Source organism: Lutra lutra, chromosome 9 (assembly GCF_902655055.1).
Source record: "Lutra lutra chromosome 9, mLutLut1.2, whole genome shotgun sequence".
Classification (NCBI taxonomy): Eukaryota; Metazoa; Chordata; class Mammalia; order Carnivora; family Mustelidae; genus Lutra; species Lutra lutra.
This window is the reverse complement of record NC_062286.1, coordinates 60,610,221-60,682,309: the sequence shown is the minus strand read 5'-3', so window position 1 is coordinate 60,682,309 and position 72,089 is coordinate 60,610,221. Positions and strand designations below refer to the sequence as shown.

At 39.7% G+C, this 72,089-nt stretch overlaps 1 protein-coding gene across 4 annotated transcripts; it reads right to left on the bottom strand.

Annotated features, from left to right (window-relative positions):
• Positions 1-27,213: 27,213 nt before the first annotated feature.
• On the bottom strand, positions 27,214-33,224 carry TMEM17 (transmembrane protein 17). 4 transcript variants are annotated; one of them, XM_047746516.1, is made up of 4 exons: positions 32,885-33,224; positions 29,589-29,692; positions 29,306-29,419; positions 27,214-28,156 (listed from the first exon to the last, which is right to left on the bottom strand). In XM_047746516.1, exons 1-4 carry the CDS (start codon positions 33,210-33,212, stop codon positions 27,878-27,880), a joined length of 825 nt encoding a protein of 274 aa, XP_047602472.1. In that variant the 5' UTR covers positions 33,213-33,224; the 3' UTR covers positions 27,214-27,877. The 4 variants fall into 4 exon arrangements, with proteins under 4 accessions (XP_047602472.1, XP_047602474.1, XP_047602475.1 ...); XM_047746518.1 differs by having other exon boundaries at positions 32,871-33,204; XM_047746519.1 differs by having other exon boundaries at positions 32,898-33,195.
• Between the last annotated feature and the right edge of the window lie 38,865 nt (positions 33,225-72,089).

Below are 72,089 nucleotides of genomic sequence, written 5' to 3'. Positions count from 1 at the left end.
GAAATATGGAAACATTCAATGGCATTGCCAAATTAGGATTTCTTCTCATTTTCAGAGCTCTTTCTAAGGAATTTTATTTCAAGAAAACAAAAATTAAAGGTGATGGTTTTTCAGTCTGCCTGTTGCCTTTTGCCAGATGATGGGAGGCAAATAGCTTTTGGAGAATCTCCAGCTGTTCTGCTGAGTGTAGTTGAGGTCAGAGAGACAGAAGGAAGTGGCACATTCCTGGCTCCTGAGAACAAGAAAATGCACAAGGAGGCCCAGGTGGATTTTCTGTTGGCTGAGACTTCATGGTCTCTGGGAAGAGGCGGTGTCTGGTGCCCTAGAAGCAGGCTGTCTCCTGGCTGTCAGCCACCCAGGCAGCCTGGGTCCTGCTGACAGGCTGCAAGTCTGTCTCAAGGTGTCCTTTCTCTTTCCCATCCCCTGCCCTTGAGAAAGCACATCCCTAGCCCAGCCCTAGGACCTCCACCTTTGTATCCTGATGTTCTCAGTGCCTTGAAGAGACTCTTCCAGAATGTGTCCACTCCTTTCCCTGGTCCCTAAAACAAGGTCATCTGTGGGTGGCTCTTTCTCCCTGGTCTCTGAGCTCTAGGAAGATGCCTCTAGAGTGGGTTTTTTCCCTTCAGCACAATTAAGCCTTATTAGTCAGATTCTGCCACCACACTGACCACCTCTGGGTGGGGGAACACCTTGTCTCTCTACTCTGAGCACTTCCCTCCCTGCTTCTCTACCCCCAGGATTTCATTCTGAGGTGCTGAGACCTCTCTTCCAGCTCCCCAGATTCTAGAGGCAGCTCTGGTGAGGTGGACATTTAAATTGCTGCAAAGACATCAACCAAATCTTCAATGAGGTTCTGACCTAAATCCCGAAATCTAAGACTTCCCATGCAGAGTCCTCATTTCCTGGTTCCTAAATTCCGCCACCTGTTCTGGCTGCCCTTAGAGGGCAAACTCCTGTGGACAGTCTTTGGCCCATAGCCTGTGGATCTCAAGTGAGGCTGTGTCTATGAAGGAACATTTCCTGGGCACAGTAGCCTTTGGCTGGTGATAACCAGGCTGACCTGTCTTGGCCAGAGGCCCAGCCCACAGGATCCTCAGTGACTTCACTGTGGCTGGCCAGCCATCAGGGGGGCGGGTCCACTGGAGTTTCCTGCACAGTTCCACTAATCCCTCCCGCACATTGTGCTCTCCTGGCAAGACTACACACAGCCCATCATAAGGAGCTGTCCCAGAAGTTTCCTCGGGAGGAAAATTCAGTTTTCTTCATTACCTCCCATTCCTCACAAATGGCTCATGGGAAAAAAGATACCAGGGTAATGTGATTTTACTCTAAGGAAGAAGACTGCAATCAAGACCCTCTAGTCAAGTAAACCTCTCCCATCTTGAGGGTTTCTCACTGTGGCCTGTCTTGAGAACAGCACCTTTGGAGCAAGCAAAAGCTGTTTGTAAACAGTGAGAGGCAGGTCCACTTCCAGACGCTGAAGGCTGCTGCTTCTCACAAGGAGGCCGCACCATGGGAATGTGAGCGAGAGGCCAGAACAATGGAGAACAAACATAGCCTCTCAAGATGCAGGGTCTGGGCTATGGGGTCCCATGCAGAGCAGCCCCGTGACCTTGGACTGGCCCAAGGGGAATTACCAAGTCATCAGCCTTTATTGGACTCTCAATGTGTGCAATGGAGTTGGCTGAAGGGTAGAGAAGCTGAGGTGTCTAGTCCACCTCCTTGGAAGTTTGGAGGCCAGTTGGGGGAAATAAGACCAACATAGAGATAGGTGGAGTCCTTAAGAACTACCAACTGACTCTGTGACCTTGGACAATGCTCTGAACCTCCCAGGGATTCATTTAAATCCATCTCTAAGTTGGGGATGATATTAGTGAAAGCCAAGGCTGGACCAACCAGATGATGTTCACAGGAGTACAAAAAAGGGCATGTGCTTGGGGCTGGTGTCATTAGAGAAGGCTTCCTAGGTTGAGCTCCTTGCAGGAAGGTCCTGTGTGTTTCATCTTCATACCCCCATCCCTAGCCTACTCCTTAGAATTCAAATGGTGTTCAATAAAGACACCCTAAATAAATGGGTAGTAGAGAAGGAGGAGCGAGGGCCGACTGTTGAAAGATCCTAGGATTGTGATGTGTCTAGGAGAAGGGAAGGCCTTTCAGGCAAGGGACAGGCTGAACCTGGATGCCCAGGCAGGAATATTATGTGCATGGTGGGCCAGGGCTGGTCTGTTTCACTGTTGGTTGACAGTTTCTGCACAGCAAAGCATTTAAAGTCTGGCCTCTCCTCCAAGGGTTGCTGACTGTAGTTAGTCTATGGTGTTTTATCCCATCTGCCAGAAGGACTCCTGGCCCCATCAACATGACTGTATCTATATCAGAGCAGGGCAAGGACTCAGACACAGAAAGGAGGACCCTGGCTAGCATGTGGGACCAGCCCACAGTCCCAGGAGCAGTAGTGCTAAAGCAAAATTTGGTGGGGTTTTAGCCTTCACAGCAGGTAGCTCCGAGTGTGGGTGAGAATACAGATATTTTGTTCAGACAAGTGGGGGGGAATTTAGAGTTCCTTATGGAAAATAGGTTAGCTCACTTATTACTCAGACAGTGTTTTCAAGGATAACAGACTTAATGCTAATAGAAAAGCATTTTCCAACAAAGGCTCTAAAATGCCAGAGGGACCTGAGAGATGTCACAAAGAGCTCCTTTTCCAGTAAAAGAAGGGTGGCCATGGAGGATGAGCCTTGGGGCTTTCCCTGCAGCCTAGAATTATAGCCTTTCCATGGCTCATGTCTGTTTTATTACTGCAGACTCTAGGCTCAGCTTTATTATAGTGCACTGCTGAGGAAATAAAACTGAGGGAGAGAGGATGTCTACTTACTGACTTTGGCTGGTAGCTTCCCGTCTGCCTCCCAATATAGCTATCTGGGCTTATTCTAAATCTCAGGGAGTAGACAGAGGCTAGGGCTGGAAGTTCTCCTAATTGTCCCCCACAATCCCAACTGACCAAAATCCAAGGCAGGTATTAACTCGCCTGTTCCAGATGAAGATGTGCAAGATTAACAAGGCAGAGTAGCGGGTAGGGGGCTCCCTTTAGGGTTGTTTTTGGTCTTATGGACATCAGGCAATATGGGTAGAAAATTGCTTTTGGGTTCTCCCAGATTCTAATGTGTCACTCAACCAGTGCCTAGAACTATGTTAGGCTTAGTTGGGCGATAAAGAAAGTGCATGATACAGAACTGCTTGCCTCAACAAGCCCACAGAGGTTTGAGAGATCAAAACTAGCACATACAAAGAAATTAGAATAGACTATATCAGCGGCAATTAAAGGAAAATTTTTAGAACTTGGGTCTGGCTAGCCTCTTTGGGAGGCATAGGACAGCACAAAAGAAACCCAGGAGTGGCTGGGGTTAGAGGTCCTTAGAGAGACTGGAACTGCCTCTAACAATAAGAACTAACCCAAAGATGGAAGAACTTTGGGAGATAGGACTCACCTTAATCGGGGGCCCCTCTCCCCTCCATTAAAACAATATTAAATAATAGCATTTGATATGTCTCAGGCATGGTTCTAATTGTTTGAACAAAAGTGGGTCACTCTATTTTTATCTCCATTTTATGGATGAGAAAACTAAGATCCTGGGAGGATCTAACCATACAGACAGAACTCACGGTAACTGACTCCAGAGTGAGGCCGCTGATGGTGTGCTCAGCTACTCTCTGTGGGGCTGAGCTGAGGATCTGGCCAGGATTGAGGAGCCCAAGATACAGTGGAGGCTGCAGCTGAGATGGTAGACAACCTATAGTCCTGGAGGTTCCAGAGGGAAGCCCACAACACAGAAGCAGGGAAGGCGACCATGTGAGAAAACTCACACTCAAGACCTCACGGCAGCAGAGCCAACACTATGCTCCCCCAATCACCCCAACTATTTTCCTATTGCTTAGACACCATGGTGAGCAGGTGGGCAGACCACAGCCACCCAGGTTTCCACATAGTCCCAGGAATACAAGACTGAAGTATGGGGGCAGAGCATATATATCAGCAAGGGAGATGTTGGCAGAACAAATTACCTGGTTACTTCCAGAAGGGAACACAGAGGGATGCCGGGCAGTGTGATATGGACTGTCTGCTTTAGAAATGTGCAGAAGAGAGAAGAGGAGATAGGACTTCCCCGAGTTGCATAGGCATGAGCCAACCATTGCAGGAGTAGAAGTAAGAGGGGCTGGGTAGGAGCCTCCTAAACAGGTGATGAGCAGGATCCTGGCAGGTCTCCAGGGCTGTACAGGAAGCCAAAGTAGCTGCACCAAGGCTTAGAGGGGGCCAGTGTGGTGGGATGGGGAGGTCCTCACTATTAGTTTCTGGAAGGTCTGCCTGTCAGGCTTTGACAGTCCTCAGAATGCCTGAGAAGAAAGCTACAGTGTTCTCCACAAAGCTACCAATCCTCATTTTACCCTCTTCATGTAATACTGGAGGAGAGAGAGAGGGGGAGACTATATCTTGGGTTTCCTTCTATAAGAGACAAAAAGCTCCAAAATAGTTAATTTTTGTAATCCGGTCCCTTTGATGGGAATTGTGTGCATAGGGATATTTAAATGAGTTCTATATCGATGCTGAGAATAGCTCCATTTCTCTGCAGTGTTTGCAGCCACAGCATTCTGTGTCCACAGGCTTGCAAATACTCTCCCAAAGCCAGCCTACAACCTGCTCTCCCACCCACTCGGAAGCTGCTTCTCTCTCGAGAACAAATAACACTGTGTCTTTCTCCTGGCCATGGAAGCATGGTAACATTCCCACATAAACTCTCAGAAGCCAAGGGCCTTTGTTGTATTAAATAGGGGGCAGCAAATTTGAGAACTAGATAATGAGCACCTACTAAATGGCAGGTCCTAATGAATGAAAACAGGAATACTACTCCATGACCGCCTTCAAGAGGCACAGGGACCCCATGATCAAAGGAAGTCCAGGATCCCCTGGGGTCTAGTGGGGTCACTGACTTTGGGAGTTTTTGCTCCCAAAGATCCACATCCAAGGAACACTTCCCTAAACCCGTGCCCCTAGTCCCCATCAAATCAGGATGGTTGGTCACCCTAGCAGAGGGCTGTGCCTATTGGAATGTTGGAAGTTTGCTCCTCATTTCACTTCTTGCCTCCAGCCCCACCCCGATAAACAGCTTTCTGAAATGAGGTAGTATTTAATTTACAATAATGGAACAACACAACAGTAATCTATCCTTTATGGTAGTTATTGAAGGAGTTAGGATATGCCATCCCAAAATATGCCATTTTGGAATAAGGATTATTTTGAGCTAAAAGCAACTGGGAAGCAATAGTTGCAGGAAGAATTCTTGGCCCTCACCTCACCTCACCTAAAAGCAGGGCATAAATTTCCCTTTGTGAAGGTGGCATAGATTTCCCTTTTGAAGATGTACTCCTCTCCCATACCAGGAAAGAAAAACAACTCTTATCCCTGGAATCAGCACTAAGATGAGTCTGCATTAACAAGCCTTACTAAAACTACTCGTCTTACATTCATTTCCCCCCATCTTTCCTAGTCACTTCCGCATAATTGATTGTCCCTTAAAGCCCAAACCCTCTTTTCTTTATTAAGAAGGGCATATAAGCTCTGAGTCTAACTGCTTCTTTGAGTTTAACTTCTTTTATGTGAGTTACCATGCATGTAAAATACGAATAAACTTGTATTGCCTTTCTCCTGTTAATCTTTTGACAGTTAAATTTGCAGTCCCTCAGTTACTGAACCTAAGAGAGTAGAGGAACAGTTTTTCTTTCCCAACATTCTCAACATGGCCTGGCTCATTAGAATCATTAGAGTAGCTTTTATAACAGATTAAGGCCCAGCTCCCTCCCCGGGACAATTGAATCAGACTGTCCCCCAAGTGCTTTCAATGTACAACCAGGGCAGAGAAATAGCCCAGGGTTTAAGATGCCAGGGAGAGGCAGCAGGAAGAGGGCCATGAATCCTGGTGTATTTCTGGGAGTGGTTTCTACTTCAGGGCCAGATCAGAGTCACTCGTGGATGATGCATGAGACCTTACAGATCCTATTCCAGGTGCTTACTCTGCAGGGACGCTTTGGTGGAAAGCAGAACAGCAGGTGAGGCAGGCCTGTACAGTGAGTCTCCGCGCATCTTTCTGGAGGGATGTCTTCTTCTTGGGACTGGATCCCAAGATGCCCCTCCCCCACCTCACAAATGCACACACTTGCAGCCCCTGCCTTGCTTCAAGAAGTCTCTCTGAGTCAGTTTTCCAAGCTGCTACTCCTTGGCGTTTCTGGTTTTCCCATTTGTCACCTCTGTGAGAGAAATTAACAGTTTTGCCAGACCCCATATAAACAGGAAGGCAAGCTGTTAACAAGAGCCTCCTGCCCCGCTGCCAAGCCCAGAGCTCATGGTTTCCTTCCTCAGAGCCTGTCAGTTGTGAGGAGGGGATAGGAGAAGAATGAGCTCTCTTTGGGCACTGTGTGGGCTCTCTTGCGGCCACTTGGATGCCAGTGTCGGTGCTCGCAGAAAGCTGGGTCTGCAGCTGGCTAGTTTGGTCTGTTTTTTGAGGGATGGCCAGGGACAGCCACTGATTAAACTGGGAACAAAGCAAGCCTACAGTCATGGCCGTGCACACCAATGCTGTGAACAGCAGAGAACAATTAATTGCCGTGTTGTGGAATGTGTGGATGGGGGCAGGGAGGCTGTTGGAAAATGTAAGAACGTACAGGAAAATGTCAAGCAAGTGCTCGTGTTCGATCGAAGCTGAGAGAGAGAGCCAGCCAGCTCTGCATGTGTTCTCAGGACCTACCACAGTGTGGAGGGCCCTGGTTACTGCCTGCACACCCCACAGCTTTCCCCAACTAGGGTGTCTGACATACTGCAAATGGGGGACACTGTGCCAAGCAAGATTAGGGAGCCTGTTGTCCTTTGGGATGGCAATTTTATCCATTTAGCTGAGTATGTGGTATAAGAATACACACTTCCATGTGTGTCATGACAGGAGAAAGGCTGTCTCCCTGCAGGTTTGCTGTGGGCTTCTATCCAGGCACAATGTAGACCAGTGTTTATACCTTTGTTTATGCCCTAGAAGCCTGCAGTCTAACTTTTATCCCAGAAGTAAAGGGGGAGAGGACTGGGAGGCGAGTAGGAGTCTCTAATTCCTCCACCACCACCAGCAAAGAAGATTGCTGCTTGCTTTTCTGGGGAGCTGAATTGGAACAGCTTTTGTAGAGAGATGGAAAGGGGGTGTGTGTGTATGACTGATTTAAGCCGGAGAAGCTAAAAACATTCATACCATAAAAGAGATGGAAAAGAATAAGGGCAATAATGGCAAGCAAAGGGGTCTGGAGAAGCTGTGAGATGGTTTGGGGCCCAGACAAGGAGAATTTAGAAAATGTTAGATTCTCTTTGATGCATCTTTATACATGCTAAAGATTGAAATTCCTTTTCGTGATGCCACTATTGTTTGCTAGACTGTGCGTTGGACATCCTGCCAAGACTGGGCCTCATGGGGCCCTGGAATTTATTGGGATTATACAGAGAAGTTATTTTTGCTATCCTGAGTACCCCCTCTAGAAAGCTGAGCCTGAGATAAGAGATTGTGTGCAGGTAGTTTATTTGGGAGGCGATCCTAGGGAGTAGAATTGAGGGACTGAGAAAAAGGAAGGAAGAAAAGCCTGTATGGGTGGGTTATCAAGGTCATCACTCTGCAGGTGGAGCTTAATCCCACCCAGGATATTTGAGGAGCTTGTAAACCTAATCTCTCAGGATTGTCCACCTGAAGATCAGCCAGAAGAGGCATTCATCCATCAGCTCCCTTCACCCACTGTTTGAAGATTCATTGGGGGCATTCACTCCCCTAATGTCAGGGCTGTGCACATGGGAGACATAAGTGGGCTCCCACTAGTGTCTACAGCATCCTAGAAATCCCCAGATAGAGGAAGAAAAGGACACGGGCAGCCCTGGAGACAAGCGGCTATGAAGGTGAGCCTGGCAGAGCTGTGGTGAGAATCAGATGAAGTCGAGGGAGGGGGGCCGGAAGCCAGAGGCATCTGACCTATCACAGAGAACATGGGCCAAGCCCCTGATGTGACCCTTGAAACAACAGAGATATAGGAAGACAGGAAGGGTATGTGGAGGAAAAATATGTGGGCCTAGTTGCAGCTGTGGCAGAGGGAAGCTCAGGGCCTTTCTACATTGCTTTACGTGCTCTCTCCTACCTTGAGGAGCCCCCTGACCTCTAGCCATGCACACCACTGAGCAATCCACGGCACTCATGCTGTGGTGGCTCATGGAGCTACCATTCATTGTCCCCTCTCTTCAGAGTTCCCCTGCCCCACTGCCTGGCTCCTATTCTCTACCACCCTCACTCAAAACCTCACACTAATCCTCCTGCTCTTTGCTGGAAGCATCCCTACTTACTGTTATGAGGCAAAAAAGATGATCAAACTATCTTACGTGCTTGTGACTCGAGTCCACAATATAAATTAGTCTAGTGGTAAATTTTAGGTAGGGATAGCCAAGGAGGAGAGATTTGTGGACAGAGTTGGGAGGGCGGGGGTGAGGAGTCAAGAAGCCACTGAGCTTCCCTAACCTGAATGGTGCCTTGATGTAGTCCCAAAGTGAACTCACTTTTTCCTAAACTCACCTCCGTTCATGTGACGGGATGGGAATACTTCCTTTCTTAGCCAGCATTGTCTGTTAGGAGTTCCCTCCAGAGCAGAGAAGGGAGCGGCATGTACTGCTTTGTTGTTTCCTGTAGAAAGGGAGGGAGTGAGGAAGTCCAGAGAACCCAGTCCTGGGCAGCTGCCCCTGGGCTTTAAGCACAGAAAGGTACATGGTGAGAAATTCTCATGGTGCATATACATGGATGTGATGGACACCCTCACTCACTGGCCTTAAGCTTATATGTAAGTAGACAGAAAAGGATTACTGCTTGATTAAGTAATTGAACTCCTCTCCTTGGCCCAAGCATCTCATTGCCTCTTGGATGGGTTTTGTGCTTCATCCTGTGCAAGTATGAGCTAATAACTAAGATCAATAATAAAGGCTTCTCGTCCTTTATTTCACCTAGTGTGCCTCAGGGGTGGAAGTTAGAATGTGGTTGGTGCTATGGTGTTGTCCATCCCCACCCCAACTTTCTTTTTTTTTTTCTTTAATTATTATTTTGAAGTTTATCTTAATCATCAGCTCCAGTTTTAGCCTAATTTGTGTTTCTCGAGAAGCCATTTCCAAAGCTTTATTTCCTTTAAGCCCAAAAGGGACACTGGGGGAATTCAGAAAAAACGAAGTTCTGGTTTCATCAGTCAGGGTCCAAGGAAAGAGGCAGAACCCCTTAGAGGGGAGTGTATGTGACAGGGATGTGGCCTTATGCAATTATGGGAGCTGGTTAAGGAAACTCTGTAAAGCTGTTGTCTTTGAGTCTAATGCTCAAGTTTGAAGTCCCCAGGGAAGATAGTTGGGAAGGGCAGGTGGATATAAAGTAGAGGAGAACAAACAAGCTAGAACCCACAAGCAAGAGGTGGGACCCAAGAAGGGCTGAAACCCAAGCTAGTTCACACTGCCTCTGACTGGTGGTATGAGCATGCTACAGGAGAAGATGGCGCCCTCCACAGCAGAACTAAACACACCTGGCCCAGGAGAGGAGGAAAGTTCCAGAGGAAAGTGGAACTATTACGAGCTAGACTACTGTCTCACACCGACAAGGTGAGCTAGTAGATAAGTGACATGTGTAAACTACAAAATGGCTGTTGCTTCAGTTTCACCCTCCACATCTCACAGAAGAATCTCTCGCAGCTCAATCTAAGCAGAAACATATGGGAAACGGAATTCTGGGAAATGTAGTTCAGCCCAGTCAGGTTGACAGACTTTAAAGCCACCCAGTGTCCTAAACAAAGTAATAGTAAATTATTGTTTGGCAAAAATATAAGCTACTATCTTGAGCAATGTCCCAGATGCTTTACAGGAATTACTTCATTTAATCTCCTAATAGTCCTATGAAAAAAGCACTTATCCCCATTTTGCCGATGGGGAAACCAAGACTGAGAGTGAGCACATTCTTATAGAACATAAGAGAGTACTCAAGATGCCTCTTTCCTATGAGGAACTCATTCCTTACAGTTGGGTACTGATTATTCAGTCTATTTTTAGGCCATGGAACGGCTATGGCTATGTGACATGACCTGCCCAATCAGAGCACTATCCTCTTGGTTACAGTGTCCATAAATGGGCATTGACCCAGGCTGGGCTAATCATAAACTTTCCTGGGACTTGTCGACCAGGAAAGGTATGCTCTTTGTCCTTAAGGGGTTATTCAAGTTAAATATAGGTCTTGGCTTCTAGTATTCATCTTTTCATATAGAACATACTTATCTGAGGATGGAAAGATATCATTTGGACCTCTAGATTTCACTGTGTCTGAAGTTGGCTGTACTCTTGAACCACCCAGGTTACATGAGCCTCTAAGTTCCCTATATACGTTACCTAGTTTGGGTTGGAGTTTTGCCAGTTGCCACCAAAAGAGACTAATAAACAAAACTGGTAACAGGAGTATTTTAAGTGAGAGATCCTAAAATGTAGGCTCCTTTTTATTTTATTTTTTTAAGATTTTATTTATTTATTAGAGAGAAAGCATGAGGGGGGGGAAGGTCAGAAGGAGAAGCAGACTTCCTACTGAGCAAGGAGCTTGACGTGGGACTCAATCCTGGGACTCTGGGATTGTGACCTGTGCTGAAGGCTGATGCCCAATAGACTGAGCTACCCAGGTGCCCAAAATGTAGGTTCCTTATATGTGGGGAGCAGACCCTTGGGTTTCTCAGGTACATAAACCAATACATTTTCAATTTTTTAAAAGGAAATGTTACCTGCAACCAAGAGAGAATGTCCAATACAAAGGTTAAATGACTGGCCCAAGGTTGCCCAGCTGGTAAGAGGAAGTGTTGGAATTCAAATCTGAGGCTGCTGGGTTCCAAAGCCTGGGCACTTACCCACTGGGTCATACCATAGCCTTGCCAATTTAGTCATTGCATCTGAGGTCACCACAGGCTCTGCCTCTGTAGCTTCTCAAAGAAGATGGAGGGGCTGCTCAAAGGAAAGGCCGGGGTGAGCTTTTCTAATTTCCTTTGGAAACAAAGGAGACTGTAGGGAGAAGAAAAAGTGGCCAGACTTTGAGGTCAAGATTGAAGGCTGTGATTCAGGATTACAGCCCCCAGTGGTATGAGAGGCCCAAACAAAATCTTCTGAGGATTCATGCAGCAACTCTTATCTGTGGTGGTTATTTGATTACTCTATGTGCTGGACTGGAACTGATGGGAGCAAACTGATGACAAAGACAAAGTTCACTCTAGTCAATCCCCTAATACAAAATCTGGAATGCCAGGTCACTATTTTTATATCTTTCCCAGGATACAAATTTGAGTGTTCCTTCCTATTCTCTTCCATTATCCAGTCACCTCACAATTAGAGGTTTATGATTAATCTAAAAGCTTCCTGCTTTGACTCTTCAAACAAGTGGAAAACATCTGGTCTTTGCTCAACAGTTATAATAGCTTTTTTTTTTTTTTTTAAAGATTTTATTTATTTACTTGAGAGAGAGAATGAGAGAGAGTGAGCATGAGGAGGGAAAGTCAGAGGGAGAAGCAGACCCCCCTGCCGAGCAGGGAACCCAATGCAGGACTTGATTCCCAGTGTCCTGGGATCAAGCCCCACATCAACTCCCTGCTCACTGGAAAGTCTTCTTCTCCCTCTCTCACTCCCCCTGCTTGTGTTCCCTCTCTCGCCGTGTCTCTCCCTGTCAAATAAATAAATAAAATCTTAAAAAACAAACAAAAAACTTAATTTAGTCTTTGTTGTCTCTCTCAATGATTCCATTGACCCCGTTGTCCAGATTATTTCCAGGGCTCCTCTCTTTCTGGAGTAGCAAGCTTTCCAGTAGAACTTTCTGCAATGACGGAAACATGCTCTATCTGCTGTCCAGTACAGTAGCCACTGACCACATGTGGCCATTGAGCACTTAAAATGTGGCTAGTGTGACTCAGGGACTGAATTTGACATTTCATTTATGTTTCATTACTTTATTTTTTTTTAAGATTTTATTTATTTGACAGATATCACAAGCAGGCAGAGAGGCAGGCAGAGAGAAAGGAGGAAGCAGGCTCCCTGCTGAGCAGAGAGCCTGATGCGGGGCTCGATCCCAGGATTCTGAGATCATGACCTGAGCCGAAGGCAGTGGCTTCACCCACTGAGCCATCCAGGTGCCCCGGTTTCATTACTTTAAATAGTCATATGGAGCTAACTCCCCCAATTGTATATAGCACATATGTGTCTAATCTTGTTTCTGGCCTCCCAAGTATTATCCTTGTCCTTTAAATACCTACCAACTTTTGCTCATTTTGTGGTTTACCACGACATTTTAGTCTCAGTGACCTCTGTGTAGTTTCCAGCTTCTGAGTACTTTGATATTTTTTTCATATCTCCAAGTTCATATTTATCACCACTGAAATCTTTTTTTCTACCGCTTTTTCTCATATTGTTTAGAATAGTCTGACCAAAAAGGATGTCCATACTGCAAAGTCATCTGGTGGAGAATTATGTAAGAATTCCTCCAATGAGCACAATGAGGTCGAAGAGTAGTCCTGACTTTTCTAACTGACTTACCATTTCTATTACAGGGGATGCCTATTGCTGCAAAAGTAGGGAAAAGATAATATTGACTTCTTGTTTCCCTGAAAACCAGTTTGACTGATCTTCCTGATATTTATATGTATTATTTTACTCCAGTGTTTGGAAATACTCTGTCACACTGATCTTTCTCATTCTCCAGAGGAGGGGGTTGTAGGGGGTGGGTGGGGGGAGATTACAGAACTTCAACACAAATGCTCATGTGCTGGAAGTGGCTTGAAGGACCTAATAGTGAATACATTGCCACCACCACTTGTTCCTCTCCGTGGCCCTCTCATTGTTTCATTGACCTGTGTTTTTGACCTTGTGTTATGTAAGAGGGGTACAGGCTTTTACATAAGATATGTGTTCTAAGGTCCCAGAGATCAGGGAGTATATTTTTCATTTGATTACTCCATTGTATCCTTTCCACAGTTCTAATGCTCACAGTTAGTAAAATGCTAAACTCTGCCGAAAGCTGACTTTAGGAGATGCCAACAAAAGATGACTGGCTATTTGTTCTCATTTTCTGGCACTGCTAAATTATATTTGTCTCCGTGTTCAGCATCTGTCCCGATCAGATGATGATTCTCCCCAGCGGCCCCAGGAATCCCAGTCCCTCCACCCCTCGTACAGAGCCTGTCTCTCTCTGTGCCACCCCACGCAGACTTGCGCAGAAGTAACCTTACACAGTTAATGTTTAATTTTAAAAGCTGGACTTTTTTTTTTGCATTTTCATTTTGGTGAGCAGACCAGATGCTTTGCCAAATTTACCCTCAGCTAATTGTGTAGTTCAGTGTCCTGAATGTGCCCTTGTTTGCTTAAGACCTGCTGATTTGCAAAAGAAATTGTTCCAGGAACATGGGTCAGAATGGATGTTCACGTGGCAGCCGAGTTGACCAGGAAGGAGCTCTGAGGCCTGGCTAGGGTGCTAGGTGTGTGCAAATCTGCAGGCACAGAGGACTCTCCAGGGCAGGATTTTCATTTTAATGATACGGCTGCTGTAGGTGGGGGAGAGCTGGGGCCTGGAGACATGGGCAAAAATCAGTTTGGCTCTGATCCACCTTCAGAAGCCCCTCAAGCTTTTCATCTTGAACAGGCTTTGGGGCAAGATTGAAATAAAATATTAATGCACAGCTGGAGGGAAATAATTTTAAAATCTGGCATTTGCTCTGCCTCTGTCCCTGGAGGCCCCCTGATAAGATGTCTATGAAACCAGAATGATCTTCCAGCAAGAACAGAATAAGGATAAAGTTGCTCTGTGATTCTGCCCCGTGCCTGAATCTGGAAACTGACCCCTAGAGGTATTCCCGGGGATTTGGCTCCAGGGCAGATCACAAACCATGCTCCAACTCCTGCTTCAGGGATGTGAGTTAAGAGCAGCCCTGAGAGTGTTGAAAAGGGGAGCAGGGACCCAAAAGAGACAAAAATGGGTGCAGCCTGGGGGATGGGATGTGGGGACAAGGAGAAGATCATCTGCCTACGTTGGTGTCAGCCAGGGTCTCTAACTTAACAGTTGAGATGGTTTGTCATCTCTTCTCATTTTTACTTTATTTATTTATTTTTTAATATTTGTTTTATTTATTTATTTATCCTCTTGTCACTTTTAGCACATCCCACCCCGTCCCCCTCCCTGGGCATCCTGAGGCAGCTACGGTCTGCCCCTGACACTCCCCGGCTGGCTGTATGCTCCCACTAGCCCTGTTGTCTTGCTGGCTCTCTTATGAGATTTGTTTTGGTGACCTACAAGGCAGACACTGTGCCAGCAACTCACTATATTTCATTCAGCTCTCTTAATCCATCTAGAACTTGTTTCAGTTCTTAGAAGTTCACTCATTTTGGTAACTGCATTAGTTTTCTGTGAATACATAATACCACAAACTTAGTGGATTAAACAACACAAATGGATCTCACCGGACTGAGATTGAGGTATGGACAGGGTTGTGTTCTTTTCTGGAGGCTCTGGGAAAGAATCTGAGAATTCTTTTCCCATCTTCTAGAGGCTGTGCATATACCTTGGTTTATACACCCTTCTATCCTCAAAGCCGGGAGGGGCCAGTTGAGTCTTTCTCACAACACTCCTCTGACAGTCTTCTGCTCCCCTCTTCCACATTTAAGGACCCTTGTGATTACTTTGGATCTACCTGTATAATCCAGGATAATCTCCCTCTTTTAAAATCAGATGACTAGCAACTTTTTTTTTTTTTTTTTTTTTTTTTTTTTGCCAACTAGCAACCTTAATTCCATTTGCAAGCTGAATTTTCTTTTGCCAGGCAACCTAACCTACTCACAGGTTCCAGGGATTAGGACATGGATATCTTTCGGGATATGGGGATATCTTGTCCCTCATATTACTAATGAACCCTAACCTTTCTCCAAGCCATTTACGCCCCTGAAAATGCCTGTAAAATAGGTGAGTGGGTGCGATTGTGTTTTAATGGGTAAGGAAGATGAAATAGGAGTCAAAACACCAAGGTAAGCCAATCCAACTTGCACAGATCTCACCCTGAGTTTACTTTGAAATAGAGACTGGGACATCGTTAAGATGCAGGTGATGGCATTCAGTTCATTTCCAGGCTGTAACTCCAGATGACAGTACTTAGGAAAGAGAAGGAGTGTGGGTATGTGGGGGAGGTGGGGGGAGTGTGACCTTGTAGGACCAGCTGTCAGACCTAGATTCAAGTTTTGTGCTCACAGGAACTTGACCTGACTATGTCATTTCCTCATCCCAATTCTGTGATGCCCCGTTAAGTGACCAAGATGATAGTTTTAATACAGATAGCTACTCTAGAAAAGTGTGACCCAAATGCAAAGCTACTCATATTTATTAAGATGGTTGTCAGAGAAAGAGGCTGAACCGAGAATAATGGCCCAGGTACTGACCTTGTTGAATTTTCCATGAAGGACGAATGGGCTATTCAAGCAATCACATATGGACAAATTTTTCTTTTTTTTAATAACAAATGAACCTTATGAAGAAGAATTAAAAAGCTTATGATATTTAGAGTGATCCTAAAACCTACTTGGCAAGGAGGAGGTCTGCCTGCCATCCCAAGACTGCCATTCAAATACATAGGACCCGATTATGCAGCTCTCCTAATGGCTAAATTCTTTTTGCCGTTTAGACTAGGGAGTTCAGGAATTGAATCCTGAGTCTGGGGAAATCAAAAGAAACAGAAAGTCCCTAACCTGTAAGAGGTAGGATTTAAAAGGTTTACACGGAGTTCCTGTTTGCTGACACTTCCTCTGTTTTGTTCCTTTTTTTTTTTTTTTTTTTTTTTTTTTTGGAGTAAAGTTAAAGACTTTCCCCAGCCTTAACACAATTTCTCTGCTTAGGACCAAACTTAAGAACAACGCATGCACACACGTGCACGCGCGCGCACACACACACACACACACACACAGCTGGGCCACCTTATTGGGATATTTGGCTGTCTGTTAGTCAACAATACAGAGGCTTCTACTGATAAGGCAGGAATTAAACTGTGTGCTTTCACAGACACCTTTACCAGGTGATTGGAGGTTGGCAACATATATCACCCTTCCTCCGGAGGCTTGGAATCGGTAAATGTATCCTGGAGCCAGCCAGCATCTCAGAGAGCGATTAGAGTAGGACACTCCCAGGGTGGGTTTGCCCCAGGGACAGTGTGACTTGGCTTCCACATCTTCTTGCTCCAAAGCACAGTGCTCTCAAACAGTTAAATTGAAAAGGGAGGAAATGTTTTTGTTGGAGAGCCCCAACACAGGTTCCAGCATATTTTCCATTTGCCTGACTTTGCTCTTGGCCCTAATGGGGTAGAAGGTGGGGTTTTCTCTCCTGAAATCATGAAAATCTCTTCACCAGTGTGTGTGTGTTCAGATCTGCTCTTCATATTGGTCACGTTATTAACTGCAGCTGCATGTGCTGTGAGCAAATTGTTTTTGTCTTCAGTGAGGTTCAAGTTGGCTTGTGATGGCCTGTGCCTTGCAGTTGCAGTGGGCATTTTTGTGAGGGGCTTGATTAATCTTCTACTTTTGTTGTGTCTTTGTCACTCCTCAATTCGTGTGCTGATTTGGGCTTGTCTGCAACGGGAAGAAATTTTTGGCTCATTCCATTTCATGCAGTAAAGGCAGCAGCTTGCTGAGAACTGGTTTTATCACCTGAAAGACTAGAAGTTGGGCAAGATGTAAGTGCTATTAGGATCGTGTTTGATATGGAGCCACACGATAACACCCCAAGTGCACATATGCCATACCCTTAACTCTATTTTTTTTTTTAAGTTTAAAAATCAAAGCAAAACAGAAACTCTCCCTCAAAATGTTTTCAGAAAGCTTGTACATTTGAGCTCGATGGTGTTTACATCTATGGAATCTAAGACTGGTGAGTTCTTTTTTGTTTCTGTAGGACCAAAAATTGTCAGAAAATATTTAACTCTGATATTTAAAAAACAGACTCATAAATGCTGCGGTAGGAACACTGAGTAAGATCTGGCAACTCCTCATATTTTTAAGATTATAATTTAAAAACACTCTGAGTAATAAATTTGTAAGACTCAAGTTAATTTTAATAATCAACCCATTACTCAGAGAAACAGAAAAGTACGTGGGTCCCTTGACTGGCACAGAACCACCAATGATTCAGATTGCCTCTTTCAAAATCCATTTCCGACTGCCCCATATGACCATTTTTCTTCTTTGTCAGCATCTGTGTGAGCTCTAAGTTTGTATTTCATTAATTTGCATTGGTAGGAATTTTGCTTTATAAAATGTAGCTTTCAGGTTTATTCTAAGGGAAGAGAGAAAAGGAAGCCAATGTTCATTATTAGCTGCTTTAAAAGCCCTGCTGCTTTCTAAGCCCTGCTGCTTTCTGGCTCCAACAGTGGGTTCTTGCTCTGGACCCCCTTGACCCTTTGAAATGGATAGAATCTGCTCCAGTGGGGCCCAGAGTTTCACCCACCAAGCACCTCTTGATTACTTTCTTGCACTCCAAGTGTTGAAAGCTAGTACTAGACTGTTAAGTATCCTGAACAGTGTCTAACTGTTCAGAGCCCTCTGTGCCTGCCCAACAACAGGACCACAGCGGATCCGTAGAACCATGTGAGAAAGCTTTGGAATCAAATGTCCCGCGATTTGAATCCCAGTTGTGCTAATTACAGGCTATGTGATCTTGGTTCACTTATGAGACTTCTCTGATACTACATTTTTCTTATTTGGAAAATGGTATTATTACTATATAATGTAACAATACAATAATGCAGTTCTTTTTTTAAAATTTTATTTATTTATTTTGAGGGAGAGATTGAGAATGAGAGCAAGCATGAAAGGGGAGAAGGTCAGAGGGAGAAGCAGACTCCCTGCAGAGCTAGGAGCCTGATGTGGGACTCCATTCCAGGACTCTGGGATCATGACCTGAACCAAAGGCAGTGGCTTAACCCACTGAGCCACCCAGGCACCCCACAATAATGCAGTTCTTATAATCCCTTGGAGGGGTAAATAAGAGAGCACATGAGGGGTGCCTAGGTGTCTCAGTGGGTTAAGCCTCTGCCTTCAGCTCAGGTCAGGATCTCAGGGTCCTGGGATCGAGCCCCAAATCGGGCTCTCTGCTCAGCAGGGAGCCTGCTTTCCCCCTTCTCTCTCTGCCTGCCTCTCTGCCTACTTGTGATCTCTATCAAATAAAAAAATAAAACCTTAAAAAAAGATAGCACATGAAAAGTGCTTTCACAAGGATCTACTTCAGAAAATGACAGTTCTTTTAATTCATCTACCAAAAAGTGTTCCTCATTAAAAGAAAATTAATCAAATACTCATCTCTGTAACTGCAGTCAACTTTGTCCTGAAATGATCAAGACTGTACCCTGAGTGCAATTCTAAGTAACATTTTAAAACCCAGATTTTTAGTTGGCCTGCTCAATCAACCTTTCTATAGGTAAACATGTTACTTGATTTAAAAAAATGACAGTAATTTGTGGACCCCACCTTTTTTTTAAACTACTTTCCTTGACCCCTTGAGGTCTAGGGGTGCAAGGCTAAGAAATAGTGTCATTGTTCCTGCTTTGGCTTCTAGATTGGACAGGCCTAAGTCAACTGAAATACATCTTCTGAGCATGTGTTTGGAGAGAGGGAGAATTGCTTAGTGAAAAAGCATGGTCTTTAGAGCCCAACAGGCTTAGGTTTAAATCCTGTATTCTGTTTGCTTGTTGTGTGAGTTGGGACAAGTTCCTTAACCTTTCCCAAGTCCCAGTTTCAGCTTCTATCAAATGGGAATAATTCCTGCTTTACGGAGTTGTGAGGAGAATCAAATGAGATTATGATAAAGCCCTAGCGCGCAGCATCAGATACATAGCAGGCCTTCAATTCAATGACGGCTGTTGCTTGTATTAGTTTTGGGAGTCCAGCCAAATTTGCAAGTTTATTCTTAGTGTGAGAGTGGTTGTTGGTTTTAAAATTAGAATTATTTTTCATGCCCCCAAAATAGGTATGAGTAAATGTGGCATTTCTAACTTCTAGGGAGTTTACCGATTAAAGAAATTACTGTATATTAAGACCAGGAGGCAGAAGCTCTGAGTTCTACCATGCTTGGCTTATTCATTTATCTGTGTGTTCAGTACGTGTTATTCAAAGCCTACAATGTGCCAAGCATGGTCTCCCACCCTGGGGATACAGTGAAAAAGACCTGATTCTTGTCCTCAAGATGGTTTTTGAGACAGGTACTCATCAAAACCTCTGCCCTACCCTTGTCTGCCGATTATCTCTCATGATTCCACTTACCCGTCTGTCTAGTAGAGATGCCATGGTTCATTCCTTGTACCACCCTCAGCAACCCCTGGAAATCTCTGTGTTGTTGTTTTCCCACTGCATTTACTTTATATATGTCTAACTCTGGATCAGTGTAACCATCTACCTTCTGTCCAAGATTACCCAGATAGCTATAGAAAATGATGCAATTACATAGGTTGGAATCGCTGCACATAGCCCAGCCCAGCTCTCAGAGCCACTTATTAAATCCTTGTGGTCCTCGCCACTCCTTTTTACTGGTCTTTACATCCCATGATCTGGTCTTGTTTACTTCTTCAGCCTCATCTGTATCTCCCTTCTGTCTCCATACACTGAGCATTACACACACTGCTTGCAATTCTCTACACACACCATGACATCTTTGCTCATGCCAACACCCAGTCCTGTGGAAGGGGGAAGGGGGGAAGCCGTGATCAGCATGGATTCAAGTAGCTTGTTTCTAGGCAGACACATCTCTAGAGTAGAGGTGAGTACCTCAAATTAGCATAGCTAGATGATATGAACATCCATTTCTTCCATTTTGTGATTAATAAGCAACTTTGATTATAATTTGGCTTTTTAAATAGATTTCTTATAGGAAGGAAATATACTGGCATTGGTAGTTTGCCTTATAAAGTGATAGACCCTGGTTTATACATCAGTCTTCTATGAGTTTAGTTGTGTGGTCACTCCTTCTGAGTCTCTTAGTTAAAATTGAATTTCTGGACAGAAAAGCCCAGGATAAAACTGCTAAGCCCACATTGAGAACACCAAAGAAATTAGCTGTCCTCCTGAGACAATGGATTTAATCTCACCTCCCTACATCAACAATGACTCCTAAAGACTTTTACAATTTTGAGATCATCACTGCCTCATGAGAAAGAAAAAGAAAAACAACAACCAAAAGCTGGAATGTGACCTATTTTAGTGGAATGTCCCTAATAGATATATATTTGCTTGTTTAAAACATCCTTGTTGCCTTGTTTTCTGTGTTCTAAATACTTTTTTAAATTAAAAAAAAATTTTTTTAGCTTGAAATAAAACAAACATAACAATATCTAATTTCCTTTCTTTTGAGGCTTTCCAAGCAATCTCTACAACTATAACTTGATCTCCTAAATGAACCTGGCTCTATAGGAAGGGCAAGCTCTATGCCTATGCTCAGTGTTTAGGGTACTCAGACCTGATATAGCTCCAATTATACAATATCACTAAGTCTCTTATCAGTTTACAGGAAGGTAATCAAAGCCTAATGAAGCCTGAGGGTAAAGCTTATGGTCCTATAAAGCAACAAAGTGAGTTGAAAGAATTAGCAGAAGCTCATTTGCTCAGGAAATTTAGAATATTAAATTGTAATAAGAATATATACCATTTATGAATGCTTATCGTGATGTTTATCTCATGTAATTCTTACAAAAGCCCTTTGAGCACCCATTTTAAAGATGAATAAATTAAAGATCAGGTAAGTTAACTAACCTGACCAAGCTGATAAATGGAAAAACATTTGAGCATAAGTCATTCTGCCTCTGAAGCCACTTTTAACCTTTCAAGCCACCTTTTAACCATTGTGCAACACTGACTCCATCAACTAAGTCCATTTATTCACTTACCATATATGTATTGGACACTTATACTGTGTTGAACATTAGAAACACAAGGATGAATAAAAACATTTGCCATGAGGACCTTACAATTAAGTAGCAGAAGTATAATATAAAAATACATATAATAAATTATTTTAGATGCAGTCATAAAATATGAGCAACAGAGATAAAAAAAAAAAAAAAAGCGTACAAGTGTTACCTAGAAGTAGGTAGGAGACAATGCGAAATTTCCAAAGAGGATATGACAGTGGAGCCAGGCCATGAAAAGGTATAGACTTTCACCATGTGGGTAAGATTACTTCCAGCTAAGATTGATGTGTGCAGGGACGAGGTTCATAGGCAAAATCCAGAGTGGTGCACTGGAGGGACTGCAGATGTTGAATTGGAGGTGTGGCAAGAGGAGGCCGGACAGGGGGAGGAGGCCCCTTGTGCCACACTAAGGAGTTTGGGTGTTATGTGGCAGGAAATGGAGAGTCTTCTGGAATTCTGAGGAGAATAGCAACATGATTAGATTTGATTTTAGGTTTCTCAATAAGCACAACTGGAGGGAAGGTACTACGGGAGGTTCTTTTGAAATGATACTGTATCACCTATCAAATTAGCTCTCCCTTTCAATTTTCGATCATTTTCAAATACAGCAACAATGCCTTCTAATTCTGTTTTAATATAGATGCACTATTCACTGTCCATAGTAAAAAGTTCAAACTTTTATGATATATAAAAGACTGATAACCTCTTGATGCCAATATTTCCAGCTCATCTCAAGACCTTTGCTGCACACCTTATGTTTTATTCACACCAAAGTATTTTTGGTTCTGTTCAGGCCTTAGATTTTCAAATGTCTGTACCTTTGCCCATGCTGTTCCATCTATCTTAAAGACCATCCTGCCTCCTAGACAGGATTCCTCACTTATCTTCATATTTTATATTGCTCTAATGCAATATTATCCTAAGCCAGTATGATCACCTTAAATTTGTCTCCTGTGGGCCTTGGTTAGAAGGGTAGGACTCACTCCTATTTCTCTTTTTGTCCTGAAATATCAAACATAGTAGATGGTATATTGTTGGAGCTAAATAAATTACATTTACTTTGCAGAATGAAATCACAGCATACTAAAAATAAAAAGGATGAACATCCTTCGTTGCCTTGCTTTGTAAATTCCTGAAGAGTCAACAGTTAATTGGTCAGCTGCCTTCCTTAGCAAGGGTTTATTGACCATAGGGAGCTCTAGTTTTCAGAACAGCAAAAAATTGACTCTTACCAGCTCTTCTTTTTTTTTTTTTTGAAAACTATTGAAGCCAAGTCCTAAACTTCCACCCTCTCCAGTGATCATTTTAGTCCTTCTAGGCACTAGTGAATCAAGCATTTATAAAAACAATTAGTAAATGTACATATCAAACATTTTTTTGGAGTTTGAATTTTGATTTTGAATTTGACTATCAAACATTTTTTCTCTTTTAAGCTATAATATTGAGCAGTATCTCCAACATGATTTCAATTAGAATAACTCAGGGTCAGGAACTAGAAACCTTTAAAAATTAATCAATGATACCATTTCCCTATCAGACGAATATAGTGCTATTACAGTTCTGAAAAATTAAGAGAACATTCTTGGTGTTTTTAAAAATCTGCATTTTTAATGTAACCTAGTGCTAAACACTTGGGTCTGCAGAGCAGGGAGGGACTAATAGCCGTGATACATGCACTGTGATTTCATATACCTCATGAGGTTAAAAAGCTGCTTCTAGCCTCTTGCTTAGATTGAACATGTTGATAAGATCAATTTCCGAGTGTCTTTGGTTTTTCATAGAATATACGTTCTGTTTATCCTCAGGTTTTTATCTTGTTTTTGAGAGTTCTATACTCTCTTGACTGGTCTCATTTTTAGAAAGATGTAAATCTATGATAGCACCAGGACAAATTTAAACATGGTGTTAAATACAAAACATTGTATTTAAATACATCTTTCCAGGGCCTGAGTGTTTTTAAATGCTTCAACACTGGGGGGAAAAGATTTTTAGAATGATTCTTACAATTAACTATTTTTTAAATTGAGTTAAAGCCTCCAAATTAGCAATCTTTTAAAACTGGAATAAAGATGTATATCCATAATAAATTAGTGTTGGTTGCACTTTTAAAAAATGCAGCATTGAAGTTTTCTGAGGAGCATTTTCTAGGACCAAAATCTAATATTTTACATTGTAACAAATTTACAAATAGGGTACACTGTTCCCCTTGCCTCCTTGTTTTCTGCCTCCATGCCTATTTTGCTATGCAAAAGCTTTATGTCAATTTACTTTTTGAGCCGTTTAAGACTAAACCAAATTATTCCTTCAGCACATTTTAAACAATCCCTTAAAGACCTCTTTTTCTTGGCTATGTTTCCAATCTTGGCTTATCACTATAATATTTCATGCTCCATGCTTCTGAAAAAATTCAATATTCAAGAACAAAGTAATCCAGAGCTTTACTTCATTTCAGTCTTTTTATGTCCTAGGGCTGTCCCAACTCAATGACCCAGTTTTTATTGTGTCACATCTCACTGTCTGTTGCTGACTGTGACCAGCTTGCCTAATCCTTTTCCTGTCCCTTATCAGTTTTCCCTTAATTCAAAAATCCTTTTTTTTTAATTCTTTGCACTTCTTCTTTCACAGCTTTTAGTTGTTTTTTTTTTTTTTTTTTTCCCTCCTTAGGAGATTTAGTGTACCTGTGGTAGTTACTTAGAAATACAAAGATGAATGTGTAACAAAGGTCCATAAGTCTGTCCTTATCAAATTTTCGCTGTGCTATCTTTAGAAATCTGAGGGGTAAATGGCAGAAAGTGGATATTATAATTTGGCATCATGCACCAAGAGTCCTTAAAAATATTCATACCCTGTGATCCAGCAATTTCACTCCTGAGAATCTAGCTTATTAAAGAATCATGTAAGATGTGGAAAAAGCAACATACATGAGATGCTCATTACAATATTATGTATTAAAGCAAAAGAAGAAAACAATGCAAATATATAATAGAAGTTTAAAAATTAGCATCTATCTCTTTGATGGAATATTGTGCAATGAGTTAAGGTGATGGCTATGTGACCAGGTAGAAAGATGGGTAAATATTTACGTTTTTAGAAAAGCAAGAGTGCAAAATTGTAAGTGCCAGTGATCACGGTGTGTTTTTAAAATGTACAAAGGGAAAACAGCAAGGAAGCATGACATTTGCTGAAGTTCTTATTTTAGGGTGGTGGAATTAGAGATGATTTCTCTTTACTCTCAAAATCTTGATTAAATTTCTTTTAAAAGTTGAGTTTTGAAAAGCTATGATATTTATCTATTTATTTATATAAGATTCTATTTATTTGACCCAGAGAGACATAGTAAAAGAAGGAATATAAATGGGGAGTGGGAAAGGAAGAAGCAGGCTCCCTGCTCATGGGGCTTGATCCCAGGACCTTGGGATCATGACCTGAGTTGGAGGCAGACGCCTAATGACTGAGCCACTCAGGCACCCTGAAAAGCTATAATTTTAACTGATGCAAATTAAGAACCTGTTTAGCTTATGTCAAAGAAGATGCATAAGGCTATTTTCAGATAGAGGTCTATTTAAGTCCAGTGATAAACTAACAACAGGCAGAGGGGCAATAACACAGTGAGGGCGTCCTTGTGGTTAGTATTGTGTGTAATCCACAAAAAAATTACGTTAGGAAAAACTTTTCAACACCTATTTTAAAATGCAAATGATTTTTTAAAAAACTTTGTTTTCTCCAAAGTTACTTCATCAAATCAACATCTGGTCCCACCTTTCAAACCATTTCCACAGTCTTCAGAGAGATCTTTCTGGAACCTCAATCTGTTTGTGATACTCCACTGTTTAAAACACTCAGGAGGGGCACCTGGGTGGCTCAGTGGGTTAAGCCGCTGCCTTCGGCTCAGGTCATGATCCCAGGGTCCTGAGATCGAGTCCCGAGTCGGGCTCGCTGCTCAGCAGGAAGCCTGCTTCCCTTCCTCTCTCTCTGCCTGCCTCTCTGCCTACTTGTGATCTCTCTCTGTCAAATAAATAAATAAAATCTTAAAAAAAAAAAACACTCAGGAATTCAGAGTATTAAAAATCTTTATGAGGGGCTCCCCAGCTTCTCTACCTTATTCTGTGTTCTTTCTTCTCATGTACCCTCTCCCCCAGCTTCAGCAGACTCCATGGAATACCTGAAACTGTACCCCAAGTCACTGTTATTTCTATCTCTTCATACTGAAATGAACAGTTATTACCCACACATTCTTCAAATCTTGAGTGTTCCTTTGTTTGGGAAGGGTTCCCAGATTCTCCATCTTCTCTATGTCCCTTCTCTGTAATCCCGCAGTGCCCATTATATTGTGCTATCACTCATTTGCTCATTTGCCTCTCCTACCTGACAGTACATTTGTTCTTGTTCACAGGCAAGCACGAACATGTATGTGTCTAACTACACCCCCAGCAGTCCTCACCACGTTCTCTTCCTGTGCTCTGACCATGGGAGGAATGGCATCTGCTAAGTAATGTTGATGAAGGGCCAACTTAAGGGTGTCTTGCAAATATTGTACCTCCTACATCACACACCTGAGCACCAGGAGTGGTCTTAGTTGTTTGTTTCCAACTATGCCCTTTCACATACTAGAACTTCAAACATATGACGATGAAAATCCAGTTCTTAAAAATCATTCTGATCTACAGAAATTTGCATCCACCTTGTCTGTGATGAGAAAAAGCCTCTGGAATAAAAAAATATGTGAAAGACAACATATTGAAGGTCAACATCCTAACTAGGAATTTTCAGAAGAGTGTTATGGACCCCTAGAGAGAAAGATGTAGTAGGAATTAAGAAGAGACGAACTTATTCAAATAAAATAAAAACAAGGACTGCATGAACTCCCAAAGTGCTGACATGTAAATATCTTCTCTCCCTCAATTTTCATATGCTTCCATAGGGAACCAGGTATCCTCCAACGGGAAATACTGGTTCAGCCTGACGCAAAATCATGTTTTCATTGTTTAGAGGGAAAGAACAAAAGACTTGGTCATGTTCTCAATTGATTTTCTTACTTTCTTTTCCCCACCCTTATTATATATTTGCATTTTAAGCAATATATTTGCTACAGCAAAAAACACAAAAATTTGTAGAGAATTTTAATAAATCAAATTCATTTTAACCAAAATCTCTATAGCTTTAACTTTTTTTGATTATGATGCTAATATTTTAGTATTAATCTTTTAAAACTAAAGTTTAAATATATCAGAGGCTCTGATATTTAAGATAAAACTCTGTAAAGAAATGTTAGTCTTTCTTGATCATCCCTTGATTTATCTGCTAGATAGACTTAATGTTCTTATTTTGTATTTTCTTATAGAATCACCTATCTATTCCCAACTGAAAACAAATGCAAATAAATGTAAGTTTTAAAAAAATATCCAAACATTATTGTATTTTGAATTTCAAATTATTGGAGTATACTTAGTAACAACTCTAGTAGAAGGGAGAAGTTAAACGGCCAGTGCATCCAGGGAGAAGTCTTTGACTGAACTTCATATATAATAATAGGAAGCAGAAATAATAAAATTAGCATAATTAGTTTAGTCAGGTGTAACTAATAGAAGTAAAAACATTCTCAAATTTTTCAAAAAATTTTTCAAAAAGTAGGTAATAAAAGAATGAATAAGGCAAAACAGGGGGATACTAGGACGAGCCTGAATTATAGAAAAGGAAAATTGAAAGGAATACTTTTTATTGTAGCCACAACTGTCTCTCAGTAAAATACATTACTTATAAAGGCACATTTCTCTGTAGGAAAGAAGAAAATATTATATCCTGAAGACAATCCAATAATCACTGAAAATAATGTTCAGATACACCCATGCAGCTTTATTCTCAACAGAACTTCCTTAAATAGATTTCTCCCATTAGCAAGGGGACATCCTGATTTAAGGTCTTGAGTATAGTACCCTTATTCATCTCCGCTCTCATTGTGTATTAAGAGGAACCCTGCTTTTCAAATCAAGCCTCATGTGTATTTACTGGCTATGAGTTCTTCAGTGAACAATGATTTAGTAGATGAGATCACAAGGGTTAACGTGCCTAGTGCAGTGCTCACTACATAAACGGCTCTCTAATGGATATATTTTTCTCTTTTCTTCCCTAACAACTCTGTAATAAAAATAACCCACAGCCCAACAGAATTATACAAGACAGGAATGATTTGTTGCAAATACTTTAACATCAATATTTCATAATTTATTATAAAGATATCTTGCATACCACCACTATAAATACTGAACATCATTTTATGAAAATTACAATTTTATGATTTTCAAAATACCATGATAATCCACCTGTTTTTAAACTTCAACATAAAAGCTAAGAGGAGGGTTAGAATTTAATCTTAGCAGACATGAAAATTTGGTGCCTTGATTTACAAATATAGTTTTAATACACCAGAATATTGACAAGAATTGCCTAATGCTTCAGATGTACTGCCAAGACATGGACAGCCAGCAAGTTTAAAACAAATATACACATTTGTGGTTTTAGGTGCTAACAAGAAATAGTCCTGTAAAGCTGGTAACCTGTGACTACCAGCACTGGTATCTACACACCTGAAAAGTCAACAACAAAAATATTAAGATAATTGGCACCATGTGGACAATATCTAGGCTTTAGGTATTTAGGTATTTAGGGTTGACTTACTACTTTCATATACAGTCTCATCATTGCCCCCCAACTTTGGAATTTCAGATCTAGAGAATATACAGTTCAAAACACTTGTTTTGTCTTCCTTCTCCTGCTAGAACTCTGAGGTTTTCCTCTTACAGTCTGGTAGAAGAGCTGATCTTGCAGTTTTTCACTCAACAGCATTGGGTCAAATCTCTTCTATACAGGATCTCATTCTTCTCATGCCCCCTCTATATGCAGAGAGCCGGTCAAAGTCTTGGAGGTGGAAACGAGTTGCCAACTGATTTACCATTTTCCTCAGGGTAAGAAAGGCTGAAACAACTTGGAAAGTAAGGAACAAAGTGAAGATGATGTGTATCGCTTTTTCCAAGGGCAGATTTGTTAGGCCCTCATTAAAGAGCAAGAAGAGAATTAATGGCAGCTGCAATAAAAGGCTCAAAAGCCAAAAGCCAGCCAACTCAGGAACCTGCAATGACACAGAGTAAGAGTAATCAGATCAGTAAAGGACAGTCTTCTGTTTACACAGATCAGCACTATGAACCTGCTTTATGAGCTCTGTAATTCAAAGGGAGTATAACATGGTCCTTGTCCTCAAAGAATTTACCATCTAGATTAAAAGTGAAAACGAATTGATGCAGCTAATGCAGCAATGCTAGAATGATAGGCCTTAGTGAATTATTAAATGCGCCACTTAGAGGTATGAATTAAATACTACGAGAAATAAGAGAGTGATTAGGGTAGATAAAAGAAAGAATCCAAGGATGTAGGCTTTTAAGGTTGGGTAGAAGGAGGAAGAAACAAGAAAGTAAGTAAGCAAAAATGTGGAATGAGCATGACTAGGAATCAACATGTCAGCCGGGAATGGATGCCTGGGTTAGGAAATAGCAAGAAATACAGTGAGGCTCATGGGTGGGACCTAATTATGAAAGGCCTAGAAAACCAGAGAAATCTTTAGGCATTATCCCTAAGCTCTGGTAACTATAAACGCTTAGGCAGCATGATGATTCAGAAAACATGTGCCTGGCACAGGATTCCTGAATTTATAATTTTCCCCCATTTCCATAATCAGGATCTAAACATGTGCAGTTGACCAAGTATTTTCAAGACTGGTGAGAAGAGGGAGAACTGTCAATTCTTAAGAACTTACTATGTTCAGGTACTTTGTATAAATTATTTCATTTAATCCCAATAAACCTTGGAATAAATATTTTTCCCATTTTATGTACAAAGAAACCAAGGCTCAAGAGGTTCAGCAAACAGACTATGGCGACAAAAATAGTAAAGTTGGCTGGGGCACCTGGGTGGCTCAGTGGGTTAAGCCTCTGCCTTCGGCTCAGGTCATGATCTCAGAGTTCTGGGATCGAGCCCCGCATCGGGCTCTCTGCTCAGCAGTGAGCCTGCTTCCTCCTCTCTCTGCCTGCCTCTCTGCCTACTTGTGATATCTCTCTCTCTCTCTATCAAAAAAAAAAAAAAAAAAGAATATGTTTAAAAAAAAAAAATAGTAAAGTTGGAGGCAGGCCTTTGCTCATTCTACCACCTCTGTCTGCCTTTTCCTCAGTATGAAAACCATATTGCCTTAACATGTAGTCCGGAGACAAAGGGAAGAAGAGCCTACCTTTTCCTGTAGGTTCCCCATGTAGCCCAGATACAACCTGATAGCTTCAATTAAGGTTATTAGGATGATAACAGTGACCACGATGAATTTGTAGTAATCAGGCAAGATTGAATACTAAAAAATAAAAAGCACACAAAAATAAACATGTTTGTAAAATTTCACATACAGTAAAACTGACCTGAAATAGAAAACAAATATTAAGAACATCAATTTTATTGACAACGTCACAATGCCAGGGATGGGCAGAAGAGATCTCAGTGGAAGTATTAAAGCATAGACTTACCTTCATCTGAAGCATCATAATGCTGCTTATCCACCAAAGTGGGAAAAAGTAAGTGTTAAAATAAAGTGACATTTGCAATCCCAAACTGGACACCATTTCATTATCTACAAAAGAAACAAAGAAAAAGAACAAACTCTTCATCCTGGTCATTGGCCTGTAAGTCCTTTAGTTTCTTAAAATTGATAACTACAGTATTGGTTTAACAAAACTCCAAATTTTAAGCCTATTAATAATCACTGACAGTGAAAGGAAATATTCATCATAATATTATTTAATTCATATACTGGGTTCCTGGGGGTATGTTTCATATTTTTCACTTACTTTATCATTTTTGCCATTACAGCCTGTTGACTTTTTTGCACTACCACTGATACAGATTAAATGTGGACTATCAGTTTGAATCCTTTTGAACAGATAATAATGATCATTACCTCTTTTGTGGAGTTCTATGTAAAGAGCCTATAAAATGAACACATAAAATACATAAAAACTAATCTCTCACATATAAACTAATCTTATACAAAAATTAATCCCCCTAAATTATAGACAGACCCCTCTTCAGCATACCCTAATCCCACCCATTCATTAATATCCAATTTAATGCCACTTTTCCCACAAATCCTTTCTTGATCCTATTGTCCCATCCCCACAGAAATCTCTTCCCCTCTAGGTACTTATCTCTAACCTGTGTATAACAAAGTGTTAGCAAAGAACCACAAGTGCTCACTCTAGACACGTCTGGTGTGCTGAAGAGATATTGAGGTTTGGAGTCCAAGTAAACTCCTGACTCCTCAAATACCCTTGTAACCCTCGATGCCGGACTTGGGATAAGTTATTGAACCTTTTAAATTAATTTCTCAATCAGAAATGGTCTCAATTTCTTCATCTGTAAAATGGTAACATGAAAGTACCTCACAGGTTGAGGATTAGTGACAGTGTCAGATATTTCACCGTACCACCATACCTGGTACTTAGCAGGCACTCGATAACATTAGTCCCCTTTCCTTCTTTTTTACTTAATACACAGCCTCACTGTATGCACAGACTACATTCTACCCAAATTTGAGACCCTCACACAACCTAAAATCTTTATACCAGGTACATAACAAGCAGAGTGGCTGAATTAATGGAAACGTACTGTCATAAAGACATCAATGTAGCCATTTGTGATACATGAGCTCCATTTATCTAAGGCTGATTGCAAGATACCTTATGCTTCTATGTAAGGGAGAAGGGTCCCAAATTAAAATTTTGATTTTTTAAATCAAGCCCTACAAATACATCCTAAATTTGACTAAATTTTAACAATTTAAAAACATATGTATTTTGAAATCAATTGGCCTAAATGTTAAGAATTGATAAAGGCTCTAAAATTTCTTAAAAACAGATTTTTTCCTCCACAGCTGAGTATATCTATCATTTAATAATTTTAAAATATAAGAAATAATTGTCCCTCACAGCAAGGTTTCCTTTAGCTTTTTTCTGTTATTATGATATACTTTTGATAATACTTATTTTTTTACTTTGCTTATTCTTGTTTCTTAGATCATCACTGATAAAAGAATGAATTCTTAAAATTTGTTGAACTTGAAGGCAACTCACTAACCTAGGGGTTTTTTTTTTTTTCATAACAACAGTAAAACTCTTGGTCAGTGGATACTGTAATGGTGTACATTTGTAAATACAGTGCAAATAATCAAACTTCTGATTCACAAAAATGTGGGAAAAAATGATTAATTAAGCTGAAAATTTTAATATGTTTGGAGCAGAAACAAGTCAAATTTTGCAAAGAAGTTTTTGTTAGAAATTGTGTACATGAGCATCTTAAGAGTTATGCTATGTCTATATTTCAGCATTTCAAACTTATAATCATGCAATTGAAAATCAAGTTAATATGTAAATGAACCTTGAAAGCACAAGACATGAATTTACTAAATTTTGCAAAAGTACAAGCTGAGTTCTGTAAACGGAATTTAAATTAAAACATTATATAAATCAGGGGTAGGCAAACTACCAGCCAGCTGCCTGTTTTTGTATAGCAAGTGAGCTAAAAATGGTTTTTCACATTTTTAAATGGTTGGGGGGAAAAAAAATCAAAGAATAGTATTTGGTGACACTGAAAATCATATGAAATTCAAATTTTAGTGTCCATAAATAAAGTTTTATTGGAACACTGCCACATCTATGCATTTACCATTATCTATGGATGCTACAGAGACCTAAGGTCTGCAAAGTTTAAAATACTTGCTATCTGGCCCTTTACAGAAGATGTCTGTTGACCCCTGATACCGTGCATCATCACATTTTAGTGCCTGTTAAGCCTTAGCTCTAGAATTAGAAACTTAACCTCATTTTTCACATCATGTTTTTCTTTGTACATCCTAAATCTTGAAGAGGCCTAAATTAGGGTGAAAACAATGCAATTATGGGACTTTACTTTCCTCTGCTCTCTTAAAAATCCTAAACTAAGCAAGAGGGGAAAATTTCTATTCCCTAGCAGAGTTCAGTGATAAAAACCACATGGATCTGGTTGACAGTATGCTATTATCATGATTTAAGAAAGGAAAAACGGTTTTAGAGGAAACTGAGTGATCACTTGCCCTCAAGTTGAATGCAGCATCGTGGTATTTTGTTACCAGATTTAGGGTAAGAGTTATACATGGGGCATAGGGGTTGGAGGTTGGAGACTGCAGGGAAGGGGCGAGATTGTTGAAATCGATGCTAATGTGGCAGCTGCCATGCCCAAGTGGATAGCGGTTTTAAAAGGACTCATTTATAAAAGCAGTTCTTCCCATCTCTTCCATCAGAAAACGGACTTGCGGTGGAATGTACTTGTTTTGCTAATAAAAGAAAAAAGGAGAAGATATTTTAACTGGGGTGGGGAGTGGGAAGGGGAGACAGGCTGTTTTCACTCCATTCCTGCCCGAAAAGCCAGGGCGGAAGTCGCAGAGGGAAAAACCGTCGGCCTTCGCAGAGGATGCGAAACCGGACATGTGCTGCGAAGGCGGATTTTATATTTTTAGTTTTTGAAGAAGGTTGGCGCCACCTCAGCTGCTCGGCTTACAGTTCGCCCGACAGGCCGCAGCACCGTCAGCTTAGGACCTGTCTGGGATAGAGGCCTGGAGTTATCCAGTCCCAGCCCCCGCCCCAGCCCAAGGCTCGGCCTCTCCTCCAGGGCGCTTCCCGCACTGCGGAGAACCAGCTGAAGGCGAGACCGCCATTTTAGGGCCGGGCAAAATCTGGCCGCTCCAAAACCGGCGCCAAGACCTCCGCAGGCCATACCCGCTGCGCTGGGCCTCGCCCACTCACCCGGACCCTCGCTGTACTCTGGCCCGGTCCGGCTGGAGTCACTGAACACGGTCCGGCTGAAGTTTCCCAGCCGCTGGCGGACCGGATCTGGCAGCTCCATGCCCGGGCCTCGGTACAGCTTACAGCTAGGTCTGCGGACGCAGCCTCCTTCTGCGGTTTCCACGGCAACTGGCGGTGCGAGATGCTGGGGCCTAGGCGCACGCGCGGCCGCACTGCGGGGCAGAGGCGGGGGGCGCAAGCGCCAGGAAAGGAGAGGTGGCGTGAGAGTCGCGTCCTGCCTAGCGCTTCAGCCGGGTGAGGGACGGCAGATTCCATAGTACTGTTGTGAGCCCCACCATCTTAAAAACAAATAGAAGTAATAATGAATGACCTGAGGTTGGAGTGTGATACAAGGAGCCCTCACACCTTGCCGGTGGGATGCAGGCTTTCTGGAAGGAAATACGGAACGAATGTAGAGCTTAAAGAATGTTCACGACCTGGTGGTTCCTTTCCTAGGAATATATATTGTTAAATTTTTATTATTATTAACATATACTGTGTAGGTATGTAAATAAGATATTTTTAGTAATATATAATATATATTTCTGGAACTGTGTGTATGTGTACACACATTTGATGGGATATAGTGCTGCATCTTTAAAAAATGCAACGAATATTTGATTAAATGGTTTAGCTTTAAGTAAAAATTAAACAATAAGAAAAACTAAGTAGAAATGAACCTAATTTTGCAAAATGTGTGTGTATGTGTGTGAATATGTGAGGAGCAGAGGTGGAGGAAGTGACACAAGTGCTGTGGCTTAAAAAAAAAGACTAGAAGGAAATAATCCAAAATGTTAATATTTATTTCTGGATTATGGGTGATTAAAATTCTTCAAAAATTTCTATATCTTTTTATCAAATAACCTTTTTCTCAAATAAGATATATTACTTTTTTTTTTAAGATTTTATTTATTTATTTGACAGAGATCACAAGTAGGCAGAGAGAGAGGAGGAAACAGACTCCCAGCCGAGCAGAGAGACCGATGTGGGGCTCCATCCCAGGAACCTGGAATCATGACCTGAGCGGAAGGCAGAGGCTTTAACCCACTGAGCCACCCAGGCGCCCCAAGATATATTACTTTTTAAAAAAGTATTTAAGTGGGGCGCCTGCGTGGCTCAAGCCTGGGATTCTTGATCTCTGCTCAGGTCATGATCTCAGGGTCATGGGATGGAGCCTAGCGTAGGGCTTTGCGCTGAGCTGAGCGTAGAGTCCACTTGTCCCTCTCTCACTGCTCCCCTTCCCCTGCTCGCTCTCTCAGATAAATTAAAAAAAAAATTTTTTTTTTTTTTGAAAAAGGTATGTAAGTATAGAATAGTTAGAGAAAAGGACACAAACTGGATATACATGTGTAACCAGCACCCTGATCGAGAAACAGAAACATTAGCACATCCGGGCAGCTTCCCCTTCCTATTCCCTTAAGGTAGTGACTGTAACAGATCTTTCCTGACCTTTTTTTTTTTTTTTTTTTAAGATTTTATTTATTTATTTGACAGAAAGAGACACAGCAAGAGAGGGAACAGAAGCAAGGCAAGTGGAAGAGAAGGAAACAGGCTTCCCTCTGAGCGGGGATCCCTATCCCAGGACCCTGGGATCATGACCCCATTGTAAGACGGATGCTTAAGGACTGAGCCACTCATGTGCCCCCCTTTCCTGACATTTAATAGCATAGAATAGTTTTGCCTATTTGTATGCTTTTTACAAAAGTAATCATATAGTAAATGCTTTTTAAAAGAAAAATCTGCCTCTTTGTCCTCAAAATAATTTTTAAAAAATTCTTTCCTATTGTTGAGTGTAGGTTCTTTTTCCTTGCTGTTTTGACATACCACAGTGTTTATCCATTCAACTGTGGAAGAGCATCTGTGTATTTTCTAGTTTGAAGGTGTTATGTGTGAATAATGCTGCTTTTGATGACAATATTCTTCTGAGTGAACATATGCATGCATTTGTGTTGAGCTTATTCCTAGGAGTAGAATTGTTGGCTTACGTATGACTCAGCTGTAACAGATACTGCCAGTGGTTTTTGGTTGTACCAATTTCTACTGCCTCCAGCAATGTCTGAGCATTCCTGTTGCTCCAAATCCGTCACCATCACTTATTATCTTCCATTCTTTTTGCTTAGCCATTCTGATTGGTATGTGGTGAGCAGTATTACTTTTATAATCAAAAGGAAAACTACACACATTTATGTAAATGTCAAGGTATATTTATGAAGGTATGGGAGGAGATAGTTACATAGGTAGAATTTCAGTATATGTGCTGCCGAAGCGAGCACCATAGCTAGAATTTCAAAATACTTCAACAAATGTTTAATGCATTCCTACTATTTTGGGGACATTGTACAAGGCTAATTAGGCATATGGTCCCTCCTCATCAAGTAGCTCAGCACGATGAGAGATGTAGAAGCGAATAATTATGTATACATTAGTAAAGGAACAGAGACGAGGAAGGAATTAATGCTGGTTGGGAATGTCAGGGAAAATGGTGGCTAACTTCTGCTTTTCTTCAGCATGGAACCTAAGCCTTTAGGTCTCCAAAAGGCTCTAGGACTTCTCTGAAGCTGGCTTAAGTGGCTTCTTGGTGTTTCTCAAAGGATTTTCTGTGTTACTTTGGTCACAGTGCTAGTCATGCTGTATTAGAATTGTCTGTGTCTGTTTTGCTTGCTGGTTCACAAGCTCTTTGAGGTCGGGGATGACCTTTCACCTTTATATCCTGAACACTAGCACAGTGCCTACCTAGAGTGGGAGCTGGGTGACTACTGAATGAATAAAGGGAATAAAAGATCTGGAGAACCATATCTTCCCATGTCTAGTTCAAGGATTTAGCCAGTCCTTACATAGGGTTCATTCTATAGAATAAAGAATTAATATATTAAAATACAGTGAGTTATAGCATTCCCTCAAAATTTAAACTTAGCAATAAAGAATCAATTTTCATTTATTAAAATAGCCTAGATTTTTATAAAGGGCACAGTAAAGTAGGAAGCCTTATGTTCTGCTGATTGAATTATAATTTGAACTGTCTCATTGAGGGAAGCTTTTGATAATATGTATACATTGTCTTAAAAATATTTCTGCCTTTAACACAATAATCCCAATTTTAAGGCTCTGTTTTGGGGATATAATCATAAACACTATAAATAAAGTTTTATATACCAAGATATTACTTCCAACATTATCAATATTAGTTAAACAAAAAAAGAAGGTGAGGGAGCATCTGAAGTGCCCAACCACAGGCCTAGTTAAGCAGAATATAATATTCATGGTGAGGTTTTGGGCTATCATGGAAAAAAATACCCTTGCAAGCAGAGAGAGCAGGGATCAAATCACCTAAAATTCTCACTTTACCCCCTGAGAGCTGTGCAATTGATTTCAGATTTTTATTTTATAAAGTGAGAATAATGGTAACTTACTGTTATGGTTGATGTGAAGATCATATCAATAGAAAAGGCTTTCTCTTAGTGATAGCTATCATTGACACATCTATTAAAATGATATTAATGAAGAGGAAACTCCTACAGTGGAGTGAAATCATGTCAGCATTTGATTTTCTGAATTTGATTGTGCCTGTGAGGCAATATCTCCACTGCTTTCCTAGTAAAGACTGGATGTGATGAACCACAAAACAGTACATGAGTGTTAACCAAATTTATCAAAAGCCCGAGTGAATTATCTTAAAGATTTTTCCTAGCATTAAAAAAAGATGTGGAGGGGCGCCTGGGCGGCTCAGTGGGTTGAAGCCTCTGCCTTCTGCTCAGGTCATGATCCCAGAGTCCTGGGATCAAGACATGCATCGGGCTCTCTGCCCAGCGGGGAGCCTGCTTCCTCCTCTCTCTACCTGCCTCTCTGCCTACTTGTGATCTCTCTGTCAAATAAATAAATAAATAAAATCTGGGGGAAAAAAAAAAAAGATGTGGAGCACCTTGTTCAGATTACAATTATTTCACCAAAATCCTGGAGGAAAAATTGATAGAATTACAGATATTTTCCCTTTAAATTTTATTTATTATTTAAATTTCCCATAATCATGCATTTCATAGTTTGAAATAAATTTTATCAAAATAAACTGAAAGGGGGGCGCCTGGGTGACTCAGTGGGTTAAAGCCTCTGCCTTCGGCTCCGGTCTTGGTCTCAGGGTCCTGGGATGGAGCCCAGCATCTGGGCTCTCTGCTCAGCAGGGAGCCTGCTTCCTCCCTTTCTCTCTGCCTGCCTCTCTGCCTACTTGTGATCTCTGTCAAATGAATAAATAAAATCTTTAAAAAAATAAAAATAAAACAACTGAAAGGAAGAGACAATGATGGCACAAAAATATATTAGAGGAGAGTTTTAAGAGGAAAAAGTTGTGTTTTAAAAAGAATCCTGTCGTTATTGATGTTGCAAATGGTCCAAAGGATTGGAAAAAACCTTTCAAATATAATTTGTTACTTGATCCTCACAATATTTATAGGCAATAACATTAGTGAAATGCTGAAGAACAAAGAAGGGAATTCAATTTCATGGAATCAAGAGACTAATATAATTTGAGTTTCCCATATCCTAGATCTATTACTCACGATCTAAAGAGAATTATGGAGTCTTCATTCTTAAAATCATGGGACTCATTCCCAGAAAGATTAATAAATAACCCTATACAGTTAAACTGTTTACTTTTTATATGAATGTTGATGGTCAGAATAATAACTTCTTCTTCAATAGTTGCTTAATGTTTTTCACTGGGGTTTAATTACATGTATGGTTTACTTTCCTAAATACTTATCTTCACAAAAATTTTGAGTCTAGTGGAATAGTTTCTTTCTCTTTGACAAGAAGCACAGTTGTCTGGTAATAATGTATTATCTCACATGACAGGAAACTGATTTAGGGAGTTATTTAAATCATTCCTTGGCATAATAAAGATATAAATTCTTACTTTTGTTGCTAATAAAGACTTCAGGAACAGTATTGTACAGTGAACATGTTATTCAGTTTATTGCCTTAACATGATCTGTGAGACATTTCTAAGAATTTGTATAAACCTAAAAAATATATATTTGGGTATAACATCTTCTGATATGATTCTGTGTTAGGATCCACATTAAAAAAAAGATTAAAAAAATCTTACTGTAAATTACCTGAAATGTAATCTTATAATTATTGAAGTTGTTAACAGATAATTAAAAGCTTTTTGAATCTCAAGTACAGTATATTCTATTCATAATATTTTTCAAAATTTTTAAGAAAGAATCAGGTTATGTATGAATCACACAGAAAGTCAAATCTCATGAAAGGAATTTTTCTTACCATATTAAGTGGTATTTGAAGGCTGACTTTAATATTTTGCCTTTGAAGGCATCCACATTGAACATATTTATTAGAAAATTATTTCCCTTTTAAGATGCTGTGTATATTACAGTTTTTTGGTTCTGTGGCATTTGTTCATGTTAGACAAACGGCAAACAGCTGTTCCATGCATCAAACTATGTGGGACATGGGAATGACAGACCTGGGAAGGTGAGCAAAGCAAATCCTGCTTCAGGAAACCTTAGCTCTGTCAAGTGAATTATGATACTGATTAGAAGCAAGTGGCCATTTTCTTGAATAAGTAATGAATTCTGTTTTTAGTAATGATAGTATTACTATACTAATAATATCTTATATTACATTGTGTAAAAAGTCACATCATGTTTTTCTTTCTAGAAGAAAATCTTAACCTTTTGTTGACTATAATAAAATATTTCTCTCTGCACTAAATATTGATACATTGTAACCTCTTGCTTATTATAAATTGTGGTTCTGTGCTTTTTTTTTTTTAAGATTTTTATTTATTTATTTGACACAGAGAGAGTGAGATCACAGGTAGGCAAAGAGACAGGCAGAGAGAGAGGCAGAAGCAGGCTCCCTGCTGAGCAGAGAGCCCAATGCAGGGCTTGATCCCAGGATCCCAGGACCCCAAGATCATTACCTGGGCCGAAGGCAGAGGCTTTAACCCACTGAGCCACCCAGGCGCCCCTGGTTCTGTGCTTTTAACATAGTGTGCTTTTGTCTGTAAGAACATTCTACACATTGCTTAGTCATGTTCAATTTTGACCTCCAAACACATCAAGGTTGTAAGAGTAGAAATCCTGTAAATGGACAATTGAGTATTAAAACAAAACTGTACACATAGATAAAGAGTTCAAATAAATTTGAATTTTTTATTTATGTAGATGAATAACACAATTCTCCAAATTTTCTTGAAGGTAAATTTGCTTTGCAAAATAGGAAATCATTGCAATTATCCCTGTATCTCATTCCTTTTCCTACTGTATTTTAAGTTAATACAGAATTGTTCTTCTTTTTTTTTCACCAACACATACTGTGATGATTAACAGAAGTTCCAGGTGGTTGGAGACAAGTGTAATAGGATGTCAACAGAGATATTCCCTGGGCTTGGCTAAGTCCCAAAGCTGTGCACAGAAGGTGGTAAGTTCACATATTCTAAATTCAGGGACTTCCTATGGTTAGGCCAGCCTACTAAGAAATGTTAGTACAGTCAAACAGCCCTACCATCAGACATTCCCCAAACCACCCCATCCATACTCCCTAAAGTATAAGAGTGAGTAGAGAAGTCTTTTGTGAAGCAGAATATTTGTAAGTATACTGTATTCCCTCCCTTCACCCCATTCTCACTGTAAGGGAAGGGATGGAGTTTCTTCTTTCTCTCAAAGTCTAGAGAAAAGCCCTCAAGACAATTACTTTTAAAGTTTAGAGATGCTCAATTTTCCCACTTTACTTGGTTAGAGACTGGTGACTGTGTCACTTCTTACCTCTCATGGACCCCAGAGCTTAATGCTCCAGAGAAAGGAGAGGGGCCAGCAGAGAGACAGCCTAGAAGAGGGAAGGGACATGACAGGCGCCCACATTGCCCTCTCTAAGACAGGCTGCTAGCTGGACCCCTTGTGAAAGAGGTCAAGTAGGTGTAAGATATGCCTCAAAGAACTGGACAACAGGCAGACACCCCAGGGACACTTGCCAAAAATGGATACTCTCCATTTGAGATGTCAGAAGTCTGACAGTGTTGACTAAGGAAGCGCAGCACCTTATTGAGAGGGAATTGTGATATTTCTGTACAGGCACCATATAAGAGATCTACTTCCCTGTTGCTAGTCTTGCCCTCACATCACAAGGGAAACGTCAGAAAGGCGACGGAAGGGTATAAAGATTTGAGCACTCCTGCCCTCACAGTCACCCCACCCCCACCCCCACATCTACTCTAAGCCACTAATAACAAACGTGTCTGCCTCTCTCTGGAGAGAAGGAAGGAAAAATAATTTTTAATTCGGTTTGAAGCTTAATTGAAAATGAACAGAACTGAACCTTACTTGCCAGAATGAGATGATCCTAATAACTTGAAGAGGCTGGTACATGGAATGAAGCCAAAGTGTGATATTAAGAGAGTTGACACTCAGCAAGAAAATGGCAGGGCCACAGTACAATTAGTGGGGAGGGATTATTGGAAAAATAAAGCCATTTCATATTACATCCCAGTGAATTGAGAGTCCTTAAAGAAGTAATTACAAAATAAAATAGAGCTATAATTTTTATGAGAGTGGGATGGTTGATTCTGAATAAGCAGACTCTATGCTGAGGGCGAAGCCCCACATGGGGCTCGATCCCAATACCCCAAGATCAGACCTGAGTAGAAATCAAGAGTGGGGTGCCCAACTGACTGCACCACCTGAGCGCCCCTTATTTTTTCTTTTAGTTGAAATGTAACAGGCACACAAAAAAGTAAAAAATTGTTTAAGTGTAGGGTTTGACAAAGTGAACCTACCTGGGAAACCAGCACCCAGATCAGGAAATAGAGCACTGCCAGCAACCCAGAAACCTCCCAAAAGTCACCTCTCAGTCATTATCTCCCTCCTCCTCCTAACATTTCTATTATCTTGATTTCTGTATCTGCAGGTTAATTTTGTCTGATTTTATTTTTATGTAAATGAAGTTCTACATTCTATGTCGTTTGTGTTTGCTTCTTTCACTTAACATTACATTTGTGAGGTGCGTCCATGTTGTTGTGCATAGAAGTAAATAAAAACTATTCATTTTCATTGCTGCATAATATTTTGCTGTTTTAATATACCACGAATTTTATTTATACAAATGGTGACAGACACTTGGCTTTTTCCCAGTTTGGGGCTATTAGAAAGAGTGCTGCTGTACTTAATTGCTAATATTCTATCTATTGCTAATCCTCAGATTGTATTTCCTCTTTTTCCACTCTGGTAAATTATATATTTCTAGGAATTTGTTCATTTCATTGGTATGTAGTTGTTTATAATTTCCTCTTACTCTATTCTTTCTAAATAAAAGATTTATTCTAGAAAGAGAGGGAGAGAAAGAAAGAGCACCAGCAGGAGGGAGGGGCAGGGGGAGACAAAGAGACTCCACACTAAGTGGAGAGCCCCAGAGCAAGGGTCTCCATCCCAGGACCCTGAGATCATAATCTGAGCTGAAATCAAGAGGTGGATACTTAGTCGACTGATCCACCCAGGTGCCCCTATATTCCTTTTTCAAATAGAAGTATAATTGATATTTTATTAGTTTGAGATGTATAATGTAGATTCAATACTTTTATATATTGCAAATTGATCACCACAATAAGTCCAGTTAACAAGTTAACATTCATCATCATGCATAGCTATGATTTTTTTCCTTGTGATGAAAACTTTCAAGATCTATACTCATAGCTACTTTCAAATATGCAATATAGTATCATTAACTGTAGTCACCATGCTGTACATCTTCGTGATTTATTCATTTTATAACTGGAAATTTGTACATTTTGACCCTCTTTACCCATATTGCCCACTCCCTACCCCTGCCTCAGGCAACCACCAATCTGTTCTTTATACCCGTGAGCTTGGTTAGGTTTATTTATTTGTTTAGGGTCCACATACAAGTGAGATCATAAGGTATTTATCTTTTTCTGACTTATTGTACTTAACACAATGCCCTCAAAGGCCATTCTTATTGTTACAAATGGCAAGATTTCTTTTTTATGGCAAAATAATATTCTGTTCTTTCTATCTATCTGTCTATCTACCACATTTTCTTTATCCATTTACCCGTCAGTGAACATACAGATTGTTTTCATGTCTTGGTTATTATAAATAATGCTGCAGTGAACATGAGGGTGCATATAGCTTTTCAATTTAGTGTTTTTGTTTTCTTTAAATAAATACCTAGAAGTGGAATTGCTGGATCATATGATAGTTCTATTTTAATGTTTTGAGTTACTTCCATATTGCTTTTCAGCTTACATTCCCACAAACCATGCACAAGGATTCATTCCCTTTTCTTCATATCCTTGCCAACACTTGTTATTTCTTGTCTTTTGATAATAGCTATTCTGATGTGAGGTGTGTGTGAGGTGTATATTCTTAATGCTGGTAGGATCTATATCTGTGTCTCTCCTATTCTTCTTGAAACGATTTTTTTTTTTTTACCTTCTTTATTTTTTTCATCAGTTTTGGCAAAGCTTTAGAATTGCATTTGTCTTTTCAAAGAACCAATATCTGGCATGTTGGTTTTCTCTGTTGTCTATGTGTTTTCTGTTTGTTATTTCATTATTTCTACTTTCTATAATTTTCTGTTTTTTTCTTTGGATATGATTCTTAAATCTTTTTTTAGATTTATTTATTTGAGAGAGAGAGCACATGAGCACAAGTTGGGGAAGGGCAGAGAGAGAAAGAAAAGAAGAGAATCTCAAGCCAACTCCACGTTAATCATGGAGCCCTGTGCAGAGCTCCATCTCATGACCCTGAAATCATGACCTGAGCTGAAATCAAGAGTTGGACACTTAACTCACTGAGCCACCCAGGCACCCCAGACTTTCTCATTTTTTAATATATGCATTAGAAGTTATAAGTTTTCCTTTAAGTTTCCTTTTATTGCACTCTACAAATTTTGATATGTAGTACTTTGTTATAATTTTGTTGAAAACATTTTCCAATTTCCATACAGATCTCTTTGACCCATGGGTTATTTAGAAGTATATTGTTTTTAATCTCCAAATATTAGGAAACTTCTAGTTATCTTTTTGTAATTGATCTCTAGATTAATTTCATTATTGTTGGCAAACATATTCAGTGTACTTATTCCAATCCTTTGATATTTGTTGAGACTTGCTTTATTGCCCAGCATATGGTCAATTTTGAGAGAGGTCCGTGTACACTTGAAAAGAATGCATTTCCTTCAGTTGTTGGATGTAGTACTGTGATGTTTAATTAACTTTATGTGTCAATTTCACTATCCTGAGGGATGTCCAGATGGCTGGTAAAACATTATCTTTAGGTGTGTCTGTGAGGGTGTTTCTGGAATAGATTAGTACTTGATTCAGTAGACTGAGTAAACAGATCTACCTTCACCAATCTGTTAGGGCCTGAATGAAACAAAAAGGGGGACAGAAAGGTGACTTTTCTCTCTTTGTTCTTGGGCTGGGACATCCATCTTTTCTTGTCCTCTAACGTCAGGTCTTTGGACTCTGGGACTTCTATCCCATGAATTATGTTAGACTCAAACTGAATTATACCCATGGCTTTCCTCTGTCTCCATCTTACAAATGGCAGATTATGGGACTTCTCTGCCTCCATAATTCTGAGTGAGCCAATTCCTATAATGAATCTCCATATATATCTCTATTTCTATGTCTCCTTTTGGTTTTTCTCTGGGGAACCCTGACTAATACAAACATTCTATGTCAGTTCAATTAGGTCATGTTTATTAAATATATTAGTCAAGTCTTCCAAAACCTGATATTCTGTTTGTTCTGTCAGTCACTGAAAAAGCTATGTTAAATTTCTTCCATTCTGATTGTGAATTTGTCCATTTCTCCTTTTAGTTCTGTCAATGTTCATTATGATATTTTGAAATGATGTTTTAAGAACTTGGAAATTTAGAACTGTTATGCTTTCCTGGTGAATTGACCTTTTATCAGTATAAAATGTCTTTTTTTTTTTAACTCTAGAAATGCTTTTGCTTTACAGTGTGCTCTTTTAGGTTTCTTGGTAAGTGTTTGATAGTTTATTTTTTTTCCATCTTTTTACTTCCAACCGCTTCCATCTTTTTCTTTTTTAAAAGATTTTATACATTTACTTGTCAGAGAGAGAGAACACGTGCACAACCAGTGAGGCACACAAGCTGGGGGAGCAGCAGGCAGAGGTGGGCAAGCAGGCTCCCCACTGAGCAAGGAGACTGACATGGGACTTGATCCCAGGACCCTGGGATCATGACCTGAGCTAAAGGCAGAGGCTTAACCAACTGAGCCACCCAGGCATCCCCTCTTTCATCTTTTTAAATCCAACAAGATATATCTCTTGTAAGCAGCATATAAGTTTTTTCAGTCCAGTCTGATAATCTTTGTCTTTTAATTGAATATTTTAGTCCATTTACATTTAAATAATTACTAAAATATCTGGGTAAATCAATCACCTTATTTGTTTTCTACTTTTCCCACTTTTCTATGTTCCCTTTCCTCTCCTTTCTTGCTTTCTTTGGATTTATTTTAAATTACTTTATGCCTCCTTCTATTAGCTTGTTAAATATACATTCTTTATTATTCCTTTTGTAGTTATCCTGAAGAAAAAAGCATCCTTGAATCTAATACACATGAATACTTTACCACTTCCCAGACAATGTAAGGACTTTAGAGTCCTGCCTTTTGTGATAATATTGACATATATTTTAATCCTACAAACAGTTGAAATCCCATAATATGTTACTATTATTGTTTTATGTACTTAATATTCATTTAGATTTACCCAGGTTTTTATTCTTTTTTTTTTAAGATTTTATTTATTTATTTGACAGAGATCACAAGTAGGCAGAGAAGCAGGCAGAGAGGGGAGGAAGCAGGCTCCCTGCTGAGCAGAGAGCCCAATGCGTGGCTCTATCCCAGGACTCTGGGATCATGACCTGAGCCCACTGAGGCTTTAACCCACTGAGCCACCCAGGCGCCCCCAGGTATTTATTCTTTAGCTCTTTATTCTTTCTTGCACCAACATGCTTCTCTCTAGGATTATATTCCCTTTTGCTTTCAGTATTTGTTTACTAGTAATAAATCCTATTGGATTTTGTTGGTCTGCAGTGTCTATTTTGCTTTCATTTTTGAAGAATGTTTCTCTGGGTATAGAATTCTAGGTTGGTAGAATCTTTAAAGATGACATACTATTGCCTCTCATACCATTCCATTATTTCTGATGAGAAGCCAACTGTCAGTCTCATCCTTATTCCTTTGAAGGTATTGTATGTTTTTCCCTACTTCGAAATTTTTACTTTGTCTTTGGTTTTCAGTGTTGACTAATGTGTCTAGGGGTGAATTTGTAACTTTTTAAAGTTCATACCTCTTGGGGCACCTGGGTGGCTCAGTCATTAAGCATCTGCCTTTGGCTGAGGTCATGATCCTACGGTCCTGGGATCGAGTCCTACATTGGGCTGCCCATGCAGCAGGGAACCTGCTTCTCCTTCTGCCCTCCCCCTGCTTGTGTTCTCCCTCTCTCTGTGTCTCTCTCTGTCAAATAAATAAATAAAATATTTTAAAAAATGTTTAAGAAAATAAAGTTCATATCTTTTATGGTTCATAGCATGTCTTATGGCTGATATATATTAGATTTTTAGAAAATTCTTGGCCATTATTTATTCAGATATTACTTCTTCCTATTTTCTCTTTCTTTCTTTCATAGCTAAAATAAGACTTTTTCACTGCATTCCATATATCCCTCATGTTTCTATCTTTTTTTCCTCTCCCTATGCTCTGGTGTATGAGTATATTTAAAAACAAAATTAGTGATTATTAGGCAGAGTGTGTTTAATATGAATAAATCATGTGATTTGAAACTCACTTTCTTTGTAGGAACTAGCAAAGCAGTAATATCAGACACATTAGTCACAGTGCTTGTCTTACCCCTTGTTTCCTTCTAGATGAAAATGACTCACCCACAGCATCCTGCTCAGGGAAACAGAGTTGGGCTATTCTTTGCAGTGGTGGCTAATCAGATTATCTCTGTGATTTTGGAGTGGGACAATGTAGAAGGGATTAATTAATCAGTTTCAAAAGGAGAGCAAAGCAAATCCTGTACAGAAGCAAAAGATAGATGGAAAGGGCATATTTTCACCAGAACTACCTTGGTTTCTGGGATCTATTTAGTTTTATGTACTGGGCATGTAATCTTATAAGGAACTTCATTTCTTAAGGTGAACTAAATGAGTCTTTCTTTTAATCAAGAGACTAATGTATCAGGAAATATGGCTAAATGTGTATCTGAGCTCAGCAAACTGTTTCATGAAGACATTTAATGCCTTTGGACAAGATTGAGAAATGTTCACTAAATGTGAGTGTAAATCAGTGAATTAGAAACTTATGAAGTGACCCAAAGGATACTAATTAATGAATTGCTTAAGCCTTGAGAGAGGTTGTTTTTGGTTCTTATTTTTATTTTTACTTTTGCTTTTGGTTTTATTTATTTATTTATTTATTTATTATTGTTTAAAAAAGATTTTATTTCTTTATTTAACAGAGAGAGAGACAGCGAGAGAGGGAACATAAGCAGGGGGAGTGGGAGAGGGAGAAGCAGGCTTCCTGCCGAGCAGGGAGCCTGATGCAGGGCTCAATCCCAGGACTCTGGTATCATGACCTGAGCCAAAGGCATGCTTAGCTTAAACAGCCTAACTGACTGAGCCACCTAGGCACCCCTGCTTTTGTTTTTTTGTTTTTTTTTTTTGCTTTTGTTTTTAATGTAAAGTTCTCCCTTTGACCTTGTTCTATTTAATGTTTTTATCACCACCTTTGTTGAAAGCATGCTTATAAATTCAGTGAGGAAAAATGCATTGTTTAGAAGGATCCTACTACCTGGAACAATGGCTAAGTCTAAGAAGATAACATTAAAAAACATTTTTATTATAAAAATAATACATGCATATTGCCAAATATTGAGAAAACGATTCTCTTTTTTACAGTCTATTTTTTGTGAAAATTATAATTAGGGTAATAATTTAATACTATTTTTTAAACATTGTCACTTAGAAGCCATGAACATTTCCAAATCATTAAATATTATTTTACAATATTTTAGAACACTGTCATTTATTTACCCATCTCCTCTCAGGATAATGCTCTAATATTGTTTTCTAACTTTTTTTGCTTAAAATTATAAACATTTTTCCAAATCATTAAATATTATTCTCTCAGTTGGATGACTATACCATTATTATTTAATCAATATGCTCTACTTAGGCAATTAGAATGCTTACCCCACCACCCCACTTCTTATCCTTAATATTACTAGAAATATTCTTTTGGCATTATTTTTGGAAAAAATGTTATAGTTATTTCTTTCTGATAAATCTCTAGCCGTGTATAAGGATCTTGGCTTATTTCTCTGTTGCTTTACCATTGGATATTATGATTTTCAAAGTTCCTGCCAATTTTATAAGCACAAATTAGAGTCTTGCTTTATTTTATTTTATTTTTTGAACATTTTTTCATATCTATATTGACTGTATTTATTATTTTTTATTTATTATTTTTATTTATTTTATTTTATATTTTAATTTAATTTAATATTTTATTTTGTTTATTTTATTTATTATTTTTTTGAACATTTTTTCATATCTATATTGACTGTATTTATTGTTTTGGGACATTTATGTTCATGTCTTTTGTGCATTTTTCAATTTCAGTATGTATCTTAATGTTTCTAAAGAGCTTTTATATATTAAATACATTAACCTTTTTTTTGAAATACATGTTGCAAATATTTCTTCCAAGTCTGTCATCTGTATTTTGTTTATGAACATATATTTTTTTAAAGATTTTATTTATTTATTTGACAGACAGAGGTCACAAGTAGGCAGAGAGGCAGACAGAGAGAGAGGAGGAGAAGCAGGTTCCCTGCTGAGCAGAGAGCCCTGATGCAGGGCTCTATCCCAGGACCCTGGAATCATGACCTGAGCCGAAGGCAGAGGCTTTAACCCACTGAGCCACCCAGGCGACTCTGAACTTTGTTTTTTTGACACAAAGAAGATTTTAATTTTTAAGTTAAATCTGTCAATCACTTTATTGTTTTTGCTTTTCATGTTCTACTTACAAAGATATCTACTTACAAAGATATCCTCCAGTTGTATAACTATTTATCTACATTTATCTACATCTTCCATCATGATATTTAATGTCATATGAATAGACTACAGACCAGCTCTTGGGTTCTGAATACTAATTACGTAATTTCTGGATGGGGGAGCTTTGAGGCTGCTGGCAGCAGTATGCTTTGGCTGCCAAAAAACTATTGGGAGTCTTAGGCTTTGTTACTGAAGTTTAGGGTCCAGAACCAGTAAAGCTCTAGTCTTACAACACTGTCAAAAGAATCAAACCTCAGTGTACGTTTGATTTAGATGTGCTTGAGATTGTTTATTTTATTGGCTCATATTTTCAACAATTGTTGAGGATTCTGTATCAAAAATACATCCTCATCCTCAAGATAAGGTAGACAATTTTCATAGTGAAACAGTGAAAAAATACAGCTTCAACAGTTTGTTTTTCTTTGAGGTTGTCTGATACAAACATCACAGGCATTATACCTTTTTCAGAGAACATTTATGCCTCCTGTGGTCTCATCTTCATTTCCAGTAGGCCTTGGCACAGGTTTTGCCAAAATGTGCTTTGCATAGTAGGACTTGCTGATACAAGCTTTCCTTTCAAAATAAAAAAGGCAGGGGCACCTGGCTGGCTCAGTCGGTAGAGCATACAGTTCCTGATCTTGGGGCTGTGAATTCAAGCCCCATGTTGGATGTATAGCTTACTATAAATAAATAAAGAATTAATAAAATAAAAAAGACAAGGATGCTTACTACTGCCTGCCCCCACTCCCAATTGAAAAAAAGAAATAAAAGATATAAGGATTAGGAATGAAGAAATAAAGCTGTCACTATTCAGAATCAGAATTTCATATGCTTTTAACTGAGTCCTTACCTGGGCTATTTAATTAACTGTGTGTATCACCTTTTATGAACATTGTATGGACATAATCCAAAAGAGATTTATATGGAAGTAATCATGGTAATGATGAGGAGGGAACTTTGGAAAACATGACACATGAAGAAGAGATTTGGGAATATTTAATTGGGGGAAAAGACTTGTGGGATGAAAAAAGAGCCAAATTACCTTGTCTTGAGCTACTTAAAGGAAAATTGTTATGTAGAACAGACTTTTTTCCCCCCCAAGGTCCAAGGAAGCATAATTAGGGTCACTGAGAGGCAAGAGGAAGAGAGAGATAAGCTCTGGCAGAACTTTTTTTTTTTTTAAGATTTTATTTATTTATTTGAGAGAGAGAGCCAGAGAGTACAAGTCGGGGTGGGGAGGTAGATGGCAGAGGGAGAGGGAGAAGCAGGCTCTCTGTTGAGTAAGGAGTCTGATGCAGGGCTTGATGTGGGCCTCGATTCCAGGACCTCAAGATCATGACCTGAGCCAAAGGCAGGAGCTTAACCGACTGAGCCACTGAGGCACCCCTCTGGCAGAACTTTTAAGGGTCCAAGTGATTCAGAATTGAGAAAGGTATAGCATAGAAGGTGGAAAATTCTTTGTCACTGCAGGTTTTCAACCAAAGGTTGAGTGATGTGGCATGTCATAGGAACTAAAAAGCCCACATTTCTTGAGCATCCACTGTGTGCATGTACCTAGCCATGTGCTCTCTCATTGAATTATGGCAACCCAAGGACGGACATTCTATTTTATTCCCATTTAACAAATGAAACAGAAGCTTGGAGAGTCTGAAGGCTTGCCTGGTATCACATAGATGGTAAGTGTGACAGGCCTGGGCAATCTGTTTCCAGAGCCCCAACTCTTAACCAATGCACTGAATTGGCTGGAAAGAATGGTTGGCTTCAGTAACCTTCAAGATTTTGTCAAATCCTGAGATTGTATAATTCTATGTGGAAAAAAAGTCATGCCTTAAGGGATTTATATTGAAGATCAAATTTTTTGGCAGTGATGTTAGGTGGCTCCTGTTTTAGTATCTAATCTCTGAGTTATAAATAAAATAAAAGTTACTGAAAATCCACCCATCATTTCTAAATTAGAAAGCTGTTGGATATTCACATATCTACCAAGGTACAAATAAGTTGGTAGACAATGGCTGGGATCCCAGACAGACGCTCTTGGGGCTCTGGCAATAAGATTAAGCCTATAAATATCAGATGGAGTATGTCTTAAAAAATCAAATATCAGCAGTTTTGAAGCATCATTTTGTGTGTGTGTGTGTGTGTGTGTGTGTGTGTTTTAATTCTAAGCAGATCCAGCAGTTGATCTTGGGCCACTTTTATAGCATCTCAATGAAATTTTTTTATTTGGCATTTTGGAGTGCTACATCACTGAGTTATAGGTTAAATCATACCAGCCACAGAATGTTGTTTAAAATTTGCAGCTAGGTACATTCGTGTGTGTGTGTGTGTGTGTGTGTGTGTGTGTGTGTGTGTGTGTATACATATCTCCTTCAAATAGAGAAACTAGATCAAATATACATAAAAGTAATGTGTGTGCAAGAGATAAGTGCAGAGATTGGCCATTTGCCATTGTTATTAGGAAGAAAGGCATGTACACTGAGCATTTTAACAAATTACAAATGCCAGGAAGAAAATAATATGGCTGTGTTTGAAAAGATCATGCTATTTACTTGACAGCCTCTGCCCGGGCAAAGTTACAGCTGTGGCCCTGCTTTGCAGATCATTTAAACAGGCTTTTCTTTATGTCACTGACACTTGGGTTGCATCCACAGAGCTTTGCCATCAGTAAATAATAATTATTATGTGTGAGAAGATAGCCTACAAGCAGCTCCAGTGTTAACACCACCATAAATAAATCAATAGAAACACACATTAGTTAAAATGGTTTTGCTTCATTTCTTTTCAATGTATTAACAGCACCAGAGCTGTTAGAAAATCATAATCTAAAAAATTATAAGCAGTGATGTGTGTGTATAAGAATATCAGGATTGTCTTTTTTAAGGTGTTTTTTCTGATGCTCTCACTTTTTTATCTTTCATATTTTTTGTAGCTGAGCTTTTAACATAGTAGCGCTCCTTAACTCTTATTATCTTTGCATTCATCTACCTAAGGAAACGTGGGGTGGTGGAAAGCATCCGTCAGTCTGTTTTGAGTGTTGTTACCTTCTAGCTGTGGCAGTCGAATTCTCTGAGATTCTATTTCTTTACCTACAATAATGCCTCCCCAACAGTTATTGTGTAGATGAAAGGAAATCAAGAATACAAAGGTACTCTGTGAACTAGGAAGCATCATAGCAAAGTCAGGTCCAAAAGTCTGTTTCTTATAGTTTAGTCTTTGATATGAACTCAAAAAAATACATAAACTGTCTTTCAAGTAACTAACAACGGAAATAAGCATGGAAATGAATCGTGGTAGGACTCAAGGGAATCATATTTCATGGTTTTCTGTTTTTTTCTTATTTAAACGTTCATGGAAAGTTGTAAGGGCTGCTGATCATGTTTATTCCAATGAAAATTCCTGTGGTTATTATCATAGCTGTTGTTCTAGTGATGTAAGAAACACTAGAAGCAAATCATGGGCGGCTAAGAGAAGGGGACGGTATCTGCAGGTGTGGTTGGAACTTAATAAACATTACTGAATTCATGCATACGAATGTAACCGATATCCCCATGTTATGTTAATTTTTGGAACCTTAAGGGAGAAATGGCTTGGCAATTGCTTGAAGGCTTCCTTTCTCAGACCTCGTTTGGTAGTTTGGCACAATGGGAGTAGGTGGGACAGCAAAACCTAGATTGAATTTCTGAGGCATTCTGCTGCCTGAAGCCTTCCCGAAAGTCACACGAAGCATTAATAGGGGGTTCCTGTGGAAAAATGATCCCTTGACTTTTTTCAGAATGTGACTAGAATTTCAAATTGCTTTTTTTATAGCAAGTTAGTTCAGTTTTCTTTCCTTCTTTTGTATTTAAACAAAGGGAACACTGATCCTTTAAAAGCTTTTGGGAGGGGCACACTTTTTTATTTAACCGGCTGTCACTGAGCTAGAAGACTGGTTCAGATTTGAATGGTACAGTGCTATTTGTGCTTTCATGGGTGTCTGTCAGAATTTTTCAAGCCCGGAGACTCCAAGGCGAGAGATGTCATTCCCGAGTTGCAGAGAGTAAGCTTTGCAAAAGGCCAGAGAGATAGATAGTGGTTGATGTATACGGATGGAGGGAGCCAAGGGAGGAGCCTGGAGGACGATCGGTTCCTTTCGAGTCATAGGTACGCTGTTCACTTGGTGTTCCTCTTCTGTGGTAACCAAGATGCTTTATTAAACTAAAGAGAAGAAGCCTGCGATTTTTATGGAAAAGGCTTCAAATTCTAACTACACTGAACTGTATGAGCCACACATGAGTGCTTTTTGGTTTGTGTGTTTTTGTGTATATGACACACGTTTGGATTATAGTAATTCCTCCCACTTGTATAAGGTTTTGAGTTTTTAAAGCACTTTTGCTCTTAATCCTCACAATCAACACTGATAGAAGGGTACAGATGGCTCCTGTCTCACAGTTGCCTCCCTTTAGGCCTTTGCTTCTATGACCTTTATTATTATAAGTATTACTCCACTCATATTGGCCAAATCTTGCCATGCGATTGCCTATGACTCTCATCCCAGGTAACAAGAAAACTGAAGCTGCTTTTATGTTGGTTTTTACTTAGAAGTAAACTAGAAAAAACGTTTGATTTTATGGATGCTGGTGTAGGTGAAGCAAATTCATATGCATCTGAATTAGCAAGTGCTCTTGCAAAGGCATTGTTCATTTATATTGAAAAAGAGCCACATCAAGACATCAAAGTTTTATTGCAAGTAAAAGCTTGTTGGATCACTTTCACAGGATAGCTGGCAAAACATTCAAAGAATCTACAAGAACCAGTAGAGTAGCATCAAATAATGTTTCTACAAAGTCTAGTAAAATGAAGGCTGCTGTGTGCTATGGGTATTTAATGATGATAAAATTAGGAACAGAGATGGAAGAGGATGAGGAAATGCAGGAGGAGAAAAAAGGAAGAGAATGCACAATAAGGAAAATGTTAATAATCAAAGAAATTCCTACCCACTGAATCTGCAATGATAGTTTTTAGACAGATGGCCCTAATTCTGATCACAGTTTGAAAGTCTTCAGAGCACTGAAGCACTTACTTCCTTCAGGGAGATTTATCAGAGAAATAAAATACCTTTAGTTAGAACTTCTTTGGATTTGTATTCTAAGAAGCCTCAGCCAGCTGATAAAGACAAATTCTCCAAGAGGATCACTTAAAACTGTGACCTTTTCTTTACAAACTTGGAGAATCATTGTTATAGTTGTCTTTTCATGATTGATTTGGTATTTTATTGTATAAAATGGGACTTCAGGAACACTATCTTCCTTTCAATAACCAGGAATAATTTGCATCATAAATATTACCATATTAGTCTCAGTTTAGAAATGAGGAACAGACCATCAAGCAATACATGACTTGCTGACTTCCCTTAGGTAAAAGCAGATTGTTGGGTCCCCAATGTTGGGTCCTCCAATAATGGGTCCATGGTCAACAGAGTGAGACTGATACAAAGCGAAGGTCAAGCAAAGTTTTATTTCGCACCAAGCATCAAGAATCAAACCGACCATCAAACAGACTGGTTGGGGCCCCTTACAGGGAGGGCGACACCTCCCTGCCTCACAGACTAACTTTTATAGAGCAAAGGCCATGTGGTTGGGCCTGGCCACACACAGGTGGCGAATGAAATTATAACACACAGAGAAAGCTGCACAGTCATGCTAGGTCACACATAAGTGACCAATTGAATTACAATTTACCCTATAGTGGACATTTGAACTAGCCTATCACCTTGGTGAGAATTGGCGCCCAAAAGGCGGGACCCACACTCCTTGGTAGCTAGGGAGACAGTATGTGCGCTTTACTGATTGGATGTCTCCACCTGACTGGACTCATCCCTGCATTCTGCCTGTTATCTCTACCTGACCTGACCCACCCTTGTATTTGGGCTTTGTTACCTGGGACTGGTTTTCCCAGCTTGCTTTTAAATAAGTTCCCCTGGGGTGGGGGGGCAGGGTCAATTTAAGTTTTACTGCATAAACAACAAAATGGCTGTTCAACCGAGGTGGGGCTGCTCTGGCTAAATAGGCCCTTACACAGATGAGGTCACATGATGCCAGATTGCTAGACTGAATTTTAATGATGCTTCCCTTTCTCTCCCTCACCTGAGAAACATGGGCTTTTCACCGATGTCAAGCACATATACATGTAACATCTGAGGGACTCTGGTCTTAATATCATGACAACATCCAGTAAATTAGTTGATAGGCATATATATATATATATATATATGCATATGTATTTGTTATCAAGTATTATCAATGGCTAAATTCAGTTAAAATCAATTAGATTAAGGGGCACCTGGGTGGCTCAGATGGTTAAACTTATACCTTCAGCTCCAGGTCCTGGGATCCAGCCCCACGTTGTTGGACTCCCAGCTCAGCAGGGAATCTGCTTCTCCCTCTCTCGCTGCCTCTCCCCTTGCTTTTGCTCTCTCGGTCTCTTGGATTAAGACAGTTCAGCGCAAAAGGAGTGTGGCCATGCTTTGGAGTTCTCTATCCATATCATCTCTAAAATGCGCAAGTCACTGCAATACCATTTCAATGGAAGGCAAGTCCTTCCTTCAGACCAAATCTAATCTATCTACTTGGAATTCATCCTAGCTTTCTTTTTCAGAAACTCATTATCTTTATTGTTACTAATTCTCCCCTACCTTAACCTCGTTCTCTGCCTAGTTTCTTATGAGCTTAAACAGTTGGGACAGGCTCAAGTTTCTCTCATCTTAACACACAGACACCCCTACCTCATTCAACAGCTGTCTCCTCAACTTTCTCCTCCTCCATTAAAACCAAACTTCCTAAAAGGTTTCCCCATATTCACTCTCTTCATTTTCTCACTTCTCTACACACACTCAACTCTGTGTAATCTAGCTTAAGCCTCATCGTGCTTCAGAGTTGTTTTCTCACCAAGTTAATACTGGCCTTTGTTTGCTAAATCTGATGGCTACTTCTCTGTTCTTTCTTTCTTTCTTTCTTTCTTTCTTTTTTTTTTTTTTCCTTCTCAATAGCATTTAACATTAGTGAGGACTCCCTTTTTCTTGAATCTTTTTCTTCCCTTGTCTGCTTCCATGTCTGCAAGCCTTTTTGGTTCTTCTCCATTCACTCTGGTCATCCCCTTGTCAGTCTCCTTGTCTCTTCTTCCCAAGCCTGAAATATTACTATTCCTCAAGTTTCCTTCATAGGCTCCTTTTTCTTCTCATCGGATTAGTCATCTGTGCTATGTTTGCAGACTCTTTTGGGAAGAAAACACACATTTATGTTTCTGCTTCATATCTCTTCTCCTCAAGGTCTGACTTGGATCTTCACTTTGAAGTTCTCCAGACACTTATCTCAGTTTGGTTTGCCCTCCCTCAAGTACAGTTTAAGACAAAGGCTTACATGAATGAAGTTTGTTTGGGAGGATAGTTATAGAAAGAAGGAGTGGGGGATGGGGCGCCTGGATGGCTCAGTGGGTTAAAGCCTCTGCCTTCGGCTCGGGTCATGATCCCAGGATCCTGTGATCGAGCCCCGAATCAGGCTCTCTTGCTCAGCAGGGAGCCTGCTTCCCTTCCTCTCTCTCTGCCTGCCTCTCTGCCTACTTGTGATTTCTGTCAGATAAATAAAATCTTTAAAAAAAAAAAAAAAGGAGTGGGGGAGCACAAATAGTAAGAGAAGGAGGAAACGTGGATATGTGACTGACTGGTAATAACTGTGAACATAGACTAGTAATCACTGTCCCTGTGACTCAGAATTGTCACTCAGAAGGAAGGGAAGCTGGGGCATTATCCACCAGCTCCCAGCACCCATTGGGTGAAGATCGCTCCCCAGGAAATGGTAACTTGAGGCATTTCTGGGCTGTACCTTTGCTAGGTTGAATGGACTTCCCCAGCTCCTGAGAAAGCCATGAGGCAGAAAAGCAGAGATGAGATTCTATCAGAATGCAGGGACGTGGTCCCTCCAGCTGCATAGGAATCAAAGGTGAGACAATGAGATAGAAAGCAGGGTCCAGGGGCGCCTGGGTGGCTCAGTGGGTTGGGCCTCTGCCTTCGGCTCAGGTCATGATCTCAGGGTCCTGGGATCGAGCCCCGCATCTGGCTTTCTGCTCAGCAGGAAGCCTACTTGCCACCACCCCCCCACCCCCTGCCTGCATCTCTGCCTACCTGTGATCTCTTTCTGTGTTAAATAAGTAAATAAAATCTTTAAAAAAAAAAAAAAGAAAGAAAGAAGGAAAGCAAGAAAGCAGGGCCCAAAAACCATTGCTCCAGAGCACTAAAACTGAATGGACTCCTCCAAGACTCACCCTCTTTCTGTGTCCCATTCTCAGGGACTGGCTCCGCCGTCCTCTCAGCAGCCCAAACCTGTCACCTGAGCAGCATCTTTGACTCTGCCTTCTTCATAATGTCCTATACATTTTTCAAACCCATCTGATATTTGTTCATCTCCACTAGCACTGCCTTGCTTAGCTGTGAGCTCTTGGCTTTCTGCAATAACCTCCTCATTGATATTTCAGTCCTATTTACATCCATTACCCTTGCTGCAACCAGAATAATCTTTTATTTTTTAATTTTATTCATTTATTTATTTTTAAACAATAATTTATTTATTTGACAGAGAGAGATCACAAGTAGGCAGAGAGGCAGGCAGAGAGAGAGAGGAAGAGAAGCAGGCTCCCCAGCAAGCAGAGAGCCCAATGCAGGGCTCGATCCCAAGACCCTGGGATCATGACCCGAGCTGAAGGCAGAAGCTTTAACCCATTGAGCCACCCAGGCACCCCCAGAATAATCTTTTAAAACATTCATTGGATCATGTCACTTGCATGCCTGAAACTCACTTCTGAATATGGCCCTCAGGGCCCTGTCTGCTCTGACTCCTGCCTATACCCCATCCTCATCTTTTGACATTCCCTACCCCATTGTCTACATTTTAGCCTCCCAGACCTTTTCTTCAGCTCTGCAGGTGTGCCATGTGTTTTTTTATATCTAGATTTTTATGTCTTCTGTGTCTTAGTCTCTTGGGGTTGCTGTAACAAAATACCACACACTGGGTGGCTGGTAATCAACATAATTATATATATATGTGTGTGTGTGTATGTATACACATATATATATAATTTATATTTATATATATGTAAAACTGGTAACATTAGATAAAATAGAAAACTTCATCTTTATAAAACAAAAACACAACACACACACATTTCTACTGCATCCATGTAAAGTGTGACATCTTACCAAAAATAAAGAATTTGGATTCTGTCCAAACTCTGGCACAGGGGCACCCTCACAGCAACAAGGTCTGGAATCCCAGGAACAGCAGGCCTGGGATGGACTCGATTGGGTCACGCAGAGTTCTCCGGAAATTGTTTAAGTTAAAAAGCAAGAAAAAATGGGGAGGGGGGATGTGCATAAAGCCAGAAACATTTAGGACAGGTTGCACAGGAGGGTATACCTTGTTTATTTTCATACATGACATTCGTGTACAGCCTGTGAGGAGAAATACTGTCCCAGTGTTCTCACTTACAGCAGCCTGGTGTTATCAGTGTAAATGTCATCCAAGAGATAATTAAGAAAGAAAAAAGGGAAAAAAAACCCCAAAATACAACCCAGCTAGCCAAAGAATAAACAAACAGGAAAACTTATAATCACTTTATAGTGTAAACAAAAAAGAAAATCCACTTAAGTTTTCTGTATAGACTGAAACACGAGGGCGAGGAGATGGGTTTCTAAGTTCCATGGCCGTTCTCGTTCTGAGACCACTGTGGCCCCCACGAGCTACGTAGGCTCCTCAGCACCTCCCCAGAGTCCTCCAGAAAGCAGGTTCTATGTCCCTGCAGAAACACCTGTGACCACCCTGGAAAGAAAGCTGGACTGCCCAGGCATGTTGCTTCCATCCCCCTGGGGTTCCTCCATTCTGACAACTGTTTAGATATTTTTGTGTCAGTTTTGTTTAAACAACAGAAATTTATGGCTCACAGCTCTGGAGGCTGGAAGTCCAAGGTCTGTGTGCCAGCATGGTTAGTGAGGGTCCTCTTCAGGGTCACAGACTTCTCCTTGTATCCTTACATGGTGGGAGAGACTGGGGAACTTTGTGGGATCTTTTCTTTTTTTTTTAAGATTTTATTTATTCATTTGAGAAAGAGAGAGAGAGGGAGAACAGAGAGAGAGAAGCAGACTCCCCACTGAGCAGGGAGCCTGACGCGGGGCTCGAGCCCAGGACCCTGAGATCATGACCTGAGCTGAATGAAGGCAGACGCTTAACGACTGAGCGCTTATAAAAGTGCCAGTCCTGTTTGTGAGGCCTCTACCCTGAGCCCTGAATCACTGAATTACTTCCCAAAGGCCTCACCTACTAATACTATCACCTGTAGGGGTTAGGATTTCAACATATGAAGGAGTGGGGGCAAACATTTAGACCACAGTGCGTTGTCTTCATGATGGCATTCTTTCTGTCCCCAACCCCCTTCCCTCATTAATTCTTACTCAGGCCTTGGTTTCAGGTTAGATGTCACCTCTTGATGATTATCTGTATCCGCACGTTTCCCTCCTGTCTTTTCTTGCATCACCTTATGCTTTCCCTCTGAGAGGACTTACATGATATTATAGCTGCCTATTTACTCATTCATCTGTATCCCTCTATAGACTATGAGTCCTGTGAAAGATCTATTTATGCCTTATTCACCATTTTATACCCAATGCTTTCCATAGTGTCCTTGACATATATGGTTCTCAATAAATACTGTGAATCATTGAATCAATATCTAATAGAGCCTTAACAGAGCCTTAATCTAAACTAAAGTGTTAACAGAGCCTTAATCCTAACTGTGTGATAGAGTCCTATAATACTTCCCAGAAAAATAAAGAATTCAACTAGTTCTTGAGGGTTTGGAAAGACTTCTTAGATGGTGAAGAGGAAAGATTTTCCAGGCTGTCAGTTTATATAAAAGAGGTAAACTGAGGCAAGCTCAAATAACCAAAAATTGAGTTTATTCAGGAATAACAGTGGAATTGCAACTTGGGACACTCAAACTAGCAATCTTCAGGCGAGTCCACTGAGGGTTTAAGGCAGGCTATATTTATGGGAAAGGAGTGCAAAGAAGGGGGAGTTTAGCTAGAGTCCAAGTAGCAAGCTCACTGGCTTGAGGGAGGGAGGGGTTCTTGGTGGATGTTCATTGGTCAAGGGATAGGTTTCAGTTTTCTATATATCAGGCATTTATGGGAAATCAGTCACTCATTCCTTAAGTTTTATTTTCCTGAGGGTGCATGAGTAAGATTCTCCATATCATATTCTGTGGTTCTTTTATAGATTTAAATCCTTTCACAAGACAGAGGGAATAGGATTTGTAAAGGCCCTGAGGCAGGAGCAGCCTGTCTTGTTCAGGAAACAGAGTATAGTTTCAGTGGTGAGAGCACATAGTACTTGGTAGGGCCTGGTAACAATGAGGCTGTTATTATACACTGTGGCCAGATTGCTAAGGACCTTGAATGATTTTGGGTTTAAATGAGTAGGAAAAGATGGAACCATTGAGGAGATTTTAACAGGAAAGTAGTGTAGTCATTTAGGTTTTAGAAAGATAATCCATGGGACAGCTGGGTGGCTGAGTGGGTTAACCATCCAACTCTTAGTTTTGGCTCAGGTCATGGTCTCAGGGTCATAAAATGGAGCCCCACCTCAGGCTCCATGTTCAGTGAGGAGTCTGCTTGAATTCTCTCCCTCTCCCTCTGCCCCTTCCCCTCTCTCTCTTAAATAAATAAATACAACTTTTTAAATAATTCATGACAACAGAGTAATTTTAGGTGGGAGAAAAACAAAAGTAAGGAGTTCAGTGAGGTCACAATTACAGTAGATAATGAGGTCTGAAAGTGGCCATTGGGACAAAGAAAAGGACTGGATTTGAGAGACCTTTTAGAGGTGGACTGGACAGGAACTCAGTGACCAACTGGATATAAACAGTGAAAGAGAAGCAGTGTATACCAACATTGAAATTTGATGCTAGGGAGGATAATGATGTCACTAACTGAACTGGTGAATATAGTTCAGTTTTAGATAAAATGAGTTTAAAGTGCTCAGGAGACAATCAGCAGGAGATGTTGAGAAGGAAACTGGTGATTTGAGTCTGGAGATTAGGATTGGAAGTTGTGGGAGGCTGAATAATGGCCCCCAAAGGAATCTAGACTTTAATCTCTGGAACCTGTGAATGTTACCTTATATGGCAAAAGGGACTTTGCAGATGCCATTAAGTTTGGGATTCTGAGATCCAGGTGGACCTTAAATGTAATCACAAGGATCTTTATAAGAGCGAGGCAGAAAGAGATGTGACTACAGAAGGGGGAACAGGAAGCAATGACAGAAGCAAAATGTTGGAGTGTGCGAGGAAGACATCATAATCCAGTGAATGCAAGAAGCTTCCGAAACTTCCGTAAGCTAGAAGAAGCAAGGAGGGATTTCTCCCCTACAGCCTCCAGAAAAACAGCCCTCCTGACATCTTGACTTTATCTCAGTGAAACTGACTTCAGACTTTTGCTCCAGAATTCTAAGAAAATAAATGTGTATTGCTTTAACCAATCAAATTTGTGGTAAACTTGTTTCAGCAGTTAAAGGAAAATAATACAGAGGGATAGTTCATGGAATAATTGGCAAGAAGCACCTAGAATAAAATCATCTAGGGAGAGAGAGCATGTAGGATAAGGAGCTAGAAGGACCCCAGAAGGGATCTTGGAGATCAACTCTTAACCTTCAGAGACAGACTTCCCAAAATTCCCATTCTATAATATGACAGACTAGATATCCTGAATAATCCTCTCACTGAGGACAACTGAAAATAGCTGACCAAGTATTTTTTAGTCCTTTGAAATGCATTTTATGCTGACAGCAAAGTAAAAAATATTTAGAGGTCAGGAACTAAATGCAAGTGGGGACCCAGGAAGTAAGCAAAAACCTGGTGAGGTCTTTGCCAAATGAATACAAAGGTTAAGGTGTGCACAAAGTGAGAAATCTAAGCGTAGACCACTCTGCTTAAATCTGGATCCCCCCCCCCAAACTACTTTTGTGTAAAGGTAAATTCCAAAGAAACCTGCTCCATCACCCAACATTCCCCAGCAAATTGCAAGGAAAATTACCTGCCTTGAGAGTTCACTGTGAATTGCAGGAGAGAAAAAACTGAGAATTTGTAACATAGCCAGCATGCCCACGGCTTGTAGCCCAAATTTACACTATACCTGGGAGTCCAAAAACATGAAGTCAAGAATTAAATTTAAAGTAAACCTTAATGTGTAGTATCTAGGCACCTAGAAGAAACAGATACAAATCTGTTCCAAAGGAACGCATCTCCAAAACAAAGGCTTCAAAGAATTCCCATCTGTAAATTCTAAAGAAATATGTGCTCAGGACGCCTGGGTGGCTCAGTTGGTTAAGAGGCTGCCTTCGGCTCAGGTCATGATCCCAGCGTCCTGGGATCGAGTCCCACATCGGGCTCCTTGCTCGTCAGGGAACCTGCTTCTCCCTCTGCCTCTGCCTGACATTCTGTCTGCCTGTGCTTGCTCTTGCTCTCTAACAAATAAATAAATAAAATCTTTAAAAAAAAAAAAAAGAAAAGAAATATGTGCTCATGGTCAAATCACAAAATACAAAAGAAAACTATAAACCACAAACCAGGGCCAGCAGAAACAACAAACACAATCAGACTATAAAACATTAGCAATTGGAATTAACAGGCATGAAATATAAAATATGTCAAATATGTTTAAAGAAGTAAGAGAAAAAATTGTAAATATACATAAAACATGACCCAGGAGATTTGAAAAAGACTCAAAAGAACTTCTAGAAGTTTAAAATATAGACATACCTTAGAGATATAGTGGGTTTGGTTCCAGACCACCTCAATAAAATGAATATTGCAATAAAAAAAAATCAAAGGAATTTTTTGTTTTCCTAGTATGTATAAAAGTTATGTTTACGCTATACTGTAATCTATTACATGTACAAGAACATTATGTCTTTAAAAAAGTACATACCTTAATTTAACAATACTTTATTGCTAAAAAATTCTAACCATCATCTGAGATTTCTGAGTGAGTTGTAATCTTTTTGCTGGTGGAAGGTCTTGCCTTGATATTGATTGCTGCCGACTGCTCAGGGTGGTGGTTACTAAAGTATGAGGTGACAGTGGCAATTTCTTAAAATAAGACAACAATGAAGTTTACCCCATCAATGGACTCTTCCTTTCATGAACAATTTCTCTGTACCATGCAATACTGTCTGATAGCATTTTACCCACTTTAGAACTTTAAGAATTGGAGTCCAACCTCTCTACCCTGCCACTGCTTGACTAAGTTTGTGTAATGTTCTAACTCCTTCATTGTCATTTCAACAGTCTTCCCAGCACCTTCACCAGGAGTAGGTTCCAACTCAAGAAACCACTTCCTTGCCATCCATAAGAAACAACTCCTGATCAGTTCAGATTTTATCATGAGATTGTAGCAATTCAGTCCCATCTTCAGGCTCCACTTTTAGTTCTAGTTCTCTTGCTATTTTCACCACATCTGCAGCTACTTCCTCCATGATGTCTTGAACTCTTCAAAGTCATCCATGAGGGTCAGACTCAACTTCTTCCAAATTCCTATTCATGTTGATACTTTGACCTCTTCCCATGAATCATGAATGTTCTTAATGGCATCTAGAATGGTGAATGCTTTCCAGGAGGTTTCAGTTTGCTTTGCCCAGATCCATCATTATAATCAGTATCTGTACCAGCTATAGCCCTATGAATGTATTTCTTCAGTAATAAGGCTTGAAAGATGAAAATACTCATTGCTCTATGGGCTACAGAATGAATGTTAGCATGAAAACAACATGTACATGTATATCTCATTGTACATCTCAATTAGAGGTTTTTTGTTTGTTTGTTTGTTTGTTTTTAAAGTAGGTTCCCCACCCAATGTGGGGCTTGAACGCCTGACCCTGAGATTAAGAGTCACATGCTCTATCAACTGAGCCAGCCAGGTGCCTCTCAATTAGAGTTCTTGGGTGACTGGGTATGTTGTCAATGAGCAGTAATGTTTTAAAGGGAATCTTTTTTTCTGAGCAGTGAGTCTTAACAGTGGACTTAAAATATTCAGTAAGCCATGTTGTAAACATACTGTCATTCAGGCTTTGTTGTCGTTTCTAGAGCACAGGCAGAGGAGATTGAGCATAATTCTTAAGGGCTTTAGGATTTTCAGGATGGCAAATGAGCATTACTTCATCTTAAAGTCAACAGCTGCACTAACCCCTAACAAGGTAGTCAGCCTGTCCTTTGAAGCTTTGAAGCCCGGGATTGACTTCTCCTCTCCAGCTATGAAGGTCCTAGATGGCATTTTCCTCTGATAAAAGTCTGTTTCATCTACATTGAAAATTTGCTGTTTACTGTAGCTGCCTGAACTAATGATCTTAGATCTTCTGGAGAACTTGCTGCAGCTTCTACATCAGTGTTTGCTGCTTCACCTTGCACTTTTACGTTATGGAGATTGCTTCTTATACCTCATGAGCCACGCTCTGCTAGCTTCACACTTTTCTTCTGCAGCTTCCTCACCTCTCAGAGCCTTCATAGAATCCAAGAGAATGATGGCCTAAGAGAATGTTGTGGCTAATTTGATTTGCTATCCAGACCACTAAGACTTTCTCCGTATCAATGATAAGGCTGTTTTGCTTTCTTACCATTTGTGTGTTGCTGGAGTAGTACTCTTCATTCCCTTTAAGAACTTTTCCTTTGCATTCACAGCTTGGCTAACAGGCTCAAGAAGCCTAGCTTTTGTCCTATCTCAGCCCCTGATATGTCTTCCTCACTAAGTTTAGTCATTTCTGGCTTGTGATGACATATGACTCTTTATTTCACTTGAACACTAAGAGCCCATTGTAGGGTTATTATTAATTGGCCTAATTTCAATATTGTGATGTCACAGGGAATAGGGAGGCCTGAGGAGAGGGAGAGAGATGGGGAATGACTGTTCAGTAGAATAGTCAGAGCACACATGCTGGTTCATGGTGCCCCAGAAGAATTACATCAAAGTTACATCAAAGATCACTGATCACAGATCACCATAACAAACACAATAATAATAAAAAAGCTTGAAATATTCTGAGAATTACCAAAATGTGACACAGATACATGAAGTGAGCAAATGCTACTGGAAAATGGTGCCAGTAGATGTGCTCAGTTTACAGTTGTCATAAACCTTCAATTTGTAAGAACACAGCATCTGCAAAGTCAATACAGTAAAATGCAGTAAAGCAAGGTCTGCCCAATATTTGAAATAAAAACACAATGGATGGATTTAATAGCAGAATAACCATAGCTGGAGACTGGATTAGGAAAGATAGAACCACAAAATGTTATATATAATGTAGTCCAAAGAGACGGAAAATATGAAAGAAGTTATAAATCATGGAGATATATATAGGAAATATAACAATCATTTAAGTGGAATTCCAGGTAGGCAGTAGATGATGGAAAGGATAAAAGCAATAATTGAAGGGAAAGTGGCTGAGACTTTCCAAGAAATGACAAACCACAGATTCAAAAAGCCCAACAATCCTAATAAGGATAAATAAAAGGAAATTTATACTTAGATACATTCTAGCAAAATTTCCGAATACTATAAGCAAAGAGAAAAAATGTAAAAGTAGCCAGAGGAAAAAGAGTCACATGACTTTTGGTAGGACAACAATTAGACTTAACAACTATGAAAGCCAAAAAAAGTTTAAAATCTTCAGTGTGCAGGAAGAAAATTATTGTACCTAAATTTGTATGTGATCTTTCAAGAACAATGGAAAAAGAAGACATCTTCAAATAAGCTAACAAAAACTGAGAGTTTGCCCCCAACACACTCTCACTAAAGGAAATTCTAAAGGCAGAAAGAAAGTGAGCACAGATGGAAGGTTGGAGATGAATAAAGGAATGAGGACCAAGGAAAGTGCTAAATATGTAGTTAATTGTAAATATCAGCTAATAAGAGCGACAACAAGAATAATCTCTTAAGAAGTTAACGAATAACTAGAAGTGAAATACACAACAATCTATTGCCTATAAATTTGGAGGAAGAGTGATCAGAGTTAAAGTATTCTGTATTTTTTATTGTTTGGGAGAATGCTAAAGATATTAAGTATCCAAAGTAGCATAACTACCACTTTAACTAAAAAGGAAAAAAGTAGAAAGAAAAATGCAATCCATACCAAAAAAGTAAATGAGGACAGAAAAAAATATTGGATGTTCAAGACACATAAAAAGCACAAAATAAGATGGAGAAATAAATTCAAATATATCAGGAATTAAAATAACCCAAAATAGGGATATCTAGGTCGTTCAGTCTGTTGAGTGTCCAACTGTTGATTTCAACTCAGGGAATTATTTCAGCATCAAGAGATCAAGCCCCGAGTGGGGTTCTGTGCTGGACTTGGAGGCTGCTTGAGATTCTCTCTCTCCCTCTTGCTCTGTGCCCCCCCAACTTCTCTCTCAAATAAATAAATGAATTAAAAAAATAAACAAAAATAGACTACCTGCCCAACTTATAAGAACAAATATTTACAGATGGTATTTGTATATATTGTATTCATATGCCTTCTAAAGAATTCAGCTATATTCTTCTATTTAAGTCACATTTAAAACATAAGGATTCAGAAAAATTAGAATAAGAGTGTGAAAAAAATTATACCATACAGACACTAACCAAAAAATGTTGGTGTTGGTATATTAATATCAGACAAAATAGTCTTTAAGACAAAGGCTTTAAAGAGAATCATTTCATTAAGGATAAAATGTTCAGGGGCGCCCGGGTGGCTCAGTGAGTTAAAGCCTCTGCCTTCGGGTCCTGGGATCAAGCCCTGCATCGGGCTTGCTGCTTGGCAGGGAGCCTGCTTCCCTTCTTCTCTCTCTGCCTGCCTCTCTGCCTGCTTGTGATCTCTGTGTGTCAAATAAATAAATGAAATCTTAAAAAAAAAAAAAAAGGATAAAAGGTTCAGTTCTACAGGAAGATGTAAGAAGTTCTCTAAACTTGGAAGTATTTAGATCAAGCTGACAAAATTAGTGAGGAGGTAGAAGATTAGAACAATACAACTAATAAGCTCGCTCTAATTGAGTAAGTATTTAGAACATTGCACCTAACAACTACAGAATACACATTCTTTTCAAGCAGTATTATGGAGTATTTTTGAAAATTGACCACACGCTGAGTTATAAAGCAAATATCAACACTTATCAAAAGATTGAAATCTACAGACCACAGTTTATGACCATGATGCAATTAAATTAGAAATCAATAAAAGATAACTAGAAAAGGGGACGCCTGGGTGGCTCAGTTGGTTGGGCAGCTGCCTTCGGCTCAGGTCATGATCCCAGCGTCCTGGGATCGAGTCCCGCGTCGGGCTCCTTGCTTGGCGGGGAGCCTGCTTCTGCCTCTGCCTGCCATTCTGTCTGCCTGTGCTCGCTTGCTCTCCTCTCTCTCTGACAAATAAATAAAATCCTTAAAAATAAATAAATAAATAAATAAATAAATAAATAAATAAAATCTTTTAAAAAAAAAAGATAACTAGAAAAGGCCTATACGTGGAAAATTAAGATACCTTGTAATTTGAGGGTCAAAGAATTATAGAAATTAGAAAATACTTAGAATGTGTATTGACAAAAGTACTATAAATTAAGATGTATTAGGAAAGATGAAAGCCTAACAATAAGCTAGGAAGCTAGAAAAACAATAATGAAGTAAAAAATAAATAAAAGAATGGAATTGATAAATTTAACAGCAGAAATCAATGAAATAGAGAAAAAATGCAAAAAAGGATTAACAAAGGCCAAAATTCTTCCTTTGAAAAGCCATTTATAGATAAGTATTAAAACGAGAGAGATCATAATTACAGTTGAGGCAGACAAATGGTTAATAAGAAGGATTATGAACAACTTTAAGGCTATGAATTGAAAATTTAGAGAAATGTATAAGTCCCTAGAAAAATATAACTTACCAAAACTTTTTCAAGAGGAAATAGAAAATAATAGTCAAAAACATTTTTTAAAGAAAATAAATCAGTTATTAAAAACTGCCCCATCAAGTAAAAATCATGACCAGATCAATTTTTTGGTTGCAGTTTTCCTTTTTGAATGTTTTTTATTGTAATAATTTTCAATCATGCAAAAAGGAAGGAAACTTCAATAGTTATCAGCATTTACTTTTCCTTTTCATTCAAACTCCTCCCCCCAACTTTAAAGAAACTTTTTGTTAATTTTTTATCTTTATGGAGGTATAGGTGACACAATGTTACCTTAGTTTCAGGTATAATATAGTGAGTCAAGAAGTCTATAGGTTGTGGTATGACCATATGTCACCTTACAACACTATTACAATACCATTGACTACATTTTTTTATGCTGTACCTTTTATCCCTGGGACTTACTCAGTCTATAACTGGAGGCTCCCCTCCCCTTCTTCCATTTTGCTTATCTCCCATCCCCCTCCCCTCTGGCACCATCAGTTCTCTGTATTTATGGATCTGTTTCTACTTTTTGTTTATTTATTCTTTTTTTTTTTTTAGATTCCACATGTAAGTGAGATCATATGGTGTATGTCTTTCTCAGTTTGACTTATTTCATTTAGCATAATACCCTCTAGATCCATCTATGTTGTCTCAAATGGCACCATCTCATCTTTTTTTTTATAGCTGTGCAATATTCCATTATATAGATAGATAGATAGATAGATAGATAGATAGATAGATATCACATCACATCTTTATCTATTTATCAGTGGACACTGGGTTTATTTCATACCTTGGGTATTATAAATAATGCTGCAATAAACATGGGGTGCATATATCTTTTTGAATTAGTGTTTCCATTTTGCTTGGGTAAATACTAGCAGTAGAATTACTAGACCATATAGTATTTCTATTTCTAATTAATTTTTTATTTTGAAATAAATTTAGACTTACTGAAAATTTCCAAAAATAATACCAAAAGGGGCACTTGGGTCACTAAGTCATTAAACGTCTGCCTTAGGTTCAGGTCATGATCCCAGAGTCCTGGGATCAAGCCCCACATTGGGCTCCCTGCTTGGAGGGGACCCTGCTTTTCCCTCTGCCTGCTGCTTCCCTTGCTGGTGTTCTTTCTCTCTAACAAATAAATAACTAAAATCTTTAAAAACATATAAATATATATATATGTATATATAAAAGCAAAGTATATGCATGGCTTAAAAGGAACAAAAGTCTCATTATTCACAAATGATTTATGGCCATCCACAAATGATATATGACCAAACATACAAAATCCCACAAATATACAAATGATGAATATTAATGAGAAATTTTAGCAAAATTATTGCTTACAAAATCAAGACAAAAATTAGTTATATTTTTATCCACTAGCAACAACATAATTTGAAAATACGTAATTGAAAATACACCACTTAAACACTATCAACAATATCAAGTATCTGAACTAAATCTAGCAAAAGAAGTACAAAAACTTTATGGAAAAAAGTATAAACTTTTATTAAAGAAACATTGAAGAAATGAAGAGATAAACCATTTCATGGATGGCAGGGCCACCAGAATAGTGCTGGTTTTGGAAGATTCACACTCATGTTGAACTAAGGACAAGATTGGGACTTTAAAGTATTCATGGTCCACCACTTATTTGGGTTTCTGCTGCATGTATCAGCCCTGCGCCTGTTCTCACCCAAGTGTGTTCCTACCCAGTATACAGAACCCAAGGGTAGACAGGAGTGGTGGGTTTCCTATACCCTGCAGCATACCCTTCTCCCCTCCTCACTGTTACCCCACTTCTACCACAGATTCTGGGCCACATGTGGTCTTTAAAGCCTAATGAGTTTAAGAGAAGACAAGATCAGGAGATGTTCTATGCTCTCACCCAAAAATTCCTGTCAGTAAACGAATTATAGAAACAAATTTCTGTTCACATTTTTCTTCATACTCTGTCTCACATTTGTGGTCATCATCAACAAAACACAGAAACAACTATTTAGCAGCCTGTATTCACAAATGACATGATAGATGATGCAGCCTTATGAATAATTGTATAGCCAGTATTCAATACAGTAAATAGTCCTAGGGAACCTCAGAGGTAAGAAATCCCGGTAGCTTAACTACTAGCAGGTTCCAAAGAGCCATGGCATTGTGAATAGTAACAATGTTGCTACCCTTTTCCTGCTGCGGGACATATTAAATTAACCAGGAACCAATCAGTTGAGGAGAGAAAACATGAAAAGATGGTATCCAGACTCTACAAGGAATCTTCATCTGCACTGTTGGACAACACACAAATACTTTATATCTTTTCTGTCAGTTATTTTTAATCTTCATCTGTAAACCATTATTCCTCGTTTTACTTTTATGGTTGCCTTTAAATAGTCTGCTTATGGACATAACAAATGATTGTAATTTTTTTTCTATATGTTTTTGTCTCTCAGTTGATTACAGACCCCAGTCATTTCTCCCTCCTTCCTTTCCTCCCCCTCTGCCCTGCCCCGCCCCGCCTCCTTCCTTTCCTCCCTCTCTGCCCTGCCCCCTACTGCCCCACCCTGACAATAGAAAGGCTTCAATGGAATCTTTCCATCATTTACTCCTTGTTACTAGATCAGGATTTGTTTTCAAGTTTCTGTCAAGGGTTGCTTCCACTACAAAGTTCTGGTCTTCTATATCAGCCAGACCCTCAAAACCACTTTATTTTTTGGGGTCTTGAGTACTTCCCCCTCTCTCATTATCTTCTGTAGCTATTCTAAACTTCAAGCTCTTTTCCTCATATTTTGGTTAAAAGTTATTCCCTTCCCCCATTTGTAATAAGTGAATTTTTCTCCTACCTAATATATACACACATACACTCCCACATCCTGATAAACCCCCAACTTTTATCACCATCAGTTATCTTTTCCTACTCTTTCCTTCCATTTCCCTGTAAGTAGTGTGTGATTCACTATGATTAAATACTCCAGTGTGTTCTGATTAAATCCCCTCCTGCCTAATGAGGAACCTCATGTTCTCAACCACCCTCCCTCCTTCCTTATCTCTCTCTCTCTTTCTCTCTCTCTTTCTCAGACACACCAGTCTCCAACTTCCCCCTCTCTGAATATTCTCTCCTCCCAATATAACAAGTTAAAAAATGTTAACACTAAACAAATGAACAAACAAGCAACTCTTCCTCAATCCAGTGTCCCTCCCAAAACCATGCCACCATATCCTTTTGTGAACCACATGTCCGCAGCACCATTCACAGAATCAGCATGATGAGTAAGGTCTCTGAGGATTGATTATTGCACAGCTGGAGCAACTGCCTGCAGTGTCCCCCTTCAAATTATCTCCTTCCCTTATGGTCATTCTTCTTAGAAAAAGGGAGAGAAGCTCTCCTTGCTGTTTCTTCTTCCTCATCTTCTATTCACCCTTTACCTGTCTGTAATCTGACTTCTGCCCCGACCACCTCTCTGTAATAGTTCATGCTCAGGCCAATGGTTTCTTATCATCAAATCAAATGGACATTTTTTTGCCTTTATCTTAATAACCCATGGTTATTTGAAGTTGTAGACCATTACTTTTTTCAAACTCCTTTAACTTTCATCCTCTTTTAATTTTACTTCATCTTACCTTGCTGGCCAGTCCTCCTCAAATTCCTTCAAGAACTTTGGTCCCCTGGGCCCGGTTAGGATCTCAGTGTTCTCTGGGTTTATGTCCTAGAATCTCTATCCCTCTAAACCTTTTCCAGTTTGCTTGGGTGACATAGTGGAAATGCTTGGCTTTCCTATAGTGGGGTCACATTTTGAAATAGGGGGTCTGGGGAGGAGATGGAGAGGAAGATTCTAAAGTCTAGTGAAGGTATAATATAATTTACCCTTTGAATAGTCCATGAGCACAGTATATAGCACCATCTCCTGTAAGTTCAGATAGTTTTTCCTTCAACTTTGGAAGAGATTATTGAGTTTTAGCTAAGAACTCAATTTGGGTTTAGGACCATAAATGTTAAAAAAATATATATATATTGAGGCACCTGGATATCTCAGTTCATAGAGCATCTCACTCTTGATCTCAGGGTCATGAGTTTGAGCCCCATGTTGGGTGTAGAGATGACTTTAAAAAAGTTGGTCTCTTTAAATAAGAGACCAACAGTCAGTATAGGGGAATGTTCAGCACAGGGAATCTGAAATCTGCTAAGAATTCTGCCTCTCATATCGTGTTGGTTTTGGGATATATGCTGTATGACAGGAATGGTGGGAAAAGTCCTTCTGTCATTTTAACTATCGATTTTCTTTATCCTTTTTGTTTTCCCAAAGATATATAGTTAGATTTGCATAAGCAAAATATGCATGTATACTCTGCTACCTGTACACAAACAACTCTCTTGTCTGTATCTTCAGTCTGGTCTTCTGCAACAAGGCCCCCAGGCTGGAAATCCCCTTTACAGGCTGATTGTCCCTTCATATGAACACTCTCTAAACCAGACTCAAGACAGTGACAGTGCAGTAGGTCCTTTCAATGTGATGGTTAATGTTGTTTAACTTGTCTACCCAGTAGGGGGCACCTGGGTGGCTCAGTTGGGTTAAGCAATCTGACTCTGGGCTCAGGTCTTGCTCTCAGTGTCCTGAGTTCAGGCCCTGTTCTGGGCATGGAGACGACTTTAAAAAATAAAATAAAAGTAAAGTAAAGTAAAAAAAAAAAGTCTACCCAGTAATTATTTTACTGGGGAATGTACCACCATTGTAGTTTTTTATTATTATTGAAATTTAGAAATTAAAGGCTCACACTCTGCAGTTACATGTTAACTTGAAATTTTTGCCTGGTAGAGATGCAACAGTTCTGTCCCATAGAAGAGGTAATCCCAAGATTTTATTGCTCTTAACACTTACCAGATCTGTCTTTAACTTGAAAGAATAAAAAGCTAATTTTGATTTCTCTCTTGATGGCCTCTATAAACCCCCTATTCCTCAAGTCTCTTGGAACCAGCTTAACTAAATTACTGGTTCCCTATTATTTAATAAGTTAAAATCTTTGACCAGTGTTC

Coding starts and splice junctions, on each gene's coding strand:
- TMEM17 (XM_047746516.1), bottom strand. CDS start 33,212: ATGGAATCTGCCGTCCCTCACCCGGCTGAAGCGCTAGGCAGGACGCGA. Junction 29,693..32,884: donor GGTCCGGGTGAGTGGGCGAG/GCCCAGCGCAGC, acceptor TTTCTTTTGTAG/ATAATGAAATGGTGTCCAGT. Junction 29,420..29,588: donor TTATGATGCTTCAGATGAAG/GTAAGTCTATGC, acceptor TTTATTTTTTAG/TATTCAATCTTGCCTGATTA.